A 72,089-nucleotide genomic window follows, 5' to 3' on the forward strand; every position below is an offset into this window, starting at 1 on the left:
CTACATATGATACAACTTGAAAATGATTGATGGAAAGATGAGCATGTGCTTGACTGTCAATGTGTATAGAAAGACCACACATGGGTAAATGTTATGGAACCAGTTTAAATCATTTTTACCATTCCACTGCAGTGTCAAGAGAAAATCACTTAGCACCAATATCTGTTTATACGGAGTGCGAAAATCCTGTGACTGACTTGAATACCCTTGATCGGTTATTGAGTAGCAAACATATAGATGTAGGCTAGTAGGCTACCTGGATTATACACTAAGCGTGCATTTTGATGTGCATAACTTGCAGGTGAAGAATGAGACTTGGGCTTTGTGGACATGGTACCAGAACCAGGACTCCGACAATAAAATTGGAGATCAAATTTATATAGTGAGGCAGCCTGATAAATGCTGCATCCACCATTTGTTCGAAAGTTGGCTTGCTGACCTCTAATTCTCACTGCTGCTTGCTGGGAAAAATTTATTATTAAGATCCCAAATCAATTGACCATTCTTATCTGTTAGTTTATAAGTGTATATGCTGAAATATAATAAGAAGTCAGCTTTAAATATCAGCCCTTGGATCATAGTCCAAGTGTGCAGCTAAGATGTAATCTTAGATTAAGTAATATTTGCTCTTGCTACATGTGCTTAGTGTGTGCGTATGAATCAAATAGAGTGCAGAGTCTTTTCTTCTTCTTCAAGCTTAACTCTCTCTTTCTCTAAAACTCTCATCTTCCTCTTCTTCAGTACTCATAGATTGATTGAAACTTATATACAAGATTATAGTCTGTATGCTAACATGGCCTCAGAGCCAGGTTTGATCAATTGATACTGGGCGTTTAGATCTGTGAAGAGTGTTACCCAGAAATCGAGTCGATTGTGATCTGAGTCTAACATGGCAGGATCGGGTAGTAGTGAGGTGAGAACACCGATTTTCAAAGGTGATAATTATGAGTTCTGGAGTATTAAGATGAAAACGATTTTCAAATCTCACGGACTGTGGGATCTGGTTGAGAAAGGTTTCGAGAGTTCAGATTCGAAGGATGATGGTGAATCTGATGGAAAGAAGAAAGAAAATGAGGAGTCGAGCAGTATTGAGAAGCTATCTCTAGCTGAGAGACTGATGAAAGATGCTAAAGCTATGGGTCTGATTCAAGGAGCTGTTTCAGATGAAATATTTCCCAGAATCTCTTATGAAGAAACCTCAAAAGGCGCATGGGATACTCTGCAATAAGAGTACCATGGTGATAAACAGGTTAGAAATGTTAAATTGCAAGGTCTTCGTAGGGAATTTGAATATACAAGAATGCGAGATGATGAATCACTTTCTGTTTATCTTACAAAGTTATTTGATCTGATAAATCAAATGCGGAGTTATGGAGAGGAGTTATCTCGAGAGAGGATTGTTCAAAAGTTATTGATTAGTTTGCCATCAGCTTATGATTCTATATGCTCTGTTATTGAACATTCGAAGGATTTGGATGTGATTGAGGTACAAGAAGTAGTGGCTTCCTTGAAGAGTTTTGAGCTACGTCTAGATAGACATTCTGAGCACAAAACTGAGAAAGCATTTGCTAGTCTCAATGTGAATCCCAAACCAGCTAAATTCACTGGAAATCAAAGTGCAAGGTACCATAAGAATTGGAAAGAAAAAGGGAAGAGGTGGGATAACAAACCCACTGATGGTGCTAGAAATCCTTGTAAACATTGTGATAAGCTACATTTTGGTGAGTGTCGATTCAAGGGTAAACCAAAGTGTTATAACTGTGATAAGTTTGGTCATCTTGCAAGGGATTGTAATAGCAAGAAACCAGTGCAACAGCTCAATTATGCAAATAAGGTAGAATCTACACCCACCATGTTTTATGCTAGTAATCAAATTAATACTAGTGTAAAGGACTGTGATGATGTATGGTATGTAGATAGTGGGTGTAGCAATCATATGACTGGAAGGGAGGATTTACTTGTGGATATTGATAAGAATGTAACTGCAAAAGTTGAAATGGGTACTGGACAGCTTGTTGATGTAACTGGTAAAGGGAGTCTTGTAGTTGAAACTAAACTAGGCAAGAGATATATAAAGGAGGTTATGCTTGTGCCTGGACTGAAAGAAAATTTGCTCAATGTGGGTCAAATGATGGAGCACGGTTATTATTTGGTGTTTGGAGGTCACAAGGTGGAAATCTATGATGATAGCTCATATTCCAACATGGTTGCTAAAGTTCCAATGAAGGGGAAATCGAAGTTTTCCAATGAAATTACAGACTGGAATACATATTGCTTTCAAGGCAAATGTATGTGCTTCTACTACTATGTGGCATAAAAGATTGGGACACCTAAACATGAGCAGTTTGAAATTGATGCAGGAACAAGAAATGGTAGTAGGATTACCAGAAATCAAAGTAGTTAAAGGAGTATGTGAAGGTTGTGTTCTCGGCAAATAATGTAGAGAAGCATTTCCAAGGGAAGCTAATACTAGAGCATCAATTCCTCTAGAGCTTGTGCATAGTGACATTTGTGGTCCGATGCAGACAACTACAAAAGCTGGCAATAGATATTTTCTTACTTTCATAGATGACTGCACCCGGATGTGTTGGGTTTATTTTTTAAGGCATAAATCTGAAGTTCTCAGTGTGTTTAAAAAGTTCAAAGCCACTGTGGAGTTGCAGAGTGGTTATAATCTAAAGCAGCTTAGGAGTGATCGAGGAGGTGAATACACTTCAATGGAGTTTAACAAGTTTGTTGAAGATGTAGGCATGGAAAGACAACTTACCACTCCATACACACCACAGCAAAACGGTGTGGCAGAGCGAAAGAACAGAACCATTGTGGAAATGGCTAAGTGTCTCATGTTGGAGAAGGACATCCCACTTGAATTTTGGGCTGAGGCAGTTAATACCTCAGTGTATATTCTGAATAGATGTCCAACTAAAGCTTTACATAAGAAGACACCTTTTGAAGCTTACAGTGGGAGAAAACCAGGAATTAAGCATCTAAAGGTGTTTGGTTCTTTGTGTTATGCTCATGTGCCAAGTCAACAGAGACAAAATTTGATTTGGCAAGCAAGAGGTGTATTTTCTTGGGATATGGTAGTTGTGAGAAGGGATATAGACTTTATAACATTGAATCTGGAAAGGTGACTATTTCCAGAGATGTTGTGTTTAATGAAGAAGCATGTTGGGATTGGAATGCACAGAAGGAAAGAAGGGAGAGTATCCAGATCATTGAAATGTCTGAAGGAGAACAAAACTGTGAAGGAGGTGCTTGTGATTCTGAAACACTCAGTGAAGAGAATGTTGGGCCAAGCTTAGTTACTGAGCTCTCTGATCAAGAAAGAATGACAGGTCCACAGGATTTTGATCACACTCCTCTCAAGTACAAAAACATTGCAGAAATATATGAGAAGTGTAATCTGTGCATTATAGAACCCGAATGTTTTGAAGAAGCTGCCAAGGATGAATCATGGCAGAAGGCTATGGAAGATGAAATTTCTATGATTGAGAAGAATCATACTTTGGATCTTGTTGATAGACCATTTGATAAACCAATCATTGGAGTCAAATGGGTTTATAAAACAAAACTAAATCTGGATGGTTCAGTGCAGAAAAACAAATCACGGTTGGTTGCAAAAGGTTACTCTCAGAAGCCTGGAATCGATTTTAATGAAACTTTTGCACCAGTGGCAAAACTTGATACTGTGAGAACTTTAGTGGCCCTTGCTGCACAGAAATGATGGAAATTATTTCAGTTAGATGTAAAGTCTGCATTTCTAAATGGAGTGTTGAATGAATAGGTGTATGTGGATCAACCATCTGGTTTTGTTATACAGGGCAAGGAAGACAAAATGTACAGGCTCAGGAAAGCTTTATATGGTTTGAAACAAGCTCCAAGAGCTTGGTATGAAGAAATAAATTCCTATTTTGCAAAGGCTGGATTCCACAGAAGTCCGAGTGAAGCTACTCTTTATATCAAGACATCTCACAGTGGCATTCTCATTGTGTCACTATATGTAGATGATATTATCTACACTGGAAGTTCAAAGGAGATGATAGCAGAGTTCAAAGGTGAGATGATGAGACAATATGAGATGACTGATCTAGGATTACTTCATCATTTCCTTGGTCTTGGGGTACTGCAGACAGATAATTACATCTTCTTGCATCAAAAGAAATATGCAAAGACTTTGCTTGAGAAATTTGGACTTAGGGATTGCAAGCCGGTTGCAACACCATTAGCTATGAATGAAAGACTTACAAAAGTAGATGGAAGTGATCTGGCAGATGAGACTTTATATAGACAAATGGTGGGAAGTTTGCTATATTTGACAGCAACAAGGCCAGATATTATGTTTGCAGCAAGCTTATTGGCTAGGTTTATGCACAATCCTACCAAGAAGCATATGGGGACAACTAAGAGAGTTCTGAGATACATACAAGGCACTGTGAACTATGGAGTTGTTTATGAGAAGGGAAAATGAGTAGTGTTGGTTGGTTATTGTGATAGTGATTGGAGTGGAAGTGAAGATGATATGAGGAGTACATCTGGCTATGCATTCAATCTTGGTTCTGGTGTGTTTTCTTGGGCCTCAATCAAACAAAGCAGTGTTGCTTTTTCAACCGCAGAGGCAGAATACATCAGTGCAGCAGAAGCTACTGCACAGGCCATTTGGCTAAGATTTGTACTCTCTGATTTCGGGGAAGAACAAGCAGAACCAACTAAGTTGTTGTGTGATAATACTTCAGCAATTGCCATATCAAAGAATCCAGTTCATCATCACAAAACCAGGCACATTAATCGGAAATTTCATTTCATCCGAGATGCACTTCAAGATGGTGAAATTGATCTGGTATACTGCAAGACTGAAGAGCAGATTGCAGATATATTCACTAAAGCTTTGGCAAGGGATCGATTTGAATTACTGAGGACAGCTTTGGGAGTGATTTCAGCACATCACTTAGAAGGGAGTGTTAGTTTATAAGTGTATATGTTGAAATATAATAAGAAGTCAGCTTTAAATATCAGCCCTTGGATCATAGTCCAAGTGTGCAGCTAAGATGTAATCTTAGATTAAGTAATATTTGCTCTTGCTACATGTGCTTAGTGTGTGTGTATGAATCAAATAGAGTGCAGAGTCTTTTCTTCTTCTTCAAGCTTAACTCTCTCTTTCTCTACAACTCTCATCTTCCTCTTCTTCAGTACTCATAGATTGATTGAAACTTATATACAAGATTATAGTCTGTATGCTAACAACTAATATAGAGACAACCGCTGAGTTCCAATTGAAAACAAGTGGGCCCAACGTCAGCCGACCTCTGAGTTTCAATCACCGATGTGGATCTCCACGTGTGAACCACTAAATGAGGTTACACGTGAGGGGGAGTGTTAAACTGTCCCACATCGGTGGGGTGAAGAAAACCAAAGGGGTTTAAATAGTATTACCCCACTCTAACTAATACCGAGGCCTTTTGTGGTAAAACCCCACACCTGAGGATTGTGCAGGTGGTTAAGTGGGGACAGTATCGGTGTCGTTAGAGTGGGGCGGGCCCAGCGATCCAAAAATTCCAACATTATCTAGATAGGAATAGGATGGAAGGTTGCAGAAAGAGTAGGAAGATGGGGTTTCACCTATGTATACACACTATATATATAAGAGGAGGGGGGTTGGGGGGGTAGGGGGTGGGGGGTGGGGGAGGGGGCGGGGAGAGAGAGAGAGAGAGCAGAAGAAGAGCAACTCCGCTGTTGTTGTATGTAAATGATAAAATCTCGTTTATACGTCTCCTTTGTAACTTGAATATATACTCTCTCAACCAGTTTATACAACAACAAACGTGTAAGATTGGTTCCTGGAGCAATTTCGGATATTGAATTCTAAACTAATTGCGTATTTTGTTGAGTTATCAAAAATTTCCCCTCCCCTTATTGTGAAGCCGAGAAATTGTTGGAAGTGACTTTTATACTGTCACATGGTGTTACCAGTTCACTGATGTTATGGTGGTACTGCTTAAAAGGGTGGCGTTTCGACAAAATCCTTAGCTCCCGAGCTCACAATGCACCCCGTCCATAAGTCATTCGGAGTTTGGACGGAACGATGAGGTTCGCTACTACCTCCGTACAAAAAACCTTCAACAACTTCCCGTTCATTGTATTCTCCATTAAATTCCAGGCCAGGGGTTCCACCTCCATCTCATAGAGATTATCATCACCTGTTGTTTCTGTGAATAATGTAAATTTCTTACCAAAACATTTGTAATATTGTGCCAATTATATTATATATTTGCAGGATGCATAGCAATTTGGTGTCAGTAAAACTTTTGTCTGCCGCATATTTGATCATGTTTTAACTTCGGAATGTCATGGTCTAGTTAATTTTGACGGATTTTGAAAGGCTTTTAAAACAAATTAGAATCAAACTTTCGAATTTACTACCCCAAACAAATTGCACTGCAAATTACCATAATCAGAATTCATCAGGTCATGTACGTACTACATAACATTTACTTAGGATATGAAATGGTGAGATCGATAAATTCGAAATCATCATTATATTGTTGTTCTTATTACATTAATATAGATATATGTAGCAGCCACTATATATACCCATTAGAGTGAATACGATACCAATGCCCCACAATTTGTTGTCCTGACACAATCGACCGGATTCGCTGCGTTGTAGTCAAAACAGATGACGACTTCCTGGAGATACACGATCCTCCCATCATACTTGCACATAAGAAGAGGTGTTTTCCCTCCTATAGTCCGTCGAATGGCCGATTCAAGGTCGATGTAATCATATTGATGTCCTGGTACAATCCCAGTTGTTTGAGAAAATAGATATTGTGCATTGTAGGTCAACCATAATCTATGAGCTTCGTGGAAGTACTGTGTCTGGGAAAATTTATTGTCCGAGCACCTGCCGTGCTTGTTGTACTCATGCTCCCAGAAATCCATATTTGTCCGTCTATTGTTGAAGTTGGGCCAGGAATTGGACAAAAGTAATTGCAGATTATGATCAGCATTCATCTGAAGCACAAAGACGAGAAGTTACAAGCATTTCAGAGAGCTGCAGGAGAAAAAAAACAAACTGAAATGAGTAAATATATTCAATGTGTACCTGTTTTCTGTCGAATAGCGTGCCAGCGCAGAGTATAGATGCAGATGGATCGGTAAAGTTGCTCGGCCAGAGGCCGTGTGTCGTAAAGGTATGCCGCAGAACTGGTGGGTTTCCACAAATTCCATTCCGGAGGCAGAAGACGTATGGGGATTGCTGGACGAATTGGAAGATATCATATGGTGTGGCAGCATTGCTCTTTCCGAGATAAGTGACGAAGCAAAGAGCGATGACAACGAGAACAATCTTGAAGAAGTGCATGGTTGTCAAGCAATTATCAAAAGAACAAAGGGAGGGAGGGAGGATGGGATGAGAAATAATAAGGAAAGCTAAAGAGTGAATGAAGTGTGAATTTTCAAAGAAATGAAGAGGTGTTTAAATAGTTAGAGTTGAGGTTAAGGGTAGGGTTTGGAGAAATTAATTAAGGTGAAGCTAACTAGCAAAGATGATAATAATTAAGGTCAAGTAAGTGTGAACAGATCCTGAACTAGGGAATGCCTCTTTCTTGTTATGCAAGGCTTTGCATTCTCATATGCATGCTATAAAGGGTGGTAACCGTGTAGTGGTTGATTCATCAACAACCCAATCAACCCAATTATAGCGGTTCCTCATATATCAGATTCAGACCCCAAGCAAGCTAATAGTCTCAATTTTTAGATTATAATTCTATTTCAGAAAGCCATTCAGGACCACGCTAGCTAAATATGGTTCCAATCGAATATAAACAGAAACGATTTGGACATTGTTTATGTATCTTATCTTGTAAATTGAAGTTTCAACCACTACCTTCTAGCAGTGGTAATTCTTATCTTTGAAATTTTGGAGCTCTCCTCTCCTCTTCATGGTTTCTATTCAACTTACTTATCCCGGTTGCAGATAATTAATTAACTTGTGGATTAAGTAAATAGCTATTTCAATTTGCTGCTACTCACCCTGGAGCTAGCCTTCGGACCGGGGAAATCATATTGTCCTATAGACACCCGCTTCGTCGCTGCAAGGCGACACCGCAGGGTGGATATCTGCGGGTACTCATCATTTCATTTCATGGTTGTATTGCTTCACATTTGCAGATTGTTAACACAACATGCCTTCTGTTTAGTTAATTCATTAATCAAACATGATCAAATATACAACATACAAATTGTTAGAATTGAGGTTAAGTGTAGAGTGTAGAGAAAGATTAAGTTGAAGCTAGCTAGCAAAGGTGATAATAATTAAGGTCAAGTGAGTGTGAACACATTCGGAATTAGGGAATGCATCTTTCTTGTTGCCCACGGCAATGCATTCTCATGCTATAAAGGGTAGTAACTGTGTAGTGGATGATTCATCATCAACCCAATTATATAAAGTGGTTCATCATATATCAGATTCAAACCCTAAGCTAGCTAGCAGTCCAAATTTTAGATTATAATTCTGTTTCAAAAATCCATTCAGGACAACGCTAGCTAAACATGGTTCCGAACGAAAAAATACAGAAACGATTTAGGCATTGCTTGCGTATCTCATCTTGTAAAAATGTACAACTTACAATACACTTAATTTCGAACATTGTTTGTGTATCTCATCTTCTTCGTTGAAAGGCAACACCGCAGGGTGGATATCTGCAGGTAGCCATCATTTCGTTTCTTGGTTGTATTGCTTCATATTTGCAGATTGTTGATACCACATGCCTTTTCCGTTTAGTTAATTCATTAATCAAACATTATCAAATATACTCGTAAATTTTTATCGACTCCAAGTTTCTTAAGGACATCCATAATTTGGACAACAAAAGGATTTCATTACTTTCGATATCTACGTACACATGTACTTGTTGTTGCCTACCGTGACCGAAACCATACTCTTGACATATACAATGGGCGAATGATTTGCTTTGCACAGTGGCAAATAATACGGTTGCGGAGGAAAAATGGGATTGATCCTTACAGCACTTTGAATGGGAAGATTTTTAAGCTTCTTAGTACGGAAGTTATAGCAGACTGTGCCTCCATTTTCCTCTACTGTAAGAACCTCGTCGCTTTTCCACATTGGCAAGCCTCCATTTCCCTCTACTGTAAGAACCTCGTCGCTTTTCCACATTGCCAATGTGGAGTACAGGGGCAAGCCGGACATTGAGAATGATGGGATCTTGGCAGCAAAGTGTTTTGTCCAAACACCACCCGCATTTTTCGGACCACCACCAGAATCATCATCCATTAGCCACATTTCAAAGGGTGGTGTATCACCATCTTCAAAGGTATTACGATTCAAGCGAAAGAGAGCGATGGATTCATTCCACACCTTAAGACGCATTTCAATACCAATTCCTTCGAAATTGTTGAACTCTACCATCTCATGTGGTAACAGTATGTCATGAAACACCTCACGACTCATGTCAAACAAAACGATCACTCGCCTAATTTTTTCTTGCTCGGGATAGGTGACATCATAGCTATCGGCAAATTCCTTTTGTTGCTCACTTCCTATCCAATAACACATCCCCTTGAAGTACACCTGAAAAGTTTCAGGCCAAAGGAAAGTAGTTTCCGTTTCTAAAGAATAAGGCTCGATCTCCCTCCAAGAATTAGTTCCTAGGGTATACACTACTACCTTGGGAGGATGAATAATCAAATGTTCTGTGCCGCCATGCAATTCTGAACCAGAAAATCCAATTTTGACAACTTTGTAATCTTTAGATTTAGGATCATAGCCTAATCCCAAAACATCGTCGAACCGATCTGTTAGTGGCATGTAAGGCATAGACAACCACCAAGGATGAGGATCCCTAAAGGATGCTTCGTCGAACCAATCTGGACTGTATGTCTCCGAGGGAAGGACCCTGAATTCCTGAATTGCCGGATTCCACAAAAGCACCTTAGTAGAATTAGGACGAGCTAGACAAATGATCCCATCACAATGACCTATAACATGAAATGATTGATCATCTCCAATCTCCAGACTCATAGAAAGAGGAATATTGACGTCCTCGATCCCAGAAAGAGTGCTACACTTGTGCACACCACCATCGTCATCATCAACAATGACATTGTCAAAAGTAAGTACTGAGAATACGGATTGAAATTTGTCCCCATTTGGGTCCTCCGTAGAAGGGACTAACATTCGCTTCAGAAGGACACGAGTGGACTGATCGTCCAGCAAGGAATGGGAGAGGTGCTTGTCGACGAACCTGGGGTCGTTGATGAGAGCATGCCACCATTTAGCGACGCACTTGAATCGCATCAGAGATTTCGGAGGCAGAGTTGACAGAATATTCACCAACAAATCTTGTCCGATTTTGGATGTTTTGTTCGTCATTTGTGCAATGTCAATTATGGACCTCACCCTTGTTCTACGATACACACAAAGACCAACACAACAAGATCAGAAGATTCCACAAAAGCTCATCATCATCTGGCATTGCTATTTCTTGTTAAAAAAAAAAAAAAAAAAAACTCATGGATACATTCAAAAATTTAGCCCTACTGAAAATGCCAATTGAAATTCAAAAGCGAAATAAGAATCGAAGCAAAAAAAGTATCCTTCTTTCATTTAAAAAAAATATAAAAACTGAAATTGAATAATAAAAAGTTAGAAATGAGGTTACCTTGTTGTAGACTAGGCAGTAGGAAGAGGAAGAGACCGAAGCAGAAGCAGCGCTGTGAGTGAGAGGGAAAGGGGCAGACTCGGCGCAGAAAATGTATTTTCTGCGTTTTGTTCGTGCAGCTGCGTGCGATAATGCGATGGCAGAGAGGGGTTTTTATTTTGATTCTTGTGCGACCGATTTCCACACCCTCCCAAATTTACGAACTTACGCTCCCAAATTCGGCCGCGGTTTGCAGTCTTCAATTCCGTGTCTTAATTGTGTATGTTCTCTTAACTTTTTAACAGATGTCTATAAACTTAACTTTTAATTTAACGGTGCTATCTTTTCAAAAGACTAATATAACACATAAAAAGAAATAAAAGAAACACAAAAGGTGCCTAACTCTCCACCTACCCCATAACACTATTGAATTGGTGTTATCACTGTTTAATTTAACGGTGTTATCTTTTTAGGGGATATTGTTGTTTTTCTTTAATTTTTAGTTTTTTTCTTCAAATGTTAACACTGTTGAATTGGTATTAAGTTGAAGCATGTGTCACTAAGTTAGAAAGAAGACATGACGAAGACACTAGTTTATGGACATCAGACTCCTAGGCCTTAATTTGTAAATCAGATTAATAGTCTTCGTGGTGATAGAGTATTCGAAGGAAAGTCTATGTAGTAAAAAGATTGCCGAGCTCTTCCAGCGGCTCTACTCCAAGCCCAGCCGTGACGCCTGCTAGCTCGCCTTCGAGTGCCTCAGCAGCACCGCCCTTTGCATTGGCGCCACAGGTAGCCCGGACCTCGTCGTCGGCCTCCTCGCTGCTAATTCCGCAACGTCCGCGCCGTTCACATTGACGAGCACCTTAACCTTTCGTCGATGAGGCTGCATTCTGCCAATGGCTTCGACGACAACGTGCTTGATTTGAACACTACCCCAAACTTTTTTTGTTTTGAACAAATGATATTATCTACACCAGTGATGATTACAACCACCGGAGTTTATCTTTTGTTGACCCTAAAAACTATTTGGGCCTAAACACCTTCCCATGTGTGCCTTTTAGCCACCAACATAATCCATCAGCTAGCTTGATTTGCCCTTCATAGTAGTTGTTTTTGTTGTTTAGTTAAGGATTTCTAGAAATCAGAAACTTTTGTTTTTATGTTTTTTTGTTCCCTCATTTCTGGCTTGTTAATACAAGCTATCGTTGCATATAAAAATAAAATAAAAAGGACGTAGCCTTATGCCAACCATATTTTTTTTAAATTATTATTATTTGTCACATCTCAGCCCGAGCCCTCACCACATCTCGGGCTCGACTCCACTGTAGCACAATATTATTCGCTTTGGACCCCGATCACACCCTCAAGGTTTTATTTCTGGGAACTCACACGAGAACTTCCCAGTGGGTCACCCATCATGGGATTGCTTTTGCGCGAACTCGCTGAACTTTGGAGTTCCGATGAAACCCGAAGCCAATGAGCTCTCAAAATGCCTCGTGCTAAGTAAAGATGAGAATATACATATAAGGCTTACATGATCCATTCCTTGGGCGATGTGGATGTTACAATCCACCCCCTTAGGGGCCCGACATCCTCGTCGGTACACTTCCGGCCAGGGATTGGTTCTGATACTAAATTGTCACATCCCGGCCTGGGCCCCCACCACCACATCCCGAGCTCGACTCCACGGTAGCACGATACTGTCCGCTTTGGGCCCCGACCACGCCCTCACGGTTTTGTTTTTGGGAACGAGAACTTCCCAATGGATTACCCATCCTAGGATTGCTCTCGCGTGAACTCGCTTAACTTCAAAGTTCCGATAGAACCCGAAGCCAGTAAGCTCCCAAAATGACTCGTGTTAGGTAGAGATAGGGGTGGATTTTTTTGCCAAATTGCCATGCCAACCGAATTGCCAACCGTGCCATACCGATTTTGTGCCAAATTTTTTGTGCCAACGATAATGGTACGGTATTGTACCGTACCGAAAGTTCGTGGTACGGTATTGGTAATGGATATCATTACCACGATATTACCGTACCGTACCAAAAATATAATATAATATATAATATAACACATATTTATAAATTATAATATATATTTATAATATTCTAGAAGTTCAATGTTTCCTCCAAAAGCTTCGACATCTTAAACTTGAAGAATTGATCAATGAATTTTACCTTTTGAAGTTTAGTTTCAATTTTCATTTAGTTTGAAACTTTAACTTCTATTTGGATTGTTAACTTCTATTTGTTTTGGTTTATAACTTTTATTTGAATTGTAAGCTTAGTTTTCATTATGAATCATGATGCATCATTTGAATTATTGTGTGTGTGAATTGTGAATGATGAATAATAGATGAATTTAGGCTACAATTTATGAGATATCAGCAACTAAGGTGAGGTTTAAGTTAAAGAGGTGAGTCTTGTTGTGGTGCCATAGTGGTGCTTTATGCTTCTGTTGAATAATCAACTGGTACTGCTAAGGTGAGGAAGTAGACCTATAGTACTGCTTTATGTTTCCATTTTTTGTTTCAGGCTTATAATTTTCAAGTAATTCATCAACATTTCATGCGGCTGTAAATCCATTTGAAGGTGGAAATCCGAAATCCATTTGGGCACTTGTTATGAGAATTTTCTTCCGTCTATGCATTTGGTTTATATATATTTGTCTTATTACAGAGGTACAAAATATGAAATGTTGAACAAAGCAAAAACAGATTGTCTTAAAATAAAGTGGCAATTACCATTGCCATACCATGCCAACCGAACATTTGGCAATACCGAACTTTGGTATACCGAAAGTTTGGTATGGTAATGGTAATAGATTTTACCAAACCGAAAGTTTGGTACGGTAATTGGTACGAGGGTTTTGGTACGGTAACCGTACCGAACCCACCCCTAGGTAGAGATGAGAATATACATATAAGGCTTAAAGGATCCATTCCCCTGGGCAATGTGGGATGTTACATTATTAAATGGATGATTTAAAACTTTTATAATAACTTAGATGAGGAGGGATGTTGGAACTTGACACGCAAGGTAGAAATCAACTTCCAATCCACTAGGATATTGGACTACATGCATTATGCCCAACCATATAAATATCAAGGATTGGTAGCCTTACTCGATAATTTCCTGTAAAACGGTCTTTGAATCTCAAAAATTGCTAAAATTTATTTATTTTAATACATTCGATATTATCCATACTAAAGGATCGAAGAATGGCCAAACCTCACAGTGGCTAGTAATATTGCTTTTGTTTGAATTCGCCTTTAGTCACATGTATAAGGAAATTTAAATTTTGTTCATTCACGTGTATAAGGAAATTTAAATTTTGTTCATTCACTAATCACCCGAGAATCATATTCATAAAGGAATTATCCAAAATTTAAAACAAAACACCAATAAATAATCCAAATACATATAAAAAGAGTAATGCTAGGAAGGCTAAATTTGTAGACAAAATTTTCAAACCAAATTATGTGTCACCAATAAGGAATGATCACATTCATCCATGTTTAATTAATGATCTAATCAACAACTTCGATGTCATTTAATTCATAAAATTGTCTTACTCCATAGAAAATTGTTCAAAAACTTGAACCAAATATTAAGAGGGCGTTTAGCCACTAGGGGGAACTCAGACACATGTTGGCCCTTGTTTAAAAGTTCTAATCTTCCATTGGTGTAGATGACTTTTGAAAATCAAAAAACTACATAGTGGTATCTTCGGGATTATCAACTTGAACAAAGTTAGTGTGTATGACTTTACGACGTGAATGATACTTAGCAACAACATCAACAAGTGCTTGACAAATGCATGACCAATAATCCTTGGAACCACAATGATAACATATGTCTATTTCTATGGTGGTTGTGCCTTACCTTTATTCTTGAAGTTGAAAGTCTTGAGATCTAGAGAATCGCGCTTTGAAACCACAACTGTAACACATGTCTATTGGACCAGAAAAGTGTGGCAAGCATTGTTCGTTATGGGAAGCTGAGATATCCACCAACACATGAAGCCACAGGGTATTCTCTTGTTTACAATCAGCTCTACCCTTTTGAAGTCCAAAATTATACTTCCGGAATCATCCACCATGTTCGTCTCACAAGTTTGATTTCGTTTGCTTCTTATTTTCTTCAAAGTTTCAATGGAGAATTACAAAGTTGGGTTTTCCTGAAATGACTGAACTTTTAAATCCCCCAAACATAAGTTGTGATGGAATGTGGTTCTTCTGATAAGTTGGTGATCTAATTGTTGTTTCGATGTAGGGTTGAAACTGAATACACTGTACTTTTATCGATGCGGGGATCCTTCTATACATGCAATGAGTCAAATCCACCATTTCAGGACTATGCCAGTTTCTGGTCCTCGGAGCTACCCTGAGAGAATAGCGGTTATGGGAGACCTTGGCCTTACTTACAACACAACTACCACACTAAGTCACTTGAAAAGTAACAATCCTGATCTTGTTCTATTGATTGGTAATGTTACTTATGCAAACCTCTACCTCACAAATGGAACTGGCTCTGACCGCTATTCTTGCTCATTTCCAAACTCTCCAATACATGAGACCTATCAGCCTCGATGGGATTACTGGGGATGGTTAAAACATAAATTGCTTTATTTCTATCACATACAATGGCTGCTGTAAATTATGGCATAGAACTTGTTTTCTTATGTTGTCATTGCTGGGTAATTTGTGTAGGTATATGCAGAGTTTAGTGTCCAAAGTTCCAATAATGGTTGTTGAAGGGAACCATGAAATAGAAGAACAGGCTGAAAATAAGACTTTTGAGGCTTATAGTTCTCGTTTGAGAAAACAAATTTAATGTGAAATTAATTGGTACTTGGTTCCCTCGTTGCTAAAACACATAATACAAATCTTATTTGAAACGCTATCAGAAACAATGACCTTATCTTGAAACTCGTATCACAACAGTACCATTTAGTTCCGATCCCAAGCATGTTTTTATTAAGTTGTCCTTGGTGTCTATGAATGACGAACAATTTTCCTCATTGTAATTAATTATCTTTTTGCTTTAAAGTGCACTAAATATTCTTCAATTTTCTTGAATAAAACAATAGGTTCATGCCTACAAGAGATCGAATCGAGATTATGATTACAACTTAGATTCCTGTGGTCCTGTGTATCTCACCGTTGGTGACGGGGGTAATCGGGAGAAGATGGCAGTTCAACATGCTGACGAACCTGGTCATTGCCCAGAGCCATCAACTACTCCTGATCAACACCTAGGTGTTGGTGCCTTTTGTGTAGAGAACTTTACCTCCGGCCCAGCAGCAGGTAAATTTTGTTGGGATCGGCAACCGAATTACAGTGCTTTCAGAGAAAGCAGCTTTGGCCATGGGATCCTTGAGGTACTCCTTTTTGTGTTTTTTCTGTTTGGCATATATCCAGTCTGACAATGCATTCAATTGTCTATAAACGTTATAACTTAATATGTACGACCCTAAACTACATATGATATAACTTGAAAATGATTGATGGAAAGATGAGCATGTGCTTGACAGTCAATGTTATGGAACCAGTTTAAATCATTTTTACCACTCCACTGCAATGTTGATAGAGTTTGTGATTTTATGTGGTTTTGTGATTTTATGAAGTATCAAAGCACGAAATAAAAAAATAAAAAAATCAATGAGATTATGATCTCTGCTCAGAAAGCAGGAAGGAATGAAGGTGCGAAGAAGGTGAAGAGATTTCTCCCTTGGATTCCATTAAGCTATAACTGAATTGATACATCTAGAAGCATAGAGTGGAGGGTGAGATATAGCGTTTGAGGGCACACTCACTCATCAACCTCACACACTCACGTGTATAGCACATGCTCACCTATAAGTGAGTTGCTATGCCATGTGACACATATCTAGCCTGTTACCTTTGATTGAATTTGAGCCCTACATTACAAACTAAGAACAAACACCTTGAATTACAAAGGAAAATAAGAAACTTAAATCAGAAAGCAGCTACAAGGCTTAAACATCAACACTCTCCTCTAAGCTGGCAGCTGATTTGACTCCTAACATCTCTCTAAAATAGTTGAACTTCTCCTTTGGTAGGGCCTTAGTCAAGATATCTGCCATTTGTTCTTCAGATTTGCAGTAAACAAGCTAAAGTTCCTTCTCTTATATTGCATCCCTCATGAAGTGAAATTTTCTGCTGATGTGTCTTGTTTTCTGATGAAACACATGATTCTTGACAATAGCTATTGCTGAAGTGTTATCACACATTAGCATAGTAGGTTCAACCTGTTCTTCTCCAAAATCTTCTAGAACAAACCTCAACCACTTGGCCTGAGATGTTGCTTCCGCAACACTTACGTATTTAGCTTCTGCAGTGGACAATGCCACTGTGTTTTGTTTGATTGATGCCCAAGAGAACACACCTGAGCCAAGATTGAAAGCATACCCTGATGTGCTTCTCATGTCATCAACACTCCCAGCCCAGTCACTGCCACAATATCCAATAAGCAATGCTGACTTTCCTTTTACATATTCAATGCCAAAGTCCATAGTACCTTGAATGTATTTTAGTACTCTTTTTGCTGTTCTCATATGCTTCTTGGTTGGACCATGCATGAATCTTGCCAAGAGACTAGCACCAAACATTATGTCTGGTCTAGTGGCAGTGAGGTACAAAAAGCTTCCCACCGATTTCCTATACTCAGACTCATCTGCAGTTTCACTTCCATCATTCTTGCATAGCCTTTCATTTGCTACAAGTGGTGTTCCCACGAATTTACAACCCTTTAGTCCAAATTTCTCCAACAACTTCATTGCATATTTCTTCTGATGTATAAAGATGCTCTTCTTGGTTTGTACAACTCTCATACCAAGAAAATGGTGCAGCAATCCCTAATCTATCATCTCATAGTGCTGCATCATGTCATTTTTAAATTTGTCCAGCAATGTGTCACTACTACCAGTGTACACAATATCATCAACATACACAGAAACAATGAGAATCCCTGAGTTTTCAACCTTAGTGTATAGAGTGGCTTCACTAGGACTTCTTTTAAAACCAGCCTTGGTGAAGTAGGAATCAATTTCATCATACCAAGCTCTTGGAACTTGATTAAGGCCATATAATGCCTTGTTTAACTTGTACACTTTATCCTCCTTGCCTTCTATGACAAAACCTTGAGGTTGATCAACATAGACTTCCTCCTTGAGTACACCATTAAGGAATGCAGACTTTACATCCAACTGAAAGAGTTGCCATTCTTTCTGACCTGCAAGAGCTATCAAAGTCCTTATGGTGTCAAGCTTAGCAACTGGTGCAAAAGTCTCATTGAAGTCAATTATTGACTTCTGTGAATAACCTTTTGCAACCAATCTAGCTTTGTTTTTCTGAATGCTTCCATCAAGATTCAGTTTTGTTTTGTATACCCACTTCACACCTATCATAGGTTTGCTAGATGGTCTGTCTACCAGCATCCATGTACTATTCTTTTCAATCATGTCTAGCTCAGCTTGCGTAGCTTTCATCCAAGATAAATCTAGAGCAGCCTCTTCATAGCTTTCAAGTTCCATAATGCAAACATTACACTATGCAAGAACTTCATTCAAGGGTCTCCATTTCTTTGGAGTAAAATCATAGCTCTGTGATAGATCAATCTGTGAGCTTGAACCATCAGCATTGGAACTCAAACTTTCCTGTGAAATATCAGAAGTGATCTCAGGGAGTATAATTTCATTTGAACTTCTAATCCTTGAGTTCGTTCAGATTCTGCTATATTAGTAGTAATTGATGTATCAAAATATTTTTCAGAGCTTACATTCCAATCCCATCTGGCACTCTCATCAAATACTACATCTCTAGACAATATAATTTTATTAGTGATAAGATCAAATACCCTGTATCCTGCCTCACTGGTTCCATACCCCACAAAGACATATTTGTGACTGTTGCATTCAAGCTTGTGTCTAAAATTCATGGGAACATGAACATAGCACACTGAACCAAAGATCTTCAAATGTGCAATTCCAGGTTTTATTCCACTATAGGCTTCAAAAGGAGTCATTTTATCCAAAGACCTTGTAGGACACCTGTTGAGGAGATATACTGCAATGTGCACAACTTCTGTCTAAAACTGGTATGGCATGCCTTTTTCATGTAGCATAGTTTTTTCCATTTCCACCACAGTTTTATTTTTTCTTTCAGACACACCATTCTGATGTGGTGTGTATGACATGGTTAGTTGCCTTTGAATACCAGAGACATTGCAATAGTCACTGAATTCAGAAGACATGAACCACCTCTATCATTTTTTAGGTACTTGATCTTGTGTCTACCCTGCAATTCTGTCATTGCATTGAACCTTTTGAAATACTCAAATGGCTAGGATTTTTATCTCAGAAAATAAACCCATGTCATTCTAGTACAATCATCAATGAGCAGAATAAAGTACTTGTTTCCAGCATTTGAAGCAATTTGCATTGGACCACAGATATATGTATGTACCAATTCAAGTGGGAATTTAGCTCTCCAAGCAAATTCTCTTGGAAATTCATCTCTACGTTGCTTGCCAAGCATACATCCTTCACAAACATTCTTGGAATCTTCCAAGTGAGGCAGCCCATGAAACATTTCTTACTCCCTAAGTTGCAGCAAACTTCTTGTGTTTAAATGACCAAGCCTCTTGTGCCAAGTCTGAGTACAATGAGATACACTAGCTTTCAGTGCTAGTGGTGTAGCAGGCATCATGGTTAAGGGAAAACACCTGTTGCCAGTCATTTGAACCTTAGCAACCAGTCCATTCAAGTTCTAGCTATCATAAATACAAACTACATTACCACCAAATAGTAGATAGTAACCATGTTTCAACATTTGCCCCACACTTAGGAGATTTTCCTCCAAGCCAGGCACCATCATCACTTCTTGTATGTGTTTTCTTCCCATCTTAGTTTCAATGACAAGTGTACCTATTCCTGCTACACTCACAACTTCACCAGTTCCCATTTTTACTCTTGCATTCAGGTTTCTACTCATATTCATCAGCAAGCTTTCATTTCCTATCATGTGGTTGCTGCAACAACTATCAATGTACCAAGTATTATTGACTTTCACCTGAGTCACAAAATTGCAAGCAAAGAATAAGGTTCCCATATCATCAACCTGATTTGCATAGTTGGCCTTCTGCACCATTTTGTTCCCATTGCAGTTTCTGGTTTCATGATCAAATTTATTGCAATTTGTGCATTTAGGTTTTCCTTCAAACCAGCACTTTCCATAGTGCAGTTTATCACAATGTTTGCAAGCTGTTTTGTTCGAATCATGAGAATTATTCTGCTTAGAGACAAGGTTGGGCTTGTTATCCCACTTTTTCCTTTTGTTCTTCCAATTTTTTCCTGATTTTTGAGTACCGGAGAACCCACTGGGTTTTTGAAACTTAGACCCAACATTTAGACTAACAAATGCCTTTTCATTAGAGTTTTTAGCATGCATATCTAGCCTTTGTTCATAACCCTTCAGAGAGGCAACAACTTCTTGGATTTCAAGGGTTTCAATATCCTTTGATTGTTCAATCACAGCACAGATAGAGTCATAACTTCTAGGCAAGCTTATAAGTAATTTTTGAACAACCCTGTCCCTAGATAGTTCTTCACCATAACCCCTTATTTGATTCATGAGGTCAAACAATTTAGTAAGGTATGTAGATAAGGATTCATCATCTCTCATCCTAGTGTACTCAAATTCTCTGCTTAAACCTTGTAATTTCACATTTCTAACCTGTTTGTCATCTCTGAGTTCTTGCTGTAGAATATCCCAAGCTCCCTTGGAGGTTTCTTCGTTAGAGATCCTGGGGAAAATCTGATCAATGACAGCTCCTTGGATCAACCCAAGAGCCTTAGTATCCTTCATTATGATCTCCACAACGTTTGGAGTTTCAGTAGCTGCATCATTCTCCTTCTTTTCATCAGCTACCACAACCACAATAGATGATTATGGGATAGTAAACCCAGTCTCTACGAGCTCCCACAGTCCATGAGACTAGAGGATGGTTCGCATTCTGATATTCCAGAATTCATAGTTCTCACCATTGAAAATAGGAGTGCGAAGCTCAGAACTCGTTGTTCTAGCCATATTAGACTCAGATCTTCAATTTTCACAGATTTTCAAAGCGCGATTCTTCAGCAATGAAGCTTAGGGAAAACAATTCATTGAAGAACACAGAAATCACATATTCATGCCCAAATTAAAGCGATGAACCTGGCTCTGAGGCCATGATAGAGTTCGTGATTTTATATGGGTTTGTGATTTTATGAAGTATCAAAGCATGAAATAAAAAAGAAATCAATGAGATTATGATCTCTGCTCAGAAAGCATGAAGGAATGAAGGTACGAAGAAGGTGAAGAGATTTCTCCCTTGGATTTTATTCAGCTATAACTGAATTGATACATCTAGAAGCATAGAGTGGAGGGTGAGATATAGTCGTTGAGGGCGCACTCACTCATCCACCTCACACACTCACGTGTATAGCACATGCTCACCTGTAAGTGAGATGATATGCCATGTGACACACATCTAGCCTATTAGCTTTGATTTAATCTGAGCCCTACATTACAAACTAAGAACAAACACCTTGAATTACAAAGGAAAATAAGAAACTTAAATCAGAAAGTAGCTGCAAACATCAACAAATGTCACGAGAAAATCACTTCGCACCAATATCTGTTTATATGGGGTGCGAAAATCCTGTGACTAACTTGAATACCCTTGATCGGTTATTGAGTAGCAAACATATAGATGTAGGCTAGTAGGCTAGAAGTCTGCTGAGAATGTATATACTAGGATTATAGCTCAGTTTCACCACCTGGATTATACATTAATCGTGCATTTTGATGTGCATAACTTGCAGGTGAAGAATAAGATTTGGGCTTTGTGGACATGGTACCGGAACCAGGACTCCGACAATAAAATTAGAGATCGAATTTATATAGTGAGGCAGCCTGATCAATGCTGCATCCGCCATGCGTTCTAAAGTTGGCTTGCTGACCTCTAATTCTCACTGCTGCTTGCTGTGAAAATTATTATTAAGATACCAACTCAAGTGATCATTCTTATCTAGATAGGAATAGGACAGAAGGTGCAGAAAGAGTAGGAAGATAGGGTTTCACCTATGTATACACACTACATATATGGGGAGAGGGAGAGAGAAAGAGAGCAGAAGACGAAAAGCAACTCCGCTATTGTGGTATGTAGCTGATAAAATCTTATTTATACATCTCCATTGTAACTTGAATATATACTCTCAACCAATTTATACAACAAAAAATGTGTAAGATTGGTTCCTGGAGCAATTTCAGATATCGAATTCTGAACTATTTACGTATTTTGTTGAGTTACTGCAAATTGGTTCAACTGATGAACCAAAAATTTCCCCTCCCCCTATTATGAAGACAAAAAATTGTTGGAAGTGACTTTTATATTGTCACTTAGTGTTACAAGTTCACTAATGTTATGGTGGCACCGCTTATAAGGGTGGTGTTTCGACAAAACCCTTAGCTCCCGAGCTCACAATGCACCCCGCCTATAAGTCATTCGGAGTTTGGAAGGAGCAATGAGGTTTGCTATAACCTCCGTACAAAAAACCTTCAACAACTTCCCATACATTGTATTCTCCATTAAATTCCAGGCCAGGGGTTCCACCTCCATCTCATATAATTTCTTACCGTCTCTTGTCCAAAACATTTGTAATATTGTGCCAATTATGTTATATATTTGCAGGATGCATAGCAATTTGGTGTCAGTAAAACATTGTCTGCCGCATATTTGATCATGTTTTAACTTAGGAATTTCATGGTCTATTTAATTTTGACGAATTTGAAAGGCTTTTAAAACAAATTAGAATCAAACTTTCAAAATTACTACCCCAAACAAATTGCACTGCAAATTACCATAATCAGAATTCATCAGCTCATGTACATACTACATAACATTTACTTAGGATATGAAATGGTGAGATCGATAAATTCGAAATCATCATTATATTGTTGTTCTTATTACATTAATATAGATACATGTAGCCACTATATATATACCTATTAGAGTGAATAACATACCAATGCCATGCCCCACAATTTGTTGTCCTGACACAATCGCCGCGTTGTAGTCAAAACAGATGACGACTTCCAGCAGATACACGGTCCCCCCGTCATACTTGCAACGAAGAAGAGGTATTTTGTTTTGTATAGTCCTTTGAATGGCTGATTCAAGGTCGATGTAACGATATTGATATCCTGGTACAATCCCAGTTGTTTGAGAAAATAGATATTGTGCATTGTAGGTAAACTATATAAGCTTCATGGAAGTATTGTGTCTGGGAAAATTTATTGTCCGAGCACCTGTCGTGCTTGTTGTATTGATCCTCCCAGAAATCCATATTTGTCTGTCTAATGTTGAAGGTTGGCCAGGAATTGGACAAAAGTAATTGCAGATAATGATCAGCATTCATCTGAAGCACAAAGATGAGAAGTTACAAGCATTTCAGAGAGCTGCAGGAGAAAAAACAAGGGAACTGAAATGAGTGTGTGTATATATATATATTCGATGTGTACCTCATTTCTGTTGAATACGGTACCAGCGCAGTGTATTGTACATCAGACTCCTGGCCTTCAATTTGTAAATCAGATTAATAGTTTCCGTGGTGATAGAGTATTCGGAGGAAAGTCTAAGTAGTAAAAAGATCGCCGAGGTCTTTCGGCGGCTCGCCTCCAAGCCCAGCCTTGATGCCTGCTCCCTCTTCTGCAAGCGCTAGCTCGCCCTTGAGCGCCTCAGCAGCATCGCCCTTTGCATCGGTGCCACCGGCAGCCCGGACCTCGTCGTCGGCCTCCTTGCTTCCAATTCCGCAATGTTTGTGCCGTTCACATTGACGAGCACCTTAACCTTTCGTCGATGAGGCTACATTCTGTTTGAGAAAATGAATTTCATTGATTAAGAGAATAAAATTACAATGTTGTGGTATGTGTGTGTATATATATATATATGTATGGATACCCTCTACACTCTCACATAACTCTAACCTTCTAAACACCTAGCCACCTATACAACAATCTCAACTAATCACTAGTCTAATACAACAAACTAACTAGCTCTAAGTTTTATCACCAATTGAATCTTTAACAATATTATCCTTCACATCCCCTCCTCAAACTGAACTGAGGAGTTCGAAGGGACAATTTGGATCTTAAGAGCTTAAACTAGTCTTTGGAAAGAGATTTTGTGCAGATATATGCAATTAAGTTCCCCGACGCGACTTCGAATGATTTTGTAACTTTTTCGATTTGGGTAAGCCTCAAAACACTCCAAATGTTTCTCTTTTCATCCCTATAGTTCTTTTATGACCACGTTGTTGTGTTTTGGACATCAAAATATGAAGAAACACCTCGGAGGACTATATTCCATGTTTTCTGGCGAGGTGCTGGAACTTGCAGACGTTTTCTGATCATATTTCAGCCACGACTGGCCACGAGGAAGGTATATTTCGACTCCTTGCTTCACGGGCTTCATTTTGGTATTTTAGTTCACTTGTTTTGACTAAGTTTCGAGCTCCATCAAAGCTCGGGCATTCTCTAGCCAATTTTTGGCCTTCTTATTCCTTTGGTCCGATGACCCACAACCTTAGACCCAAAACCCTTTTTACCCAGCCCATTTGGGTAGCCCAATCCCTTATCCTTTTAAACCAAATGACCCAATTAAATAACCGGGCTTTCAAGCCCAAAACCCTAGTCTAACTAGGCCCTTGGGCCGTGCACCTAGGCCCAGGCCCATCGCCAATCCAGCCCATTAAACCCAAACCCTTGACCATTTGAAACCAGGCTTTTGGGCCTAGGCCCCTTCGGCCTAAACCCACTAGCCCAACTCGGATGGAATATTCTTTGGAATATTCCGTCTGAGAATATTCTGTCAAGGAATATTCTTTGGAATATTCTTAGTGTTGACTTTTTATTGACTTTTTCAAAATTTACCCGGAACCCTTTTTAGGGTAATTCGACTTCCTGAATCCATTTTAGACATCCGTTTTCCCAAATTCAATCATTTGAATAAAGTTTTATTAATTGGACCATTTATGTGCTTATGTGCAATTATTTACAGCGATTCCGTCATTTTTATTTCATATGGCTCTACAACGACGGAGTATCTGTGAGTGGACTCCTTCTAAAATGCATGTTTTAATACTAGAAATGCATACATAAAAAGCCTAATTTAATTATTACTTTTTATGAAACGTTTTTATGAGATATTATGCTTACTGAGAATATTTTGAATTACCATATTTTATCGAACTCATGTTCTATGTGGTATAGATGATGGATGACTTTATACTGCTTATGAGCATGCTTTTGCACACTTCTTTATAGTATAGGTGATGGATGACTTTATACTATGAAGATGTTTTTAAGATATATATATACCTATGTTTGGAAAGTCTATGTTCAATGGTTTTGTGCTTATCTAGTGGTCACTATACCGCCACGGGCGAGGATTATGGTTGTTGGCTGTGGGCCGGGAGAAATAATCTCTGGCTTCGGGCCGAGAGACATGGAGTTGGCATTGGGCCAGGAGAAATAATCTTTGGCTACGGGCACAGGGACATAAAAGCTGGCATTGGGTCGGGAGATATTATTATTGGATACCATTATGTATCACACTATTTACGAGATATGTTTTATGAAGGTTTTATGGCATGCTAGGGTTTTCGGAAAACCTATTACATATTATACTATTGAATTTCCATAAAACTTTGGTGGTTAGTATGTTGATAACTGTTTTAGTCTATATATATATATATATATATATATATATATATATATATATATCAACTTGGTCCACTCATGTTTGTTTTGCGCCCCCTCAGGACTTAGAATTGAGGTGTACAATCCCGACGTCAAGGCACTTCCGATTCGGCAGCTTCGAGGCCTCTCGGTGTAGAACCCATTCCTTTGCTCCTTCAATGTTATATTTTTTCTTTAGTGTTCTAGATTAGTTGTATGCTCTGAACACGTTCCTCATTTGCATATTAATTATAATTAAATTTATAAGTCTTATATATTTCGGGTTCTCATGCATTCTAATATGGCTTCGTCACCTTCGGGTGTTGGCCAACACATTCCTATCCTGGTGTTCGGGGAATATCAGGGTTGGGCGTGTCAACATGGAAGATGGAAACAAATATTAGCAAGTAACTGACATATCCATGTAATTTCAGCTGCAGTATTAGCTAGAGATCGATACTCTGCCTCTATTGAAGAACGAGCCACTGTTGGTTGCTCCTTAGCACTCAAATTGATGATAGATGAACCCAGAAAAATACAATAACTGCCAGTTGATCTTCGATCAAGTGTGCAACCTACCTAGTCAGCATCTAAGAAGGCTTTGAGAGATGGAACAGAGACAGATTATGTAAACCAAAGACCAATGTCAATGGAACCCTTAAGATATCGAATGATCATTTTGACAGCTTGAAAATGAGACTGCCTTGGATTGTGCATGAATTGACAAACAAGATTGACTACAAATCATAAATCTGACCGAGTCCAAGTAAGATATTGTAATACACCAACCAAAGATCAATATTCTGTAGGATTATCAAGCAATGGAGAAGAATGATCCAGCTTAGATGTATTGAGTGAGGTAGCACATGGTTTTGCTCTAGCCATGTTAGTCTTCTTTAACAGATCCAAGATATACTTGGTTTGTGAAATAAAGATGCCTTTGGAGGATCGCTTGACTTCAATTCCCAGAAAATAATGAAGTGCACCAAGGTCTTTGATGAGAAAGAGAGAGCTAAGTTGAGAAATTACATGCTTCCAAGCTGCTACAGATGGCCCTGTGACAATAATGTCATCAACATATATCAGAACAAAGACCATAAGATCCCTTTTAACAAACAATGAATGATCTGATTTAGAACTAGTGAAGCCAAGAGTATGCAATGCGCCATGGAATTTTTCATACCAGGCTCTGGGAGCCTGTTTAAAACCATATAGGGATTTATGCAGTTGACAAACATGAGTATGGTGAATAACATCTTCAAAACCAGGCGGATGTTGCATATAAACAGATTTAGACAATGTCCCATGCAGAAAAGCATTGCTTTCATCTAGTTGACTGAGACTCCAATCAAATTGGGCAGCAAGAGTGAGTATGAGTCGAATTGTCACAGGCTTGGCTACTGGACTAAAAGTCTCAGTATAATTAAGTCCTTCTTGCTGATGAAAACCTTTGGCAACTAAGCAAACTTTGTACTTATCTATGGTACCATCAGGTTTTCTTTTAATCCTGAAAACCCATTTACATCCTACAATGTTTTGATGAGCAGTTTTGGGTACTAAAGACCAAGTACCAGTTTGTTGCGAGGCAAGAAACTCATCCTGCATTGCCTTAACCCAATGTGGATATTTGGAAGCTTGGAGATGTGTAGTGGGGACAAATTCATATGAAAAATAAGAAATGAGAGGATGTTTGCTTGCAGAAAAGGCTTTTGGTTTGTAAATACCATATTTGGACCTGGTTTGCATAAGGTGAGTATTAGTAGGAACTGAGTGAGATGTAGGTATAAGAGATATAGGTATAGGGGCTATTGGAGAAGAGCTACTTGGAAATATATGAGATGGAGATGATGGTATAGGGGAATGAATATGTGGTTGAGTGAATGTGAGGTGAATGGGAATGGTATTGAGAGGTGAAGATGCTGCTGAGGGAAAAGAGCACTGTGAAACTGCAATAGTGTTAAAGGGAAAACTGCCTTCATCAAAGATCACATTTCTGAGATGTATAACTTGTTGGTAGTAAGATCCAAACATTTGTAACCTTTTTGGTTAAGGCTGTAATGAAGGAATACACATAACTTTCTTTTGGGATCCAATTTAGACTCAGAGTAAGGTTGCAGCCATGGAAAACAACTACACCCAAAAACCTTCAAGGTGGCATAGTTAGGTGATCTGTGGAAAAGACGTTCCCATGAAGACAATCTGGATAAAGTAGGTAATCTATTTATGAGAAACACAACTATGGAAAAAACATGATCCCAATAGGTGTAAGGGACCTTAGAAACTGTTAAAAATGTTCTGGCAGTCTCAACTATGTGTCTGTGCTTGCAATCAGCACAACCATTCTGTTGAGGAGTGTATGGACAACTTAGTTGATGACTAATACCATTTTCAACAAGGAAATTAGAGAATTGAGTGCTAAGATATTCCCCACCAGATCTGATTTGAGAGCAACAATTTTAGTATGCAACAAGTTCTCAACAAGACTTTTGAACTTAAGAAAAGTAGGAAACACATTAGATTTATATTGCAAAGGATAAAGCCAACAATATTTTGTAAAATCATCTACAAAGATGACATAGTATCTGAAATTGTTCACATAAGTGACGGATGTTGGCCCCCAAACATCTATGTGAAGTAGCTCCAAAGGTTTACTGGTATGACAAGGTACATAAGCAAATGGCAATCTGGAACTTTTGCTTAAGGCACAACCATTACAGAAAGACTTATTAGAACCATTAGAAAACCAAATACAATACTTAGTAGCCAACTTATTGAGAATCTTCATCGAAGGATGGCCAAGTCTTTGGTGCCAAATATTTCTAGATGTGTTAACAGAAGCAGCAAACACATTGTGATTGTGGATCACATAACTGGAAGCCTATAGTTGAAATGGATAGAAGCCATCTCTCACAGGACCTTTAAAGAGCATCTTTCCAGAAGAAATATCCTTCACAGCGAAGTGATAAGGATAAAGATGCATAGAACACCAATTATCAACAAGAAACTGATTTGTAGAAAGCATATTTTGTTTCAAATCAGGAACATGCAACACATTTCGAAGTTGAAAATTATGATGAGGAGTATGTAATGCAGAAGAACCAGAGTAGAGAATGGGCAAACCTTTGAAGAGTGTTGTAAGAATTGGTCATGTGAGTACTAGCACTGGAGTCAACAATCCAAGTAAGTTGAGGAGAAAGTGTGCTTGCAGCCATAGCAGAATGAGAAGCATTGCTGGAATAATGTGGATTTATGCGCTAGGGACACTCGATTGCATCATGCTCAAACTATCGAAAAATTTGGCATGGAATCCTCATTCCAGAGAAATTGAAGGATGATCAACTACAACGGTTGTAACACTGAGAGTTGTTGCGAGAAGAATTTAGATGATAGTTGTTAGAACGAAAGTTGCTTCATCCTTGGAAGTTTCTAGGGTTGGAGAAACCACGATCGCCACCATGACCTTGAGAGAAATTACGATCACCACCACGACCTGTAAGATTATGTTGAGCAACAAAGGCCTGAGAATGTGGAGTATGAAGGATGCCGGTGGTGGAGTTGTACGCCTGAATTGGCACTGTCGAAGTAGTTTTCTTCCAATTTGTTAACTGAATCTCTTTACTAAGAAGAAGACTATGCCGCTCATCAAGTGTGGTGGAACCAAGCTGGAATTGTATCGCATCAACAAAAGATTCGTACTCTGATGGTAAATCGTGAAATGTGATAGAGATTAATTCAGAATCCTTAACTGGAGCACCGACATTGGCAAGAGCATCATCGATCTCTTGAATTTGTTGAAGATATTGAGCAGTTGTGGAATCGCCCTTTGAAATGCTGTGTAAACATGATCGGAGCTCATGGATGTGCCATTGAGACGCCATCGCAAGGCGTGACTCCAATTTTACCCAAAGCTATCTGGATGTAGTAACTCTAACAATGTAAGGAATGATCGATTTAGAAAGCATGGAATCGATCCAGATGAGGATGTTCTTATCATTCTCGAACCAAGAAACATATGCCGGATTCAGAATTTGATTTCCAACAGCATTAGAGATGAATTGAGCTGGAGGAGGCATCGATCCATCAAGAATTCTAGTGAGATTATAGCGACGGAAGATCGAATAAAATAATGCACTCCAAGTGAGATAATTGGTCAGAGTCAGCTTGATCGGCACCATGGATTCGATATTCTGGATCATGATTAAAGGTGTGGAGAGAGTAGAACTAGAATTTGAGAGAAGATCAGGATGAATTTGTGTTGCCGATTTAGAAGAGGGAGAAGCTGAGGTCGCCATGGGAGATAGTTAGGGTTTGGCAGTGAAAGCTTAGGAAGAAGCTTAGGAAGGAAGAAAGCTTAGCGAAGAAGCTGGAGAAGGGAAAACGTGGATTGGATCAAGTCGGTAGACAGAAGGCGGGTGATACCATGTTAGAGAAAATGAATTTCATTGATTAAGAGAAAAAAAATTACAATGTTGTGGTGTGTGTGTGTGTATATATATATACATCCTCACATAACTCTAACCTTCTAACCACCTTGCCACCTATATAACAATCTCAACTAATTACTAGTCTAATACAACAACCACAACAAACTAACTAGCTCTAAGTTTTATCACCAATTCAATCTTTAATAATACCATCCTTAACACATTATGCCAATGGCTCCGCCGAAAACGTGCTTGATTTGAACAGCTTATCAGATGTCAGTATGACTGCTATCAGCAACAGATTCCCCAAGCTCGAAAATCTGAGCTTAATCTGGTGCTCCAATGCCTCTAGTATCGGTCTAATTTTGCTGATAAGTGTAAACTGTTGAAATCGTTGGATTTGATAGAGTTGAATTTTAATGCTTGAAGTCTGCAATTCTTCGTTTGAATACTTAACTGGACTATCAGTGATCCACAACTCCCTGGTTGGTAGCTACTTGGCATCCTTCCTGGTATAGTACCTACGAAGCCCTTTATAGAGAGGCAGAATGTATGAGGTAGCAAACATATAGATGTAGGCTAGTAGGCTAGAAGTCTGCTGAGAATGTATATACTTGAATTACAGCTCAGTTTCACCACCTGGATTATACACTAAGCGTGCATTTTGATGTGCATAACTTGCAGGTGAAGAATGAGACTTGGGCTTTGTGGACATGGTACCGGAACCAGGACTCCGACAATAAAATTGGAGATCAAATTTATATAGTGAGGCAGCCTAATAAATGCCGCATCCGCCATTTGTTCGAAAGTTGGCTTGCTGACCTCTAATTCTCACTGCTGCTTGCTGGGAAAAATTTATTATTAAGATCCCAAATCAATTGACCATTCTTATCTAGATAGGAATAGGATGGAAGGTTGCAGAAAGAGTAGGAAGATGGGGTTTCACCTATGTATACACACTATATATATAAGAGGAGGGGGGTTGGGGGGGTGGGGGGTGGGGGAGGGGGCGGGGAGAGAGAGAGAGAGAGCAGAAGAAGAGCAACTCCGCTGTTGTTGTATGTAAATGATAAAATTTCATTTATACGTCTCCTTTGTAACTTGAATTTATACTCTCTCAACCAATTTATACAACAACAAACGTGTAAGATTGGTTCCTGGAGCAATTTCGGATATCGAATTCTATTATATATTTGCAGGGGTTCCACCTCCATCTCATAGAGATTATCATCACCTGTTGTTTCTGTGAATAATGTAATTTCTTACCGTCCCTTTTCCAAAACATTTGTAATATTGTGCCAATTATATTATATATTTGCAGGATGCATAGCAATTTGGTGTCAGTAAAACTTTGTCTGCCGCATATTTGATCATGTTTTAACTTCGGAATTTCATGGTCTAGTTAATTTTGACGGATTTTGAAAGGCTTTTAAAACAAATTAGAATCAAACTTTCGAATTTACTACCCCAAACAAATTGCACTGCAAATTACCATAATCAGAATTCATCAGGTCATGTACGTACTACATAACATTTACTTAGGATATGAAATGGTGAGATCGATAAATTCGAAATCATCATTATATTGTTGTTCTTATTACATTAATATAGATATATGTAGCCACTATATATACCTATTAGAGTGAATACGATACCAATGCCCCACAATTTGTTGTCCTGACACAATCGACCGGATTCGCTGCGTTGTAGTCAAAACAGATGACGACTTTGTTCGTCGCAGGAATCTCCTGGCGGACGAGCACACAGCTCCCCTGGGAGAATGGCGTCGGTTGAGGGTATCTGTCGTACTTCTGCTTTCTTCTCGGGCTCGCTCGGGAAGCCTTTGTCGGGCAGATCTTGGTCGGGCAAGACACACTTCGGGCAAGGCTCGTCGGGCAGTTCTGAAAGAGAAGGGCAGAGTTAATTTGAAAGGGTGCCTTTGTGGGGCCTTAGGTGTAGGCCTTAAGGCTCACAATCAAGATTAACTTTGTCGTGCTCAGGCGTGCCACTGCCATCTTCAGTATGGCAGATGTTGAATGAGTGTTTAAGCTTTGATTGAATATGTATACGCCCGAGAAACCAAGTTAGATATAACAGGTGCCTTTGTGAGGCCTTAGGTATAGGCCTTGAGGCTTCCTGTCAAACTAAACCAGTGCTTGGATGTATCATATTTGGTCTTTTATGATTGCCAGAGTCTTATCACTATTATACCTTTGATTATCTGAATCCAAGAGGTAGGACGAACCCAAATGAGTGCCTTTGTAAGGCCTTAGGTATAGGCCTTGAGGCTTCCCATCAGAGTTAATCCTTATACTCGGACCAACTAGACCGCAACATGAAATGAAGCTAAATAGATGCCTTCGCGGGGCCTTAGGTGTAGGCCTTGAGGCTTTCTATCAGAATTCACTCCAGGCTTAAACCTTTTCTACGAATCAAGATATAATAGCAACAAAACGGAGAAATAGATTGATTACTTGCGCCCCAAGTAACTTCGGACTTCTCGCTTATCAAGGATTGTCGTGGATGGGTTGAGTCCACATAGAGTTCTTTTTTATGCCTTGAGGCCAAGGACTTTTAAATTGATCTTTAAATTACATGCCCGCGGGCTTAAGACTTAGATCTGATTTGAACTCTGACGCGATTCAGATCGGATTCAAGTGCTGAAGACTTATTTTCATTATGACTTTGCTAGAAATAACTTGTATATAACTGGGAATATATAACATGTTATTGTGCTTTTAAAAGAAAGAAAAGACCAAGACAGAGCAAAGATAGTCGGGTAAGTTTGAACCTTATCGGCCAAGGCTGAACTTCTTACAAAATCTATCTTTGTGGCTCTGTCAGAGGTCTGAAAGCTTTTAGAGGGGTTGATGGGGGAGAAGAGAATACAAAATGAATCGATACCACCATGAACAAGGTAGCAGAGCTATTACAGGGGTTTGGGAAGGTTTATCCCGAATGGGATGAAGGCTTGTGCTGACTACAGCTTTGTTGAAGGCAAATCTGGCTTGAGCAGAGTTTTGGCTTTTGTTTGTTTGTTTGAGTGTCCTTAATTCTATCTTCTCTTCCTCCTTTTATAGACGACTTCAGCTTGGGTTCCTGTAGCAATAGCGGTGCCCGAATGCGGTTTGGTGATGACTCACTAGCTTTTTTACATGAATGCCACCAATAAAGTACTTTATTGGGCTGTGTAGTGACTGAATAGCCTACCCCCTGTGGTCTTTGAGCAGGTAAGCAGGTGGCCTTTGTAACTTGTGCCCAGCCGAAAGCCTCTTTCCTGCCTCCTAAGTTTTCCTCTGGGCTTTGGGTTTGGGCCGACTTTCTCTCTGGCCCAAAGTTCAGATTTTATCCCAAACAGACTTCCTGCAGATACGTGATCCTCCTATGATACTTGCACATAAGAAGAGGTGTTTTCCCTCCTATAGTCCGTCGAATGGCCGATTCAAGGTCGATGTAATCATATTGATGTCCTGGTACAATCCCAGTTGTTTGAGAAAATAGATATTGTGCATTGTAGGTCAACCATAATCTATGAGCTTCGTGGAAGTACTGTGTCTGGGAAAATTTATTGTCCGAGCACCTGCCGTGCTTGTTGTACTCATGCTCCCAGAAATCCATATTTGTCCGTCTATTGTTGAAGTTGGGCCAGGAATTGGACAAAAGTAATTGCAGATTATGATCAGCATTCATCTGAAGCACAAAGACGAGAAGTTACAAGCATTTCAGAGAGCTGCAGGAGAAAAAAACAAACTGAAATGAGTAAATATATTCAATGTGTACCTGTTTTCTGTCGAATAGCGTGCCAGCGCAGAGTATAGATGCAGATGGATCGGTAAAGTTGCTCGGCCAGAGGCCGTGTGTCGTAAAGGTATGCCGCAGAACTGGTGGGTTTCCACAAATTCCATTCCGGAGGCAGAAGACGTATGGGGATTGCTGGACGAATTGGAAGATATCATATGGTGTGGCAGCATTGCTCTTTCCGAGATAAGTGACGAAGCAAAGAGCGATGACAACGAGAACAATCTTGAAGAAGTGCATGGTTGTCAAGCAATTATCAAAAGAACAAAGGGAGGGAGGGAGGATGGGATGAGAAATAATAAGGAAAGCTAAAGAGTGAATGAAGTGTGAATTTTCAAAGAAATGAAGAGGTGTTTAAATAGTTAGAGTTGAGGTTAAGGGTAGGGTTTGGAGAAATTAATTAAGGTGAAGCTAACTAGCAAAGATGATAATAATTAAGGTCAAGTAAGTGTGAACAGATCCTGAACTAGGGAATGCCTCTTTCTTGTTATGCAAGGCTTTGCATTCTCATATGCATGCTATAAAGGGTGGTAACCGTGTAGTGGTTGATTCATCAACAACCCAATCAACCCAATTATAGCGGTTCCTCATATATCAGATTCAGACCCCAAGCAAGCTAATAGTCTCAATTTTTAGATTATAATTCTATTTCAGAAAGCCATTCAGGACCACGCTAGCTAAATATGGTTCCAATCGAATATAAACAGAAACGATTTGGACATTGTTTATGTATCTTATCTTGTAAATTGAAGTTTCAACCACTACCTTCTAGCAGTGGTAATTCTTATCTTTGAAATTTTGGAGCTCTCCTCTCCTCTTCATGGTTTCTATTCAACTTACTTATCCCGGTTGCAGATAATTAATTAACTTGTGGATTAAGTAAATAGCTATTTCAATTTGCTGCTACTCACCCTGGAGCTAGCCTTCGGACCGGGGAAATCATATTGTCCTATAGACACCCGCTTCGTCGCTGCAAGGCGACACCGCAGGGTGGATATCTGCGGGTACTCATCATTTCATTTCATGGTTGTATTGCTTCACATTTGCAGATTGTTAACACAACATGCCTTCTGTTTAGTTAATTCATTAATCAAACATGATCAAATATACAACATACAAATTGTTAGAATTGAGGTCAAGTGTAGAGTGTAGAGAAAGATTAAGTTGAAGCTAGCTAGCAAAGGTGATAATAATTAAGGTCAAGTGAGTGTGAACACATTCGGAATTAGGGAATGCATCTTTCTTGTTGCCCACGGCAATGCGTTCTCTTGTTAAAAAAAAAAAAAAAACTCATGGATACATTCAAAAATTTAGCCCTACTGAAAATGCCAATTGAAATTCAAAAGCGAAATAAGAATCGAAGCAAAAAAAGTATCCTTCTTTCATTTAAAAAAAATATAAAAACTGAAATTGAATAATAAAAAGTTAGAAATGAGGTTACCTTGTTGTAGACTAGGCAGTAGGAAGAGGAAGAGACCGAAGCAGAAGCAGCGCTGTGAGTGAGAGGGAAAGGGGCAGACTCGGCGCAGAAAATGTATTTTCTGCGTTTTGTTCGTGCAGCTGCGTGCGATAATGCGATGGCAGAGAGGGGTTTTTATTTTGATTCTTGTGCGACCGATTTCCACACCCTCCCAAATTTACGAACTTACGCTCCCAAATTCGGCCGCGGTTTGCAGTCTTCAATTCCGTGTCTTAATTGTGTATGTTCTCTTAACTTTTTAACAGATGTCTATAAACTTAACTTTTAATTTAACGGTGCTATCTTTTCAAAAGACTAATATAACAAATAAAAAGAAATAAAAGAAAAACAAAAGGTGCCTAACTCTCCACCTACCCCATAACACTATTGAATTGGTGTTATCACTGTTTAATTTAACGGTGTTATATTTTTAGGGGATACTGTCGTTTTTCTTTAATTTTTAGTTTTTTTCTTCAAATGTTAACACTGTTGAATTGGTATTAAGTTGAAGCATGAGTCACTAAGTTAGAAAGAAGACATGACGAAGACACTAGTTTATGGACATCAGACTCTTGGGCCTCAATTTGTAAATCAGATTAATAGTCTCCGTGGTGATAGGGTATTCGGAGGAAAGTCTATGTAGTAAAAAGATTGCCGAGCTCTTCCAGCGGCTCTACTCCAAGCCCAGCCGTGACGCCTGCTCCCTCGTTTGCAAGCGCTAGCTTGCCCTCGAGCGCCTCAGCAGCACTGCCCTTTGCATTGGCGGCCGACCGGTATATCGATAGCTTATTTGTTGGGTTCGTTAGGCAAGTGGGCAAGAAGATTCGCCTACAGCAGCTGATGCAGATTTAGAATTGTTATTCTTGGGACTCAACCCAAAGACACATCTGTTCTCAAAGTGCGTGACGTTTCGTGTGCTTGGGCGAGACCCACTCTTATTTTTCAGTTTTGGTTTTCAGTATAAGTATTTTAACTTCATTTCCTCTAGTTATTTGTTTTTGTCGTTATAAATATTTTTGGAAAAGTATTTCTGTTTTCATTTTTAAGTTGATTCGAGCTTTTGATCTATATGTTAGTACATATCTATTTTGACGTTATCTGGCCTTAAATTATTTTGTGTTTTCGACTTTATATTTTATTAAAGTATGTTTTCTACTTTTACACTGATGGGGAAAGAAAGAATGAGCCTGGGGGCACGGAAGATGGAATCATTGCAGCCGATTGCGACGGTGTGGTATTTTCCCTTTTGTGTAACCGCTCTTACCTAATATCTTCGTTACATATATGTATATTATTCTTCTTCCTATTTTCGAATATTTTCAGTCTAGTAAGTGATTTTAAATTTCGAGGACGAAATTAATTTAAGGGGGGTAGATTGTTACAACCACCTCCAAATAATTACACCATTTGTTATTTCCACCCCCAGCTGCCACGTGTCAATCATTAAACCTCCCCTATTTTCCCTCTATATGTCCCCTCACCCCCGTGACCTTCTTCTTCTTCGTCTCTCTCTCCCGAAGCTCTCTCAACTCTCCCTGTAGCTCTCTCTCTCAACCTTTTGCATCTCTCTCTCCCTGGACTCACTAGAAACTTAGCACCTTCAGGAGAGGCTTGTAACAAGCCCAGGACCCCTCTGCCCGCGAGATCGACGACACGGAGCAAAGCTCCGGTGAGTTTTCTTCCTTTTTAAGTGGGGTAAGTCTCGAATCCCTCATTCTTGTACCTAGCTTAATGTTTGGTTATGATTTAGAAGCTTGAACCTTCTATTTTTATGTAGATTTTGCTTCGGAAATCATTGTGGGTGAGCACACCCATTTTCCGGCGAACCCATGGACTTTGGAGGCTTTTCCGGTCACCTCCGACCGAGTTACGGTGTTTGGAAGGTAGAAATCTCTCTCTCTCTCTTGGTTCTTCATGTTTGTACCTAGATCGGAGCTCGAAGCTTTCGTTTTCAAGTGACCGGAGCTGTAGTAGCTCCGGCCTTCTCTCTCGGCAAACCAGGCCATCCGGCCTTTCCCATTTCCTCCCCTCGGGCCTTATATAATTTGGCCTTGGGCGGTTATATATTAAAGGGCTTAAAGCCCTGTCATTTTTAATAAGGCCTTAAGGCCTTTGTGTTTTGGTGGTGTGTGTGTGTTTGTGGAGTGTATATGTTTGGGCTTAAGCCCAAACCCCAATTCTCACCTTAATACCCTTTTAACCCAAAAACCTTAGGTTTCTAAAACCCATTTAAAACCCTAAACCCATCCAATCCCAAATCCCCTATTTTATTTAATTCAAACCCAATCTTTTAGAAAATCCTTTTATTTATCTATTACATTTTTTTGCTTAGGTAAAGTTGCTAGTGGAGAAATTCTATATCCTTATTCGCGCGATTCTTCGGCTAAAGAATATTTGTGAGTGGACCCTTTCTAAAATTACATGATTTTATAATTTAATTGCATAAATGATTAGCATGCCTACGGATTTACGAATTGATTTATGTTAAGCCTATTTTTGGAATTTATTGATTTCGTCTCGTGTTTTGGTGAGGAAATAAGTTGCTAGCCTAGTTTGAGCTATATTTTAATATATCGTATTTTCTATAAAAACCATGAAATGGTAGACTATTCGATGGATGACGATAGGATGCTAGAACATGTTTTAGAAATCCCTCTTTATAGTATAGACAATGGATGACTTTATACTATGAAGTGGTTATTTATGAGAGGCGTAACTATTTGTGCGTACCTAGTAGACACTATGCTGTCTGGGGCGAGGAACTGGTGTTGGCATTTAGGCCGGGAGAAATAATCCCTAGCTACGGGCTGAGGGACATGGAGCAAGCATTGGGCCGGGAGTTGGTAATCTCTGGCTACGGGCGCAGAGACCACGGAGCAGGTATTGGGCCGGGAGTTATATTTATTTAGTGATCTTTCTAGCAGCACACCGCGTTTACGAGACGATTTATGATGCGTTTATTGTTTTGATTTCTGCGATGATATTCCGCGATGTGATTTTTGAGATATTTGGCATGCTAGGATTTTTATTAAATTCATCACTTATTATGCTAATAGTTTTCATTTATATAAACTTTGGGGGTTAGTATGTTGATAACTAATTTATTATTATTGTATATATAAACTTGGTCCACTCACCTTTGTTTTGCGCCCCCATTCAGGACTTAGGATCAAGGCACCTAATCCCGGCGTGAAGGCACTTCCGCAGCAGCATCTTCGGATCCTCTCGAATGTAGGACTCACTCCTTTATTCATTAAATTTTATCTTAATTCTTCTTAGTGATTAGGTTTAGTTGTATGCTCTGAGCATGTTCCTAAACCTTTTAACTCTTAGTATTTTAAATTTCTAACCCGTATTTATTTCTTATTCTTAGCTTTTGTATCAATTAATGACTTTCGTCACCCTCGGGTGTCGGCCAGCACGTGTCTATCCTGGTATTTGGGGAATATCAGGGTCGGGGCGTGTCAAATTCGGTTGTAGTTTGCTGTCGCCAATTCAGTGTCTCATTTGTGTTTGCTCTCTAACTTTTTAACAGCGGTCTATAAACTTAACTTTTAATTTAACGGTGCTATCTTTTCAAAAGACTAATATAACAAATAAAAAGAAATAAAAGAAAAACAAAAGGTGCCTAACTCTCCAACTTTCCAATTACACTATTTAATTGGTGTTATAACTGTTTAATTTAACGGTGTTGAAGCATGTGTCACTAAGTTAGAAAGAAGACATGGCGAAGACACTAGTTTATGGACATCAGACTCCTGGCCCTCAATTTGTAAATCAGATTAATAGTCTCTGTGGTGATAGAGTATTCGGAGGATAGTTTATATAGATCGCTGAGGTCTTCCGGCGGCTCGACTCCAAGCCCAGCTATGATGCATGCTCCCTCGTCTGCAAGCGCTAGCTCGCCCTCAAGCACCTCATCAGCAACGCCCTCTGCATTGGCGCCACCGGCAGCTCAGACCTCGTCGTCGGCCTCCTCACTGCTAGTTCCACAACGTCCACGCCGTTCACCTTGACGAGCACCTTAACCTTTCGTCGATGAGGCTGCATTTTGTTTGAGAAAATGAATTTCATTGATTAAGAGAATAAAATAACAATGTTGTGGTATGTGTATATATACACACTCTCACATAACTTTAACCTTCTAAACACCTTGCGACCTATACAACAATCTCAACTAATTACTAATCTAATACAACAACCAAAACAAACAAACTAGCTCTAAGTTTTATCACCAATTGAATCTTTAACAATACTATCCATAACATCCCCCCTCAAACTAAACTGAGGAGTTCAAAAGGACAGTTTGGATCTTAAGAGCTGAAACCGGTCTTTGGAAAGAGATTTTGTGCATATATATGAAATTTGATTTTGAGTGCAGATAAAATGGACTGAGATGGCATTCGATAACAACTTTTCTCGAATGTTGTGGTAGTTGATCTCTACATGCTTTGTTCTAGCATGAAACAAAGGATTTTTGGCAAGAGAGATAGCTAATTGATTATCACACTAGAGTTGAGGAGTACATGTGTAACAACCCGTCCCAATTTTTTACGGAACGAAAGGGTAATGTTGTAATTTCATGTTGGGTTGGGATATTGGTTTAAAATATTGTTTTTGAGGGCCTTAATAGGTGTGCCCAAGGGGCCCACCTATGGAGTTTGTTCGCGACCCTCTCCTTTGTCTCTCTCTCTCTCTCTCTCTCTCTCTCTCTCTCTCTCTCTCTCTCTCTTTCTTCCCTCCTATGAGTCTTACTATCTTTTTCACTTTATCTCTATCACTCTTACTTCTCTCCCTTCTCTCCCTTCTCTCTCACCCTATAGACCTTACGAGCTCGAACTCGAGCCCTCTTACGTAGGAAAAACCAAGCCGTGAGACTCTACTCCAAGGTTCGATGAGAACAAAGTTCCCCGACGCGACTTTGAATGATTTTGTAACTTTTTTGGTTTGGGTAAGCCTCAAAACACTCCAAATGCTTATCTTTTCGTCCCTATAGTTCTTTTCTAACCACGTTGTTGTGTTTTGGACATCAAAATACGAAGAAACACCTCGAAGGACTATGTTCAATGGTTGTGTGCTTATCTAGTGGTCACTATACCGCCACGGGTGAGGATTATAGTTGTTGGCTGCGGGCTAAGAGAAATAATCTCTGGCTACGAGTTAAAAGACATAGAAGCGGGCATTGGGTCAGGAGATATTATTATTGGATACCACTATGTATCACACTATATAGGAGATATGTTTTATGAAGGTTTTATGACATGCTACGGTTTTCGGAAAACCTATTACATATTATACTATTGAATTTCCATAAAACTTTGGTGGTTAGTATGTTGATAAAAGTTTTAGTAAGTGTGTGTGTATATATATATCAACTTGGCCCACCCATGTTTGTTTTGTGCCCCATCAGGACTTAGAATCGCAGCGTACAATCTAGACGTCAAGGCATTTCCGTTTCGGCAGCTTCGAGTCCTCTTAGTGTAGGACCCATTCCTTTGCTCCTTCAATGTTATATTATTTTCTTTTTAGTGTTCTAGATTAGTTGTATGCTCTGAACACGTTCATCATTTGCATATTAAATATAATTAAATTTATAAGTCTTATGTATTTCAGGTTCTCATGCATTCTAATATGGCTTCGTCACCTTCGGGTATCGGCCAGCACGTTCCTACCCTGATGTTTGGGGAATATCAAGGTCGGGCACGTCAACATGGAAGATGGAAACCAATATCAGCAAGTAATTGACATATCCATGTAATTTCGTCTATAGTATTAGCTAAAGATCGATACTCTGCCTCTGTTGAAGAACGAACCACTGTTGATTGCTTCTTAGCATTCCAACTGATGATAGATGAACCCAGAAAAATACAATAAGCACTAGTTGATCTTCGATGAAGTGTGCAACCTGCCCAGTCAGCATCTGAAGGCTTTAAGAGATGGAATAGATACAGATATTGTAAACCAAAGACCAATGTCAATGGAACCCTTAAGATATCGAATGATCCTTTTGACAGCTTGAAAATGAAACTGCCTTAGACTATGCATGAATTGACTGCAAATGATAAATCTGGCCGAGTCCAAGTAAGATATTGTAATTAACCAACCAAAGGTCGATATCTGCAGGATTATCAAGCAATGGAGAAGAAAGATCCATCTTGGATGTACTGAGTGGGGTAGCACATGGTTTTGCTCCAGCCATGTTAGCCTTCTTTAATAGATCCAAGATATACTTTGTTTGTGAAATGAAGATGCCTTTGGAGGATCGCTTGACTTCAATTCCTAGAAAATAATGAAGTGCACCAAGGTCTTTAATAAGAAAGAGATAGCTAAGTTGAGAAATAACATGCTTGCAAGCTGCTGCAGATGGCCCTGTGACAGTAATGTCATCAACATATATCAGAACAAAGACCATAACATCCCTTTTGACAAACAATGAATGATCTGATTTGGAACCAGTGAAGCCAAAAGTGTGTAATGCTCCATGGAGTTTTTCATACAAGGCTCGGGGAGCCTGTTTAAGACCATATAGGGATTTATGCAATTGACAAACATGAGTAGGATGAATAACATCTTCAAAACCAGGCGGCTGTTGCATATAAACAGATTCAGACAATGTCTTACGCAGAAAAGCATTGCTTTCATCTAGTTGATTGAGACTCCAATCAAATTGGGCAGCATGAGTGAGTAGGAGTCGAATTGTCACAGGCTGGGCTACTGGATTAAAAGTCTCAGTATAATCAAGTCATTCTTGCTGATGAAAACCTTTGGCAACTAAGCAAGCTTTGTACCTATCTATGGTACCATCAGGTTTTCTTTTAATCCTGAAAACCCACTTACATCCTACAATGTTTTGATGAGCAGTTTTGGGTACTAAGGACCAAGTACCAGTTTGTTGTAAGGCAAGAAACTCTTCCTGCATTGCCTTAACCCAATGTGGATATTTGGAAGCTTGAAGATATGTAGTGGGAACAAATTCATTGGAAAGATAAGAAATGAGAGGATGTTTGGTTGCAGAAAAGGCTTTTGGTTTGTAAATACCAGATTTGGACCTGGTTTGCATAAGGTGAGTATTAGTATGAACCGAGTGAGATGTAGGTATAAGAGATATAGGTATAAAGGTTGTTGGAGAATATAGGAAATGGAGATGATGGTATAGGGGAATAGATATGTGGTTAAGTGAATGTGAGGTGAATGGGAATGGTATTGAGAGATGAAGCTGCTACTAAGGAAAGAGAGAACTGTGAAGCTGCAATAGTGTGAAAGGGAAAATTGCCTTTATCAAAGATCACATTTCGTGAGATGTATAACTTGTTGGTAGTGAGATCCAAACATTTGTAACCTTTGTGGTTAAGGCTGTAACCAAGGAATACACATAGCTTGCTTTTGGGATCCAATTTAGACTCATAGTAAGGTTGCAACCATGGAAAACAACTACACCAAAAAACCTTTAAGGTGGCATAGTTAGGTGATATGTGGAAGAGACGTTCCTATGGAGACAATCTGGATACAGTAGGTAATGTTTATAAGAAACACAGCAGTGGAAAAAACATGATCCCAATAGGTGTGAGGGACCTTAGAAACTGTTAAAAGTGTTCTGGCAATCTCAACTATGTATATGTGCTTAGGTTCAGCACAACTATTCTGTTGAGGGGTGTATAGATAACTTAGTCAATGATTGATATCATTCTCAATAAAGAAATTAGAGCATTGAGTGCTAAGATATTCCCCACCATAATATGATCTAAGAGCAACAATTTTAGTATGCAGCAAGTTCTCAACAAGACTTTTGAACTTAACAAAAGTAGGAAACACATCAGATTTATATTGCAAAGATAAAACCAACAATATTTTGTAAAATCATCTACAAATATGACATAGTATCCGAAATTCTTCACAGAAATGATAGATGTTGGCCCCCAAACATCTGTGTGAAGTAGCTCCAACGGTTTACTGGTATGAAAAGTATCTGAAATTGTTCACAGAAGTGACAGATGTTGGCCCCCAAACATTTGTGTGAAGTAGCTTCAAAGGCTTACTGGTATGACAAGTTATATAAGCAAATGGCAATCTAGAACTTTTTCTTAAGGCACAACCATTACAGAAAAACTTATTGGAACCACTAGAAAAAGAAATAAAAGACTTAGTAACCAACTTATTGAGAATCTTCACCGAATGATGGCCAAGTCTTTGGTGCCAAATATTTTTGGATGTGTTAACAGAAGCAGCAAACACATTGTGATTATAGATCACAAAACTGGAAAGCTGTGGTTGAAATGGATAGAAGCCATCTCTCACAGGACCTTTAAAGAGCATCTTCCCCGAAGAAATATCCTTCACAGCGAAATGAAAATGATAAAGATGCATAGAACACCAATTGTCAACAAGAAACGGATTTGCAGAAAGCAGATTTTCTTTCAAATCAGGAACATGTAACATATTTCGAAGTTGAAAATTATGATGAGGAGTATTTAATGTAGAAAAACCAGAGTGGAGAATAGGCAAACCTTTAAAGAGTGTTGTAAGAATTGGTCATGTGAGTACTAGCACCGGAGTCAATAATCCAAGTAGGTTGAGGAGAATGTGTGCTTGCAGCCATAGCAGAATGAGAAACATTGCTGGAATAATGTGGATTCATGCGCTGGGGACACTCGATTGCATCATGCTCAAACTAGCGACAAATTTGGCATGGAATCCTCATTCCTGAGAAATTGAAGGATGATCAACCACCACGGTTGTAGTGCTGAGAATTGTTGCGAGAAGAATTTGGGCAATTGTTGTTAGAACGGAAGTTGCTTCGTCCCTGAAAGTTTCTAGGGTTGGAGAAACCACGATCGCCATCATGACCTTGAGAGAAATTATGATCACCACCACGACCTGGAGGATTATGTTCAGCAACAAAAGCCTGAGAATGCGAAGTAGGAAGAATGCCGGTGGTGGAGTTGTATGCCTAAATTGACACCGTCGAAGTAGTTTTCTTCCGATTTGTTAGCTGAATCTCTTTATTGAGAAGGAGACCATGCAGCATCAAGTGTGGTGGAACTAAGCCGGAATTGTATCGCATCAACAAAAGATTCGTACTCTGGTGGTAACTCATGATGTGTGATAGAGGTTAATTCAGAATCCTCAACTGAAGCACCGACACTAGCAAAAGCATCAGTGATCTCTTCAATTTGTTGAAGATATTGGGCAGCTGCGGAATCGCCATTCGAAATGCTGTGCAGACATGATCAGAGCTCGTGGATGTACAATTGAGACATCGTCGCAAGGCGTGACTCCAATCTTGCCTAAAGCTTTCTGGATGTAGTAACTCCAACAGTGTAAGGATGATCGATTTAGAGAACGTGGAATTGATCCAAATGAGGATGTTCTTATCGTTCTCGAACCAATAAACATATGCCGGATTCAGAATTTGATTTCCAACAGCATCAGGGATGAATTAAGATGAATGAGGCATCGATCCATCAAGAATTCTAGTGAGATTATAATGAAGGAAGATCGGAGCAAACAATGCACTCAAGGTGAGATAATTGGTCGGAGTCAGCTTGATCGACACCATGGATCCGATATTCTGGATCGTGATTGAAGGTGTGGAAAAAGTATAACTCGAATTTGAAAGAGGATTACGATGAATTTGTGTTGCCAATTCGGAAGAGGGAGAAGCTGAGGTCGCCATGGGAGAGAGTTAGGGTTTGGCGGTGAAAGCTTAGCGAAGAAGCTTAGGAAGGAAGAAAGCTTAACGAAGAAGCTGGAGAAGGGAAAGCATGGATTGGATCAAGTCGGCAGACAGAAGGTGTGTGTGTGTGTGTGTGTATATATATATACTTTCACATAACTCTAACCTTCTAATCACCTTGCCACCTATACAACAATCTCAACTAATTACTAGTCTAATACAACAATCACGACAAACTAAGTAGCTCTAAGTTTTATCACCAATTGAATCTTTAACAATACTATCCTTAACACATTCTGCCAATGGCTCCGACAACGTGCTTGATTTGAATAGCTTATAGGACGCCAGTATGACTGCTATCAGCGACAGATTTCTCGGGCTCGAAAATCTGAGCTTAATCTGGTGCTCCAATGCCTCTAGTATCGGTCTAATTTTGCTGATAAGTGTAAATTGTTGAAATCATTGGATTTGTTAGAGTTGAATTTGAATGCTTGAAGCCTAGAATTCTTCGTTTGAATACTTAACTGGAAATTATTGGTACATTCCTAAATGGGTTACTTTTGGGGTACTGTCTTGCAATCTTGTTTTGAATACTACCTCAAACTTTTTTTTGAACAAACGATATTATCTACACCAATGATGACTACAATCCCCTGAGTTTATCTTTTGTTGACCCTAAAAACTATTTGGGCCTAAACACCTTCCCATGTATGCCTTTTAGCCACCAACATAATCCATCAGCTAGCTCAATTTGCCCTTCACAATAGTTGTTTTTGTTGTTTAGTTAAGGATTTCTAGAAATTAGAAACTTTTTTTTTTGTTCCCTCATTTATGGCTTGTTAATACAAGCTATCGTTGCATACATAGAAAAAAAAAAAAAAAAGACGTAGCCTTAAGCCAACCATATTTTTTAAAATTATTATTATTAAATGGATGATTCGAAACTTTTATAATAACTTAGATGAGGAGGGATGTTCGAACCTAACACGCAAGGTAGAAATCAACTTCCAATCTACTAGGATAATGGACCACATGCATTATGCCTAACCATGTAAATATCATGGATTGATAGCCTTACCCGATAATTTCTTGTAAAACGATCTTTGAATCTCAAAAATTGGTAAAAATTATTTATTTTAATACATTCGATATTATCTATACTAAAGGGTCGAAGAATGGCCAAACCTCACAGCGGCTAGTAATATTTCTTTTGTTTGAATTCACCTTTAGTCACGTGTATAAGGAAATTTAAATTTCGTTCATTCACTAATCACCCAAGAATCATATTCATAAAGTAATTATCTAAAATTTAAAACAAAACACCAATAAATAATCCAAATACATAGAAAAAAAGTAATGCTAGGGAGGCTAAATTTGTAAACAAAATTTGCAAACCAAATGATGTGTCACCAATAAGGAATGATCACATTTATCCTTTTTTAATTAATAATCCAATCAACAACTTCGATGTCATTTAATTCACAAAATTGTCTTTAAATTTAGTCTCCCTAAGGACCCTAACATTACTCCATAGAAAATTGTTCAAAAACTTGAACCAAATATTAAGAGGGCGTTTAGCCAATAGGGGGAACTCGGACACATGTTGGTCCCTGTTTAAAAGTTTTAATCTTCCATCGGTGTAGATGACTTTTGAAAATAAAAAAATTACATAGTGGAATGTTTGGGATTATCAACTTGAACAAAGTTAGTCTGTATGACTTTACGACGTGAATGATACTTAGCAACAACATGAGCAAGTGCTCGGCAAATGCATGACCAATAGTCCTTGGAACCACAATGGTAACATATGTCAATTTCTATGGTGGTTGTGCCTTACCTTTATTCTTGAGGTTGAAAGTTTTGGGATCTAGAGAATCGCGCTTTGAAACCACAACGGTAACACATGTCTATTGGACCCCAAAAGTGTGGCAAGCGGCGTTCGTTATGGGAAGCTGAGATATCCACCAACACATGAAGCCACAGGGTATTCTCTTGTTTACAATCAGCTCCACCCTTTTGAAGGCCTCCAAAATTACACTTCCGGAATCATCCACCATGTTCGTCTCACAGGTTTGATTTCGTTTGCTTCTTTTTTTCTTCAAAGTTTCAATGGAGAATTACAAAGTTGGGTTTTGCTGAAATGACTGAACTTTTAAATCCCCCAAACATAACTTTTGATGGAATGTGGTTCTTTTGATAAGTTGGTGATCTAATTGTTGTTTCGATGTAGGGTTGAAACCGAATACACTGTACTTTTAACGATGTGGGGATCCTTCTATACCTGCAATGAGTGAAATCCACCATTTCAGGACTATGCCAGTTTCTGGTCCTCGGAGCTACCCTGAGAGAATAGCGGTTGTGGGAGACCTTGGCCTTACAACACAACTACCACAATAAGTCACTTGACAAGTAACAATCCTGATCTTGTTCTGTTGATTGGTGATGTTACTTATACAAACCTCGACCACACACAAATGGAACTGGCTCTGACTGTTATTCTTGCTCATTTCCAAACTCTCTGATACATGAGACCTATCAGCCTCGATGGGATTACTGGGGAAGGTTAAAATATAAATTGCTTTATTTCTATCACAGGCAATGGCTGCTATAAATTATGGCATAGAACTTGTTTTCTTATGTTGTCATTGCTGGGTAATTTGTGTAGGTATATGCAGAGTTTAGTGTCCAAAGTTCCAATAATGGTTGTTGAAGGGAACCATGAAATAGAAGAACAGACTGAAAATAAGACTTTTGAGGCTTATAGTTCTCTGTTTGCATTCCCATCTGAAGAAAGCGGATCTTTGTCCACATTCTACTACTCATTTAATGCAGGGGGGATTCATTTTATCATGCTTGGAGCTTACACTGACTTTAGCAAATCAGGTAATTAAAGTTTGCCTAATTAGCTCATTCCTTGCCTAAATATTCGTATTTTTGCATTTCTTTTTCTTTACAAATGATTTCGTTATTGTTTCTATCCCCATTAATCAGTGATTTCTTTGCCTACAGGGAAACAATACAAGTGGCTGGAGCAAGATTTGGCTAATGTGGACAGATCCACAACTCCCTGGTTGGCAGCTACTTGGCATCCTCCCTGGTATAGTACCTACGAGGCCCATTACAGAGAGGCAGAATGTATGAGGTTGGAAATGGAAGAGCTACTGTACTCTTATGGCGTTGATATAGTGTTCAATGGACATGCAAGTAACGATAACCACCAATGATTGTCACAATCTTTGATAGGTAACAGGTTTCTTTCTTATAGCCAGAAACTATGTGGAAGAAGTGGTATAAGGGTCCTTCGACTGAGGCTTTCTTTCATACCAGTGACCAGATAGTGATAGAAAGCTAGAAGGAACTGCAGTTTATGCTTTAAACTTTTGAGAAAACAAATTTAATATGAAATTAATTGGTACTTGGTTCCCTTATTGCTAAAACACATAACACAAACTTATTTGAAACGCTATCAGAAACAATGACCTTATCTTGAAACTCGTATCACAGCAGTACCATTTGGTTCCGATCCCAAGCATGACTTTATTAAGTTGTCCTTAGTGTCTATGAATGATGACAATTTTCCTCATTGTAACTAAATATCTTTTCGCTTTAAAGTGCACTGAATGTTCTTCTGTTTTCTTGAATAAAACAATAGGTTCATGCCTACGAGCGATCGAATCGAGTTTATGATTACAACTTAGATCCCTGTGGTCCTGTATATCTCACCGTTGGTGACGGGGGTAATCGGGAGAAGATGGCAGTTCAACATGCTGACGAACCTGGTCGTTGCCCAGAGCCATCAACTACTCCTGATCAACACCTAGGTGATGGTGCCTTTTGTGCAGAGAACTTTACCTCCGGCCCGGCAGCAGGTAAATTTTGTTGGGATCAGCAACCGGATTACAGTGCTTTCAGAGAAAGCAGCTTTGGCCATGGGATCCTTGAGGTACTCCTTTTTCTGTGTTTCTGTTTGGCAAATATCCAGTCTGACAATGCATTCAATTGTCTATAAACGTTATACTTTAATTTGTATGACCCTACACTACATATGATACAACTTGAAAATGATTGATGGAAAGATGAGCATGTGCTTGACTGTCAATGTGCATAGAAAGACCACACATGGGTAAATGTTATGGAAACAGTTTAAATCATTTTTACCATTCCACTGCAATGTCAAGAGAAAATCACTTAGCACCAATATCTGTTTATACGGAGTGCGAAAATCCTGTGACTGACTTGAATACCCTTGATCGGTTATTGAGTAGCAAACATATAGATGTAGGCTAGTAGGCTACCTGGATTATACACTAAGCGTGCATTTTGATGTGCATTACTTGCAGGTGAAGAATGAGACTTGGGCTTTGTGGACATGGTACCGGAACCAGGACTCCGACAATAAAATTGGAGATCAAATTTATATAGTGAGGCAGCCTGATAAATGCCGCATCCGCCATGTGTTTGAAAGTTGGCTTGCTGACCTCTAATTCTCACTGCTGCTTGCTGGGAAAAATTTATTATTAAGATCCCAAATCAATTGACCATTCTTATCTAGATAGGAATAGGATGGAAGGTTGCAGAAAGAGTAGGAAGATGGGGTTTCACCTATGTATACACACTATATATATAAGAGGAGGGGGGTTGGGGGGGTGGGGGGTGGGGGAGGGGGCGGGGAGAGAGAGAGAGAGAGAGAGCAGAAGAAGAGCAACTCCGCTGTTGTTGTATGTAAATGATAAAATCTCATTTATACGTCTCCTTTGTAACTTGAATATATACTCTCTCAACCAATTTATACAACAACAAACGTGTAAGATTGGTTCCTGGAGCAATTTCGGATATCGAATTCTATTATATATTTGCAGGGGTTCCACCTCCATCTCATAGAGATTATCATCACCTGTTGTTTCTGTGAATAATGTAAATTTCTGACCAAAACATTTGTAATCTTGTGCCAATTATATTATATATTTGCAGGATGCATAGCAATTTGGTGTCAGTAAAACTTTGTCTGCCGCATATTTGATCATGTTGTAACTTCGGAATTTCATGGCCTAGTTAATTTTGACGGATTTTGAAAGGCTTTTAAAACAAATTAGAATCAAACTTTCGAATTTACTACCCCAAACAAATTGCACTGCAAATTACCATAATCAGAATTCATCAGGTCATGTACGTACTACATAACATTTACTTAGGATATGAAATGGTGAGATCGATAAATTCGAAATCATCATTATATTGTTGTTCTTATTACATTAATATAGATATATGTAGCCACTATATATACCTATTAGAGTGAATACGATACCAATGCCCCACAATTTGTTGTCCTGACACAATCGACCGGATTCGCTGCGTTGTAGTCAAAACAGATGACGACTTCCTGCAGATACGTGATCCTCCTATGATACTTGCACATAAGAAGAGGTGTTTTCCCTCCTATAGTCCGTCGAATGGCCGATTCAAGGTCGATGTAATCATATTGATGTCCTGGTACAATCCCAGTTGTTTGAGAAAATAGATATTGTGCATTGTAGGTCAACCATAATCTATGAGCTTCGTGGAAGTACTGTGTCTGGGAAAATTTATTGTCCGAGCACCTGCCGTGCTTGTTGTACTCATGCTCCCAGAAATCCATATTTGTCCGTCTATTGTTGAAGTTGGGCCAGGAATTGGACAAAAGTAATTGCAGATTATGATCAGCATTCATCTGAAGCACAAAGACGAGAAGTTACAAGCATTTCAGAGAGCTGCAGGAGAAAAAAACAAACTGAAATGAGTAAATATATTCAATGTGTACCTGTTTTCTGTCGAATAGCGTGCCAGCGCAGAGTATAGATGCAGATGGATCGGTAAAGTTGCTCGGCCAGAGGCCGTGTGTCGTAAAGGTATGCCGCAGAACTGGTGGGTTTCCACAAATTCCATTCCGGAGGCAGAAGACGTATGGGGATTGCTGGACGAATTGGAAGATATCATATGGTGTGGCAGCATTGCTCTTTCCGAGATAAGTGACGAAGCAAAGAGCGATGACAACGAGAACAATCTTGAAGAAGTGCATGGTTGTCAAGCAATTATCAAAAGAACAAAGGGAGGGAGGGAGGATGGGATGAGAAATAATAAGGAAAGCTAAAGAGTGAATGAAGTGTGAATTTTCAAAGAAATGAAGAGGTGTTTAAATAGTTAGAGTTGAGGTTAAGGGTAGGGTTTGGAGAAATTAATTAAGGTGAAGCTAACTAGCAAAGATGATAATAATTAAGGTCAAGTAAGTGTGAACAGATCCTGAACTAGGGAATGCCTCTTTCTTGTTATGCAAGGCTTTGCATTCTCATATGCATGCTATAAAGGGTGGTAACCGTGTAGTGGTTGATTCATCAACAACCCAATCAACCCAATTATAGCGGTTCCTCATATATCAGATTCAGACCCCAAGCAAGCTAATAGTCTCAATTTTTAGATTATAATTCTATTTCAGAAAGCCATTCAGGACCACGCTAGCTAAATATGGTTCCAATCGAATATAAACAGAAACGATTTGGACATTGTTTATGTATCTTATCTTGTAAATTGAAGTTTCAACCACTACCTTCTAGCAGTGGTAATTCTTATCTTTGAAATTTTGGAGCTCTCCTCTCCTCTTCATGGTTTCTATTCAACTTACTTATCCCGGTTGCAGATAATTAATTAACTTGTGGATTAAGTAAATAGCTATTTCAATTTGCTGCTACTCACCCTGGAGCTAGCCTTCGGACCGGGGAAATCATATTGTCCTATAGACACCCGCTTCGTCGCTGCAAGGCGACACCGCAGGGTGGATATCTGCGGGTACTCATCATTTCATTTCATGGTTGTATTGCTTCACATTTGCAGATTGTTAACACAACATGCCTTCTGTTTAGTTAATTTATTAATCAAACATGATCAAATATACAACATACAAATTGTTAGAATTGAGGTCAAGTGTAGAGTGTAGAGAAAGATTAAGTTGAAGCTAGCTAGCAAAGGTGATAATAATTAAGGTCAAGTGAGTGTGAACACATTCGGAATTAGGGAATGCATCTTTCTTGTTGCCCACGGCAATGCGTTCTCATGCTATAAAGGGTAGTAACTGTGTAGTGGACGATTCATCATCAACCCAATTATATAAAGTGGTTCATCATATATCAGATTCAAACCCTAAGCTAGCTAGTAGTCCAAATTTTAGATTATAATTCTGTTTCAAAAATCCATTCAGGACAACGCTAGCTAAACATGGTTCCGAACGAAAAAATACAGAAACGATTTAGGCATTGCTTGCGTATCTCATCTTGTAAAAACGTACAACTTACAATACACTTAATTTCGAACATTGTATGTGTATCTCATCTTCTTCGTTGAAAGGCAACACCGCAGGGTGGATATCTGCAGGTAGCCATCATTTCGTTTCTTGGTTGTATTGCTTCATATTTGCAGATTGTTGATACCACATGCCTTTTCCGTTTAGTTAATTCATTAATCAAACATTATCAAATATACTCGTAAATTTTTATCGACTCCAAGTTTCTTAAGGACATCCATAATTTGGACAACAAAAGGATTTCATTACTTTCGATATCTACGTACACATGTACTTGTTGTTGCCTTCCGTGACCGAAACCATACTCTTGACATATACAATGGGCGAATGATTTGCTTTGCACAGTGGCAAATAATACGGTTGCGGAGGAAAAATGGGATTGATCCTTACAGCACTTTGAATGGGAAGATTTTTAAGCTTCTTAGTACGGAAGTTATAGCAGACTATGCCTCCATTTTCCTCTACTGTAAGAACCTCGTCGCTTTTCCACATTGGCAAGCCTCCATTTCCCTCTACTGTAAGAACCTCGTCGCTTTTCCACATTGCCAATGTGGAGTACAGGGGCAAGCCGGACATTGAGAATGATGGGATCTTGGCAGCAAAGTGTTTTGTCCAAACACCACCCGCATTTTTCGGACCACCACCAGAATCATCATCCATTAGCCACATTTCAAAGGGTGGTGTATCACCATCTTCAAAGGTATTACGATTCAAGCGAAAGAGAGCGATGGATTCATTCCACACCTTAAGACGCATTTCAATACCAATTCCTTCGAAATTGTTGAACTCTACCATCTCATGTGGTAACAGTATGTCATGAAACACCTCACGACTCATGTCAAACAAAACGATCACTCGCCTAATTTTTTCTTGCTCGGGATAGGTGACATCATAGCTATCGGCAAATTCCTTTTGTTGCTCACTTCCTATCCAATAACACATCCCCTTGAAGTACACCTGAAAAGTTTCAGGCCAAAGGAAAGTAGTTTCCGTTTCTAAAGAATAAGGCTCGATCTCCCTCCAAGAATTAGTTCCTAGGGTATACACTACTACCTTGGGAGGATGAATAATCAAATGTTCTGTGCCGCCATGCAATTCTGAACCAGAAAATCCAATTTTGACAACTTTGTAATCTTTAGATTTAGGATCATAGCCTAATCCCAAAACATCGTCGAACCGATCTGTTAGTGGCATGTAAGGCATAGACAACCACCAAGGATGAGGATCCCTAAAGGATGCTTCGTCGAACCAATCTGGACTGTATGTCTCCGAGGGAAGGACCCTGAATTCCTGAATTGCCGGATTCCACAAAAGCACCTTAGTAGAATTAGGACGAGCTAGACAAATGATCCCATCACAATGACCTATAACATGAAATGATTGATCATCTCCAATCTCCAGACTCATAGAAAGAGGAATATTGACGTCCTCGATCCCAGAAAGAGTGCTACACTTGTGCACACCACCATCGTCATCATCAACAATGACATTGTCAAAAGTAAGTACTGAGAATACGGATTGAAATTTGTCCCCATTTGGGTCCTCCGTAGAAGGGACTAACATTCGCTTCAGAAGGACACGAGTGGACTGATCGTCCAGCAAGGAATGGGAGAGGTGCTTGTCGACGAACCTGGGGTCGTTGATGAGAGCATGCCACCATTTAGCGACGCACTTGAATCGCATCAGAGATTTCGGAGGCAGAGTTGACAGAATATTCACCAACAAATCTTGTCCGATTTTGGATGTTTTGTTCGTCATTTGTGCAATGTCAATTATGGACCTCACCCTTGTTCTACGATACACACAAAGACCAACACAACAAGATCAGAAGATTCCACAAAAGCTCATCATCATCTGGCATTGCTATTTCTTGTTAAAAAAAAAAAAAAAAAAAACTCATGGATACATTCAAAAATTTAGCCCTACTGAAAATGCCAATTGAAATTCAAAAGCGAAATAAGAATCGAAGCAAAAAAAGTATCCTTCTTTCATTTAAAAAAAAATATAAAAACTGAAATTGAATAATAAAAAGTTAGAAATGAGGTTACCTTGTTGTAGACTAGGCAGTAGGAAGAGGAAGAGACCGAAGCAGAAGCAGCGCTGTGAGTGAGAGGGAAAGGGGCAGACTCGGCGCAGAAAATGTATTTTCTGTAAGACTTCATCCTGTGAAGAACATCAATAGAAATTCCTGTGTAATCTAGAGAGAGAAAGAGAAGAATTTAAGAGAGAGAATTGTATCTGAATTATCCTTTTCATATATGATTGAATGAATCTTACAGTACATAATACAAGTATATATATCTTTGACTTTCCTTACTCACTAAGTATTCTACACTAACTGTTTTAACTATCATAACCACCTTATCCCTTCCTCTTTTGACACTTGTCACAATCTAACAATTCTTTATCTTTACATCCCCCCTCAATCATATGCTTGGAGGAACCAAGCATAAGATTGGAACAATGATGCTGAAACAAGGGTGCAGACAGTCCCTTGGTTAATATATCGGCAAACTGTTCTTTGGATGACACATGAAGCACATGGAGATCTCCTCGAATAACACGTTCCCGCACAAAATGATAATCTATTTCAATGTGTTTCACTCGAGAATGGAAGACAGGATTAGAAGATAATGCAATGGCAGAGATGTTGTCACAATAAAGAACCGGTGCAGTGAAAAGAGGAACACACAGATCACATAAAACCTGCCTGATCCATGCTAACTCAGCTGCTGCTATTGCCAACGCTCTATATTCTGCCTCTGTTGATGATCTGGAAACCGTGTGTTGCTTCTTCGATGCCCAAGATATAGGACTCGAACCAAGATAGACAATATGACCAGACGTGGATCTTCGATCATTTGGGTCACCCGCCCAATCGGCATCACTATAAGCCTGTAGTTGAAGCTTGCCTGGTTGAAACTGAAGACCATAATGCATCGTGCCACTGAGATACCTCAAGATGCGCTTGACAGCCACAACATGGGAGTCCATAGGATTATGCATAAACTGGCAACATTGATTTACAGAGAAGGCAATATCAGGCCTTGTAAATGTCAAGTATTGCAAGGCTCCCACAATACTTCGATATTGGTGTGGACTGTGATAAGGAGTCCCTTCTGTCTTAGACAACCTGTGATAGGGTAAGCATGGGGTGTTACAAGGTTTGGAATCTTGGAGGTCAACCTTTTCTAGCAGATCCTTGATGTATTTAGTTTGTGACACAAAGAGACCCTGAGGCTGATATGTAATCTGTAACCCCAAGAAATAATGAAGCTGGCCTAAATCTTTCAGGTCAAACTCTTTGGCTAAAGCTTGGATAACATCATCAATCAACTGAGATGAGCTGCCAGTAAGGATGATATCATCCACATACAAAAGAAGAACCACAGTACCAAGAGGAGTGTGCTGCACAAACAATGATGGATCAGCCAAAGAAGCTTTAAAACCCAAACCTGGCAAGAAACTTGTAAACTTTTCATTCCAAGCTCGAGGAGCTTGTTTTAAGCCATAGAGTGACTTATGAAGTCTGCACACATAATTAGAGGGATGAACTGAACTTTCAAAGCCTTGTGGTTGAGACATGTAGACTTCTTCATGTAGATCACCATGAAGAAACGCATTCTTCACATCCAGTTGCCTCAAGGACCATTGAAACTGAGCTGCTAATGCCAAAATTAATCGAACAGTGGTAGGTTTCACTACAGGACTGAAGGTCTCACTGTAATCCACACCCTCTTCTTGGCTATAACCTTTTGCAACTAACCGTGCCTTATATCTTGCCACTGAGCCATCAGGATTGGTTTTGATGCGATAGACCCACTTACAGCCGACTAGGTTTTTAGTAGATGGCAAAGGAACTATGGACCAAGTATGCTGAGACTTTAAGGCAGTGATCTCATCTTCCATAGCAGCAACCCATTCTGGAATTTTAATAGCAGACTTGAAAGTAGCAGGTTCTGAAACTTGAACAGATGACTGAATTGTTGCTGAAAAGACCTTCTTCTTAGATATTCCACTTTTAGAGCGAGTTTGCATAGGATGCAAACTAACTAAGGGAACTGGAAAGACAACTGACAGATCTTCAGGTTGAAAATCTGGATCATCAGGGAGCAAGGACTGTGTAGAATCTGCAGGTAAGGCAGTGGGTGATGTAAGAGAAGTAGGATATTCCACAAATCCCGAATTAGGAAGTGGTGTGGACAGGTAACACTCTGAGGCAGTAGGAGGGGTAGAAGTTGAACACTCTGAAGCTTGAAGTGGAATAGGTGAAACTACAGTATTATGAGAATTGACCAATGAAGGAAGAACTTGAGGTTGTACTTGTAGTGAAGGGGATGAAATGTGAGATGATGCACTGTTGGATGTAATGATGGAAGAATAAGGAAATGTAGTCTCATCAAATAAAACATGTCTAGACACATAGATTTTGTTGGTAAGAGGATTGAGACAAAGATAGCCTTTATACTGACCTGCATAGCCTATGAATATGCACTGTGAAGTTTTAGGTTGCAGTTTACTGGAATTCAACTGTTTTAAAAGTGGAAAACAAGCACAGCCAAAAATTTTAAGATGGGAGATGGATGGTGAGGTTCCAAACAAGCACTGAAATGGTGATGACATTTGAAGTGTTTGACATGCCATCCTATTTATAAGATAGACAGAAATGGCACAAGCATGAAACCAAAGTTTATGTGGTAAGGATGCTGTTTGAAGGAGAGTGATTGCTGTTTCAAGTATGTGTCTGTGCTTCCGTTCAGCAAGACCATTCTGTTGAGGAGTATAGGGACATGACTTTTGATGAAGTATACCCTTTTGGAGTAAATATTGTTTGAATTTATGACTGGAGTATTCACCCCCACCATCACTTTGAAACACTTTCACAGTGGCAGAAAATTGAGTGATCAGAAAACTGTGAAAATGAACAAAAACACCAAAAACTTCACTTTTATTCATTAATGGGAAAATCCAGGTGAACCTGGTACATTCATCCACAAAACTTACATAAAATTTGTAACCCTCAATGGAAACAGTGGATGAAGGACCCCAAACATCACTATGGATGACCTCTAGAGGATGGACAGTTTTATTTGCAGGAAATAGAAATGGAAGCTTGGCAAATTTGCCTTCCAAACAAGATTGACAGATAGAAGACACATGATCTAAAGACATAGGAATATGGGATTGTTTTAGCATTGCTGAAGTGACAATGTTGGAAGGATGTCCTAATCTTTGGTGCCACAAATTTATTTTGACTTGACTGCCAAGATAGCAGGTTTGTTGCTGAAATGATGCATTGTGCTTTTGTGCTTGAATGATGAGATGTTGTGGAATGTGAAATGGTATTGGATAGAGGCCTTCCCTACACAGCCCCTGAAGAATGATTCTCCCTGTGATCTTGTCCTGGATCCAGAAACAAAATTCATCACAGATAAATCGACATTTGTTATCTTTACATAGCTGATATATGGATAGTAAATGTTGTGATAACTGAGGCACATGTAAGATGTTCTTTAACTCAAAAGCATACTGAGGTGTATGAAGAGTAGTAGAACCTATATGAGAGATTGGCAAACCTGAGCCACTTGCTGTTGTGACTGTATCATTGCCAGAAAAAGATGCTGCAAGATTGAGATTAGAAAGATCTGAAGTCATATGAGAAGTAGCCCCAGTATCAGCAACCCAGAACTGCTCTTGTGGTGCAGAAGGAGAAAATGTAGTGTTCATTGCAGAAAGAGTTGAGGGTGGTGATCTTCCTTGATAAGTGAAGTTGCCTCGATGATAACATTGAACTGCCGTGTGTCCATATTTCCAGCAGATTTGGCACTGCACTTTAGAAGATGGTGCAGATGGAGAAGAGTGTCGTTGAAAGCAATCGGCAGCAATGTGACCTCTTTTGTTGCATATTTGACACGTAGGTACTTCATAACCATGCTCAGGACAAGTGGAGATATGAGGTTTGGCAGGACCAAGGATTCCAGCACTCGAAGTTGAAGGACCTGTGTTGTACTTGGGATTAGAGTGAAAGTTGTTCCTGCCTCTACCTCGTCCTCGAAAGCCATTAAAACTATAGCCACCATTGTAGTGAGAAGAGTGACCACTATAACCAGGAGGTGTTGAACCACCAGTATACACTTGTGACTGAGAGGAACCACTAGAAGAGCCTTCTTGTAGCATGAGAGCTTTGCCTTTGCCAGATGTATTTTGAGCAACCATGGCAGTAACAAAAGACTCTGAGATCGAGTTATTTTCAACGGTTGCTTCCTCAGCCAATAACTGAGACCGAAATTCCTTAAGACTGATGACATTCTCCCTGCCCCTTATAACTGTCCTAAAAGTATTATACTCCGAAGGCAAACCTTTCAGTGCCAATATCACAATATCATCATCCTCAAAGGTGACACCAGCTGCAGAAAGATGATCCCTCACATCTTTAATACGTTGCAGATATGTAGACACTGAGTCATTACCCTTCTTAATGTTTTGCAGCTCCGTTTTTAACTGAAATATACTGGCTTTAGTTACAGTGGAGAACTTATCTTTGAGGCTAATCCACATGTCATTAGAGCTCAAGCACCCAATAACACACGACATAGCTGTGGGAGACAATGTGGCAATGATAAGTTGCATGACTGCACGATCATGCATTTTCCAGATTTGAAACGCATCAGTCTCAACACCTTCAAGTGTAGCATCTTCAACAAATCGAGTAGGACATCGCCTAGTACCATCCACAAAGCCTAAAATGCCATGACTTTCAAGAAGCAATCGAAGTTGATAGTGCCAAACAAGATAATTTGTATCATCAAGTTTAACAGTGACAGAAGTGGACACAGTTGGAATCAGATTCGTGATCGGAGACTGAACTATGGTCAATTGTGCAGCGGTCACCATTGTGTCGCAGAAGGTAACAGAGAATCAAGAAATTTACTTGAAGAGATTGAAAGATCAAGGGATGAAGAAGCAGTCACAAGAGTGCAAAAGAAAAGAACACAAATCGAGATCAAGATTCAGAAAGAAATCACCAATACAACATGTAAAGGTTGAGTCATACTTTTCAACAAACACTTGGTGGGCATGATTGCATACACTGTGCAAATAAGATCGATGACAAATACGAAGCCCGGCTCGAAAGATAACAGCAAAAACTTCAATTCAGATCACTACAAACGTCAAAGATCAAGAGCGGAAGCAGTACTTTTCCTCAGAATCCAAGGATCGGCGAAGATACCATGTAAGACTTCATCCTGTGAAGAACATCAATAGAAATTCCTGTGTAATCTAGAGAGAGAAAGAGAAGAATTTAAGAGAGAGAATTGTATCTGAATTATCCTTTTCATATATGATTGAATGAATCTTACAGTACATAATACAAGTATATATATCTTTGACTTTCCTTACTCACTAAGTATTCTACACTAACTGTTTTAACTATCATAACCACCTTATCCCTTCCTCTTTTGACACTTGTCACAATCTAACAATTCTTTATCTTTACATTTTCTGCGTTTTGTTCGTGCAGTTGTGTGCGATAATGCGATGGCAGAGAGGGGTTTTTATTTTGATTCTTGTGCGACCGATTTCCACACCCTCCCAAATTTACGAACTTACGCTCCCAAATTTACGAATTTGCAGTCTTCAATTCCGTGTCTTAATTGTGTATGTTCTCTTAACTTTTTAACAGATGTCTATAAACTTAACTTTTAATTTAACGGTGCTATCTTTTCAAAAGACTAATATAACACATAAAAAGAAATAAAAGAAACACAAAAGGTGCCTAACTCTCCACCTACCCCATAACACTATTGAATTGGTGTTATCACTGTTTAATTTAACGGTGTTATCTTTTTAGGGGATACTGTTGTTTTTCTTTAATTTTTAGTTTTTTCTTCAAATGTTAACACTGTTGAATTGGTATTAAGTTGAAGCATGAGTCACTAAGTTAGAAAGAAGACATGACGAAGACACTAGTTTATGGACATCAGACTCCTAGGCCTTAATTTGTAAATCAGATTAATAGTCTCCGTGGTGATAGAGTATTCAAAGGAAAGTCTATGTAGTAAAAAGATTGCCGAGCTCTTCCAGCGGCTCTACTCCAAGCCCAGCCGTGACGCCTGCTCCCTCGTTTGCAAGCGCTAGCTCGCCCTCAAGCGCCTTAGCAGCACCGCCCTTTGCATTGGCGGCCGACCGGTATATCGATAGCTTATTTGATGGGTTCGTTAGGCAAGTGGGCAAGAAGATTCGCCTACAGCAGCTGATGCAGATTCAGAATTGTTATTCTTGGGACTCGACCCAAAGACACATCTGTTCTCAAAGTGCGTGACGTTTCGTGTGCTTGGGCGAGACCTACTCTTATTTTTCAGTTTTGGTTTTCAGTATAAGTATTTTAACTTCATTTCCTCTAGTTATTTGTTTTTGTCGTTATAAATGTTTTTGGAAAAGTATTTCTGTTTTCATTTTCAAGTTGATTCGAGTTTTTGATCTATATGTTAGTACATATCTATTTTGACGTTATCTGGCCTTAAATTATTTTGTGTTTTTGACTTTATATTTTCTTAAAGTAAGTTTTCTACTTTTACACTGATGGGGAAAGAAAGTATGAGCCTGGGGGCACGGAAGATGGAATCATTGCAGCTGATTGCGACGGCGTGGCATTTTCCCTTTTGTGTAACCGCTCTTACCTAATATCTTCGTTACATATATGTATATTATTCTTCTTCCTATTTTTGAATATTTTCAGTCTAGTAAGTGATTAAATTTCGAGGACGAAATTATTTTAAATGGGGTAGATTGTTACAACCACCCCCAAATAATTACACCATTTGTTATTTCCACCCCCAGCTGCCACGTGTCAATCATTAAACCTCCCCTCTTTTCCCTCTCTATGTCCCCTCACCCCCGTGACCTTCTTCTTCTTCGTCTCTCTCTCCCGAAGCTCTCTCAACTCTCCCTGTAGCTCTCTCTCTCAACCTCTCGCATCTCTCTCTCCCTGGACTCACTAGAACCTTAGCACCTTCAGGAGAGGCTTGTAGCAAGCCCAGGACCCCTCTGCCCGCGAGATCGAAGACACGGAGCAAAGCTCCGGTGAGCTTTCTTCCTTTTTAAGTAGGGGTAAGTCTCGAATCCCTCATTCTCGTACCTAGCTTAATTTTACGAACTTACCCTCCAAAATTCGGTTGTTTGCTGTTGCCAATTCAATGTCTCATTTGTGTTTGCTCTCTAACTTTTTAACAGCGGTCTATAATGTTAACTTTTAATTTAACGGTGCTATCTTTTCAAAAGACTAATTGAAACACCCCAACCCCATTTTATTTAAAAAATTGTTTTAAAGCCTTAATTGGTGAGCCCATGGGGCCCACCTTGTTTTATTTTTATGTTTTCCGGTCTCTTTCTTCTCTCAGTTCTCTCTTCTCCCTCACCTCTCCCGTGTCTCTCTCTCGGACCTCATCTCTCTCCCTTGCTGCAACTCCCTCTTCCCCGAGCAACACACTCAGCCTTGCCATCTGCTGAGGACATCACCATCAAAACCTCTATAGTTTTCTCTCTCCTGTTGTAGAAAGGACGACGAAATCCCACGGTGATTTGGCTGGCGTGCAAGGTATCAGTCTCTTCATCTCATTGAGAAGTACAACTTTCCTTTTTGTTTCACTCAATTTCGTTGAGTATTGAAGAAGTTATACTCAGTTGAATCTTACCCAGTTTCCGGCGACCTCTGAGGCTTTCGAGGCATTTTCCGGCCAAACCACAGCGAGTTAGCCGTCGTGTGAGGTACCTTTATCTTCATCTCTTCAAGGGCTACAACTTTCGTTTTTGTCTCGCTTGATTTCGTTGAGTAGTGACAAAGTTATGGCTGTTTAAAGTTGGGTGGTTTTCCAGCCGAATTTCCGGCCTTCTTCTTCAGCAAAATCAGGCCTCTCAGGCCGTTTAGAAAACCCCACGGGCCTTAAGCCCGTTATATCTCAGCCCAAAACCCCAGCCCGCATCCTTTTTGTTTTTAAAAACCCAAAGGGCCTTGGGCCGGTTTTTGCTAAAGGGCTCAAGCCCAGCCTTTTTTAGCCTTAAGGCCGGCCTCTGTGTGTGTGTGTTGTGTGGGCTGTGCACTGCATGTGCAGCCCGTGTGTGTGTGTGTGTTCGTGGTGTGTGTGTGTGTGTTTGGATTTATAACCACATTTCTTCACCCTAAAACCTTTTAACCCAAAAACGTTAGAATTCCAAAACCCAATAGATCCTAACCTATTTAACCTAAACCCTAATCCGGATTTCAAGCCTAAAACACGTTAGACCTAATTTGACCGTTGACCCTCGGTCAACGTTGACTTTAGGGTTGATTTTTCGGGTTTTCGTCCGGGACCCTCCTTAGGGTAATTCGACGTTCTGAATCCGTTTCCAAAGTCAATCGTTTAAGTATAGTTTGACTAAATGTGCTATTTATGTGCTTAGGGGCAATTATTGTGATGTTTCCGTCTTCGCTAGTGGCGCAGCTTTTGGCAACTAAGTACTGTGAGTGGACCCCTTCTAAAATTACATGATTTTATAGTTCAATTGCATAAATGATTAGCATGCCTACGAATTTATGATCTAATTTATGTGAAGCCTCTTGATTTAATATATTGATTATCGTCTCGTGTTTTTGGTGAGGAATTAATTGTTAGCCTATATTGAGCTATATTTTAATATATCGTATTTTCTATAAAAACCATGAACTGGTAGACTATCTGATAGATGACGATAGGATGCTAGAACATGTTTTTGAACCCCTCTTTATAGTATAAACGATGATCGGTATTTATACTATGAAGTGGTTATTTATGAGAGGCGTAACTATTTGTGCGTACCTAGTAGACACTATGCCGCCTGGGGCGAGAATCTGGTGTTGGCATTTAGGCCGGGAGAAATAATCCCTAGCTACGGGCTGAGGGACATGGAGCAGGCATTGGGCCGGGAGTTGGTAATCTCTGGCTACGGGCGCAGAGACCACGGAGCAGGCATTGGGTCGGGAGTTATATTTATTCAGTGATCTAACTAGCAGCACACCGCGCTTACGAGACGATCTGTGAGACGATTCATGCTTTGGTTTTACACGATGTTTTCCCGCGATATGTCTTTGAGATGTTTTTGGCATGCTAGTGTTTTCAGTAAACCTATCACTTATTATGCTAGTAGTTTTCATTATATAAATTGTGGGGGATAGTACCCTGATAACTGTTTTATTATTATTCTATATAAGAACTTGGTCCACTCACCTTTGTTTTGCGCCCCCATTCAGGATTTAGAATCGAGGCATACAATCCCGGCGTCAAGACACTTCCGCAGCAGCATCTTCGGATCCTCTTGATGTAGGACTTACTTCTTTATTCATTCAATTTTATCTAAATTCTTTTTAGTGACTAGGTTTGGTTGTATGCTCTGAACACGTTCCTAAATTGTTAAGTCATTATATTTAAAATTTCTAACCCTTATTTACTTCTTATTCTTAGCTTTTGTATCAATTAATGGCTTTCGTCACCCTCGGGTGTCGGCCAGCACGTGTCTATCCTGGTATTCGGGGAATATCAGGGTCGGGGCGTGTCACTAATATAACAAATAAAAAGACATAAAAGAAAAACAAAAGGTGCCTAACTCTCCACCTACCCAATTACACTATTTAATTGGTGTTATTACTGTTTAATTTAACGGTGTTATCTTTTAAGGGGTACTGTTGTTTTTCTTTAATTTTTTTTTTTTTTAATGTAAACATTGTTGAATTGGTATTAAGTTGAAGCATGTGTCACTAAGTTAGAAAGAAGACATGACGAAGACACTAGTTTATGGACATCAAATTAATAGTCTCCGTGGTGATAGAGTATTTGGAGGATAGTTTATGTAGATCGATGAGGTCTTCCGACGGCTCAACTCCAACCCCAGCTGTGATGCCTGCTCCCTCGTCTGCAAGCGGTAACTTGCCCTCAAGCGGTTCAGCAACACCGCCCTCTGCATTGGCGCCACCGGCAGCCTAGACCTCGTTGTCGGCCTCCTCACTGCCAATTTCGCAACGTCTGCGCCGTTCACCTTGACGAGCACCTTAACCTTTTGTCGATGAGGCTGCATTTTGTTTGAGAAAATGAATTTCATTGATTAAGAGAATAAAATTACAATGTTGTGGTATGTGTGTATATATATATATACACACTCCCAAGGGGCCCACCTATGGAGTTTGTCCACAACCCTCTCCCTTGTCTCTCTCTCTCTCTCTTTCTCTTTATCTCTCTCACTCTCACTTCTCTCCCTTCTCTCTCGGCAAGCACCGAATGGTGCCATGGGGAAAAGCACCACCAGAGAAACCACCCATTTCACCCTATAGACCTCATGAGTTCAAACTCTAGCCCTGTTACGTAGGAAAAACCGAGCCGTGAGACTCTAACTTCAAGCTCCGACGAGAACAAATTTCCCCGACGCGACTTTGAATGATTTTGTAACTTTTCCGGTTTGGGTAAGCCTCAAAACACTCCAAATGCTTATCTTTTCGTCCCTATAGTTCTTTTCTGACCACGTTGTTGTGTTTTGGACATCAAAATACGAAGAAACACCTCGGAGGACTATGTTCAATGGTTGCGTGCTTATCTAGTGGTCACTATACCACCATGGGTGAGGATTATAGTTGTTGGTTGCGGGCTGAGAGAAATAATCTCTGGTTTCGGGCTGAGAGACATGGAGCTGGCATTGGGCCGGGAGAAATAATTTATGGCTACAGGTGCAGAGACATAGAAGGGGGCATTGGGTCGGGAGATATTATTATTGGATACCACTATGTATCACACTATATAGGAGATATGTTTTATGAAGGTTTTATGGCATGCTAGGGTTTTCGGAAAACCTATTACATATTATACTTTTGAATTTCCATAAAACTTTGGTGGTTAGTATGTTGATAAATGTTTTAGTGTGTGTGTGTGTGCGTGTGTGTATCAAGTTGGTCCACCCATGTTTGTTTTGTGCCCCATCAGGACTTAGAATCACGACGTACAATCTCGATGCAAGGCATTTCCGCTTCGGCAGCTTTGAGTCCTCTCGGTGTAGGACCCATTCCTTTGCTCCTTCAATGTTATATTATTTTCTTTTTAGTGTTTTAGATTAGTTGTATGCTCTGAACACGTTCATCATTTGCATATTAAATATTATTAAATTTATAAGTCTTATATATTTCGGGTTCTCATGCATTCTAATATGGCTTCGTCACCTTTGGGTATTGGCCAGCACGTTCCTACCTTGGTGTTTGGGGAATATCAAGGCCGGGCATGTCAACATCGAAGATGGAAACCAATATCAGCAAGTAACTGACATATCCATGTAATTTCATCTATATTATTAGCTAAAGACCGATACTCTGCCTCCGTTGAAGAACGAACCACTATTGGTTGCTTCTTAGCACTCCAACTGATGATAGATGAACCCAGGATGAAGTGTGCAACCTGCCAAGTCAGCATCTGAGAAGGCTTTGAGAGATGGAATAGAGCCAGATTTTGTAAACCAAAGACCAATGTCAATGGAACCCCTTAAGATATTGAATGGTCCTTTTGACAGCTTGAAAATGAGACTGCCTTAGACTATGCATGAATTAACTGCAAATGATAAATCTGGCCGAGTCCAAGTAAGATATTGTAATGCACCAACCAAAGGTCGATATCTGCAGGATTACCAAGCAATGGAGAAGAAAGATCCATCTTGGATGTACTAAGTGGGGTAGCACATAGTTTTGCTCCAGCCATGTTAGCCTTCTTTAACACATCCAAGATATACTTAGTTTTTGAAATGAAGATGCCTTTGGAGGATCGCGTGGCTTCAATTCCTAGAAAATAATGAAGTGCACCAAGTTCTTTAATGGGAAAGAGAGAGCTAAGTTAAGAAATAAAATGCTTGCAAGCTGTTGCAGATGGCCCTGTGATAGTAATGTCATCAACGTATATCAGAACAAAGACCATAGGATCCCTTTTGACAAACAATGAATGATCTGATTTGGAACCAGTGAAGCCAAAAGTGTGTAATGCTCCATGGAGTTTGTCATACCATGCTCGGGGAGCCTGTTTAAGACCATATAGGGATTTATGCAATTGAAAAACATGAGTAGGATGAATAGCATCTTCAAAACCAGGCGGCTGTTGCATATAAACAGATTCAGACAATGTCCTACGCAGAAAAGCATTGCTTTCATCTAGTTGACTGAGACTTCAATCAAATTGGGCAGCAAGAGTGAGTAGGAGTCGAATTGTCACATGCTTGGCTACTGGACTAAAAGTCTCAGTATAATCAAGTCATTCTTACTGATGAAAACCTTTGGCAGCTAAGCAAGCTTTGTACTTATCTATGATACCATCAGGTTTTCTTTTAATCCTGAAAACCCACTTACATCCTACAATGTTTTGATGAGCAGTTTTGGGTACTAAGGACTAAGTACCAGTTTGTTGTAAGGCAAGAAACTCCTCCTGCATTGGCTTAACCCAATGTGGATATTTGGAAGCTTGGAGATATGTAGTGGGAACAAATTCATTGGAAAGATAATAAATGAGAAGATGTTTGGTTGCAGAAAGGCTTTTGGTTTGTAAATACAAGATTTGGACCTGGTTTGCATAAGATGAGTATTAGTATGAACCGAGTGAAATGTAGGTATAGAAGATATAGGTATAAAGGTTGTTAGAGAAGAGCTACTTGGCAATATAAGAGTGAATCTGTGGTTAAGTGAATGTGAGGTGAGTGGGAATGGTATTGAGAGATGAAGCTGCTACTGAGGAAAGAGAGCACTGTGAAGCTGTAATAGTGTGAAAGGGAAAATTGCCTTTATCAAAGATCACATTTCGTGAGATGTATAACTTGTTGGTAGTGAGATCCAAACATTTGTAACCTTTGTGGTTGAGGCTGTAACCAAGGAATACACAGAGCTTGCTTTTGGGATCCAATTTAGACTCAGAGTAAGGTTGCAACCATGGAAAACAACTACACCCAAAAACCTTCAAGGTGGCATAGTTAGGTGATCTGTTGAAGAGACGTTCCCATGGAGACAATCTGGATAGAGTAGGTAATCTATTTATGAGAAACACAGCAGTGGAAAAAACATGATCCTAATAGGTATGAAGGACCTTAGAAACTGTTAAAAGTGTTCTGGCAGTCTCAACTCTGTATATGTGCTTAGGTTCAGCACAACTATTATGTTGAGGGGCGTATAGATAACTTAGTCAATGATTGATACCTTTCTCAATAAGGAAATTAGAGCATTGAGTGCTAAGATATTCCCCACCATAATATGATCTGAGAGCAACAATTTTAGTATGCAGCAGGTTCTCAACAAGACTTTTGAACTTAACAAAATTAGGAAACACATCAGATTTATATTGCAAAGATAAAGCCAACAATATTTTGTAAAATCATCTACAAATATGACATAGTATCTGAAATTGTTCGCAGAAATGATAGATGTTGGCCCCCAAACATCTATGTGAAGTAGCTCCAAAGGCTTACTGGTATGAAAAGTATCTGAAATTGTTCACATAAGTGATAGATGTTGGCCCCCAAACATTTGTGTGAAGTAGCTCCAAACGCTTACTGGTATGACAAGTAACAAAAGCAAATGGCAATCAAGAACTTTTGCTTAAGGCACAACCATTACAGAAATACTTATTGGAATCACTAGAAAAAGAAATACAAGACTTAGTAGCCAACTTATTGAGAATCTTCACTGAATGATGGCCAAGTCTTTGGTGCCAAATATTTCTGGATGCGTTAACAGAAGCACTAAACACATTGTGATTGTGGATCACAAAACTGGAAGGCTGTGGTTGAAATGGATAGAAGGCATCTCTCACAGGACCTTTAAAGAGCATCTTCCTGGAAGAAATATCCTTCACAACGAAATGAAAATGATAAAGATGATAGAACACCAATTGTCAACAAGAAACGGATTTGCAGAAAGCAGATTTTGTTTCAAATCAGGAACATGTAACATATTTTGAAGTTGAAAATTATTATGAGGAGTATTTAATGTAGAAAAACTAAAGTGGAGAATAGGCAAACCTTTAAAGAGTGTTGTAAGAATTGGTCATGTGAGTACTAGCACCGGAGTCAACAATCCAAGTAGGTTGATGAGAATGTGTGCTTGCAGCCATAGCAGAATGAGAAGCATTGCTGGAATAATGTGGATTCATGTGCTGGGGACACTCGATTGCATCATGCTCAAACTAGCAACAAATTTGGCATGGAATCCTCCTTCCTGAGAAATTGAAGGATGATCAACCACCACAGTTATAGCGCTGAGAATTGTTGCGAGAAGAATTTGGACAATTGTTGTTAGAACAAAAGTTGTTTCGTCCCTGAATGTTTCTAGGGTTGGAGAAACCACGATCGCCACCACGACCTTGAGAGAAATTATGATCACCACCACGACCTGGAGGATTATGTTGAGCAACAAAAGCTTGAGAAGGTGAAGTAGGAAGAATGCCGGTCGTGGAGTTGTACGCCTGAATTGGCATTGTCGAAGTAGTTTTCTTCCGATTTGTTAGCTTAATCTCTTTATTGAGAAGGAGACCATGCTGCTCATCAAGTGTGGTGGAACCAAGCCGGAATTGTATCGCATCAACAAAAGATTCATACTCTAGTGGTAAATCATGATGTGTGACAGAGGTTAATTCAGAATCCTCAACTGGAGCACCGACATTAGCAAGAACATCAATGATCTCTTCAATTTATTGAAGATATTGAGCAGATGTGGAATCGCCATTCGAAATGCTGTGCAGACATGATTAGAGCTCATGGATGTACAATTGAGACGTCGGTGCAAGGCGTGACTCCAATTTTACCCAAAGCTCTCTGGATGTAGTAACTCCAACAATGTAAGGATGATCGATTTAGAGAACGTGGAATTGATCCAAATGAGGATGTTCTTATCGTTCTCAAACCAATAAACATATGCAAGATTTAGAATTTGATTTCCAACAGCATCAGAGATGAATTGAGATAGAGGGGGCATTGATCCATCAAGAATTCTAGTGAGATTATAGTGAAGGAAGATCGGAGTAAACAACGCACTTAAGGTGAGATAATTGGTCGGAGTCAGCTTGATCGGCACCATGGATCCGATATTCTGGATCGTGATTGAAGGTGTGGAAAGAGTATAATTGGAATTTGAGAGAGAATTAGGATGAATTTGTGTTGCCGATTCGGAAGAGGGAGAAGCTGAGGTCGCCATGGGAGAGAGTTAGGGTTTGGCAGTGAAAGCTTAGCGAATAAGCTTAGGAAGGAAGAAAGCTTAGCGAAGAAGCTGGAGAAAGGAAAGTGTGGATTGGATCAAGTCGGTATACAGAAGGTTGGTGATACCATGTTAGAGAAAATGAATTTCATTGATTAAGAGAATAAAATTACAATGTTGTGGTGTGTGTGTGTATATATATATACACTCTCACATAACTCTAACATTCTAACCACCTTGCCACCTATACAACAATCTTAACTAATTACTAGTCTAATACAACAATCACAACAAACTAACTAGCTCTAAGTTTTATCACCAATTTAACCTTTAACAATACTATCCTTAACACATTTTGCCAATGGCTCCGACAACAACGTGCTTGATTTGAATAGCTTATAGGACGCCAGTATGACTGCTATCAGCGATAGATTCCCTGGGCTAAAAAATCTGAGCTTAATCTGGTGCTCCAATGCCTCTAGTATCGGTCTAATTTTGATGATAAGTGTAAATTGTTGAAATCATTGGATTTTTTAGAGTTGAATTTGAATGCTTGAAGCCTGCAATTCTTCATTTGAATACTTAACTAGAAATTATTGGTACATTCCTAAATGGGTTACTTTTGGGGTACTATCTTGCAATCTTATTTTGAATACTACCCCAAACTTTTTTTTGGAACAAACGATATTATTTACACCAATGATGACTACAATCCCCTGATTTTATTTTTTGTTGACCCTAAAAACTATTTGGGCCTAAACACCTTCCCTTGTGTGCCTTTTAGCCATCGACATAATCCATCAGCTAGCTCAATTCACAGTAGTTGTTTTTGTTGTTTAGTTAAGGATTTCTAGAAATCAGAAATTTTTTTTTTTGTTCCCTCATTTATGGCTTGTTAAAAAAAAAGCACAACCATACTTTTTAAAATTATTATTATTAAATGGATGATTCGAAACTTTTATAATAACTTAGATGAGGAGGGATGTTCGAACCTAACACGCAAGGTAGAAATCAACTTCCAATCTACTAGGATAATGGACCACATGCATTATGCCCAACCTTATAAATATCATGGATTGGTAGCCTTACTCGATAATTTCCTATTAAACGATCTTTGAATCTCAAAAATTGGTAAAATTTATTTATTTTAATACATTCGATATTATCTATACTAAAGGGTCGAAGAATGGCCAAACCTCATAGCGACTAGTAATATTTCTTTTGTTTGAATTCGCCTTTAGTCACATGTATAAGGAAATTTAAATTTCGTTCATTCACTAATCACTCGAGAATCATATTCATAAAGTAATTATCCAAAATTTAAAACAAAACACCAATAAATAATCCAAATACATAGAAAAAGAGTAATGCTAGGGAGGCTAAATTTGTAGACAAAATTTGCAAACCAAATGATGTGTCACCAATAAGGAATGATCACATTTATCCTTTTTTAATTAATAATCCAATCAACAACTTCGATGTCATTTAATTCGCAAAATTGTCTTTAAATTTAGTCTCCCTAAGGACCCTAACATTACTCCATAGAAATTGTTCAAAAACTTGAACCAAATATTAAGAGGGCGTTTAGCCAATAGGGGGAACTCGGACACATGTTGGCCCCTGTTTAAAAGTTTTAATCTTCCATCGGTGTAGATGACTTTTGAAAATAGAAAAACTACATAGTGGTATGTTCGAGATTATCAACTTTAACAAAGTTAGTCTGTATGACTTTACGACGTGAATGATACTTAGCAACAACATGAGCAAGTGCTCGGCAAATGCATGACTAATAGTCCTTGGAACCACAACGGTAACATATGTCTATTTCTATGGTGGTTGTACCTTACATCTAGAGAATTGCGCGTTGAAACCACAACGGTAACACATGTCTATTGGACCCCAAAAGTGTGGCAAGCGGCGTTCGTTATGGGAAGCTAAGATATCCACCAACACATGAAGCCACGGTATTCTCTTATTTACAATCAGCTCCACCCTTTTGAAGGCCTCCGAAATTACACTTCCGGAATCATCCACCATGTTCGTCTCACAGGTTTGATTTCGTTTGCTTCTTATTTTCTTCAAGGTTTCAATGGAGAATTACAAAGTTGGGTTTTGCTGAAATGACTGAACTTTTAAATCCCCCAAACATAAGTTTTGATGGAATGTGGTTCTTCTGATAAGTTGGTGATCTAATTGTTGTTTCGATGTAGGGTTGAAACCGAATACACGGTACTTTTAACGATGCGGGGATCCTTCTATACCTGCAATGAGTGAAATCCACCATTTCAAGACTATGCTAGTTTCTGGTCCTCGGAGCTACCCTGAAAGAATAGCGGTTGTGGGAGACCTTGGCCTTACAACACAACTACCACAATAAGTCACTTGACAAGTAACAATCCTGATCTTGTTCTATTGATTGGTGATGTTACTTATACAAACCTCAACCACACACAAATGGAACTGGCTCTGACTGCTATTCTTGCTCATTTCCAAACTCTCCGATACATGAAACCTATCAGCCTCGATGGGATTACTGAGGAAGGTTAAAACATAAATTGCTTTATTTCTATCGCATGCAATGGCTGCTGTAAATTATGGTATAGAACTTATTTTCTTATGTTGTCATTGCTGGGTAATTTGTGTAGGTATATGCAGAGTTTAGTGTCCAAAGTTCCAATAATGGTTGTTGAAGGGAAACATGAAATAGAAGAACAGGCTGAAAG

At 39.3% G+C, this 72,089-nt stretch overlaps 5 protein-coding genes, 2 long non-coding RNA genes and 1 pseudogene across 7 annotated transcripts; 4 read left to right on the plus strand and 4 right to left on the minus strand.

Annotated features, from left to right (window-relative positions):
• The first annotated feature begins 793 nt into the window (after positions 1-793).
• Positions 794-1,228, plus strand: LOC139188652 (uncharacterized). The gene is made up of 2 exons (XM_070806297.1): positions 794-809; positions 897-1,228. Exons 1-2 carry the CDS (start codon positions 794-796, stop codon positions 1,226-1,228), a joined length of 348 nt encoding a protein of 115 aa, XP_070662398.1.
• A 7,633-nt stretch (positions 1,229-8,861) lies between these two features.
• LOC103422233 (F-box/kelch-repeat protein At3g06240-like) lies at positions 8,862-10,826 on the minus strand. Its single transcript, XM_029109894.2, has 2 exons — positions 10,686-10,826; positions 8,862-10,430 (listed from the first exon to the last, which is right to left on the minus strand). The coding sequence occupies exon 2, from the start codon at positions 10,394-10,396 to the stop codon at positions 8,897-8,899; it is 1,500 nt and encodes a 499-aa protein (XP_028965727.2). The 5' UTR covers positions 10,397-10,430; positions 10,686-10,826; the 3' UTR covers positions 8,862-8,896.
• A 3,795-nt stretch (positions 10,827-14,621) lies between these two features.
• LOC103412222 (purple acid phosphatase 15-like) lies at positions 14,622-15,502 on the plus strand (the record flags this gene model as incomplete). Its single annotated transcript, XM_029109224.2, has 3 exons — positions 14,622-14,781; positions 14,942-15,275; positions 15,379-15,502. Coding segments are annotated over 3 exons (618 nt in total), but the record flags the coding sequence as incomplete, so codon positions are not given.
• A 279-nt stretch (positions 15,503-15,781) lies between these two features.
• Positions 15,782-31,227, plus strand: LOC139188412 (uncharacterized). The gene is made up of 2 exons (XR_011571824.1): positions 15,782-16,049; positions 30,579-31,227. It is a non-coding gene; the product is annotated as an uncharacterized lncRNA (long non-coding RNA).
• Positions 31,228-31,352: 125 nt separating this feature from the next.
• LOC103422234 (ribonuclease MC-like) lies at positions 31,353-34,099 on the minus strand. The gene is made up of 3 exons (XM_070806298.1): positions 33,675-34,099; positions 33,255-33,584; positions 31,353-31,666 (listed from the first exon to the last, which is right to left on the minus strand). Exons 1-3 carry the CDS (start codon positions 33,930-33,932, stop codon positions 31,532-31,534), a joined length of 723 nt encoding a protein of 240 aa, XP_070662399.1. The 5' UTR covers positions 33,933-34,099; the 3' UTR covers positions 31,353-31,531.
• Positions 34,100-46,731: 12,632 nt separating this feature from the next.
• LOC139188370 (purple acid phosphatase 15-like) lies at positions 46,732-49,650 on the plus strand (annotated as a pseudogene).
• Positions 49,651-50,039: 389 nt separating this feature from the next.
• Positions 50,040-50,927, minus strand: LOC139188917 (uncharacterized). Its single transcript, XR_011572334.1, has 2 exons — positions 50,622-50,927; positions 50,040-50,531 (listed from the first exon to the last, which is right to left on the minus strand). It is a non-coding gene; the product is annotated as an uncharacterized lncRNA (long non-coding RNA).
• A 1,450-nt stretch (positions 50,928-52,377) lies between these two features.
• LOC103422235 (F-box/kelch-repeat protein At3g06240-like) lies at positions 52,378-54,305 on the minus strand. The gene is made up of 2 exons (XM_029109223.2): positions 54,203-54,305; positions 52,378-53,946 (listed from the first exon to the last, which is right to left on the minus strand). Exon 2 carries the CDS (start codon positions 53,910-53,912, stop codon positions 52,413-52,415), a length of 1,500 nt encoding a protein of 499 aa, XP_028965056.2. The 5' UTR covers positions 53,913-53,946; positions 54,203-54,305; the 3' UTR covers positions 52,378-52,412.
• Between the last annotated feature and the right edge of the window lie 17,784 nt (positions 54,306-72,089).

Source organism: Malus domestica, chromosome 10 (assembly GCF_042453785.1).
Source record: "Malus domestica chromosome 10, GDT2T_hap1".
Classification (NCBI taxonomy): domain Eukaryota; kingdom Viridiplantae; phylum Streptophyta; class Magnoliopsida; order Rosales; family Rosaceae; genus Malus; species Malus domestica.

Coding starts and splice junctions, on each gene's coding strand:
- LOC103422233 (XM_029109894.2), bottom strand. CDS start 10,396: ATGACGAACAAAACATCCAAAATCGGACAAGATTTGTTGGTGAATATT.
- LOC103422235 (XM_029109223.2), bottom strand. CDS start 53,912: ATGACGAACAAAACATCCAAAATCGGACAAGATTTGTTGGTGAATATT.
- LOC103422234 (XM_070806298.1), bottom strand. CDS start 33,932: ATGCACTTCTTCAAGATTGTTCTCGTTGTCATCGCTCTTTGCTTCGTC. Junction 33,585..33,674: donor CGCTATTCGACAGAAAACAG/GTACACATTGAA, acceptor TTTGTGCTTCAG/ATGAATGCTGATCATAATCT. Junction 31,667..33,254: donor GGATCACGTATCTGCAGGAA/GTCTGTTTGGGA, acceptor CCATTCTCCCAG/GGGAGCTGTGTGCTCGTCCG.